Below are 60961 nucleotides of genomic sequence, written 5' to 3' on the forward strand. Positions count from 1 at the left end.
TAGTTCCAAGCCCCATTTCTCAATTGGGTTATTTGGTTTGGTGGTGTTTATTTTCTTGAGTTCTTTATATATTTTAGATATTAGACCTTTGTCAGATGTAGGGTTGGTGAAGATATTTTCCCAGTCTGTAGGCTGTCGCTTTGTTCTCTTGACAGTGTCTCCTGCCTTACAGAAGCTTCTCAGCCTCATGATGTCCCATTTATTAATGGTTGACATTAAGGCCTGGGCCCTTGGTGTTCTGTTCAGGAAGTTGTCTCCTGTGCCAATGTGTTCCAGGCTCTTCCCCAATTTTTTTCTAAGTGACTTAGTGTCTCTGGTTTTATGTTGAAGTCTTTAATCCACTTGGATTTGAGTTTGGTGCAAGGTGACAAATATGGGTCCAGTTGCATTTTTTACACATAGACCTCCAGTTAGACCAGCACCACTTGTTGAAGATGCTAACCTTTTTCCATTGAATGGATTTGGCTTCTTTGTCAAAAATCAAGTGACCATATGTGTGTGGATTCATATCTGGGTCTTCGATTCGATTCCACTGATCAACCAGCCTGTTGCTGTGCCAGTACCATGCTGTTTTAATTACTATTGCTTTATAGTACAGTTTGAGATCACGTATGGAGATTCCTCCGGAGCACCTTTTATTATACAAGATTGTTTTAGCTATTCTGGGTTTTTTGTTTTTCCATGTGAAGTTCAGAATTGAACTTTCAATGTCTTTAAAAAATTGTGTAGGTATTTTGATAGGGATTACATTGAATCTGTAGATTGCTTTTGGTAGGATGGCCACTTTTATTATGTTAATTCTCCCAATCCATGAGCAAGGAAGATCATTCCATCTTCTCAGGTCATCTTTAATCTCTTTCTTCAGAGTTTTGAAAATTTTTTCCAACAAGTCCTTCACTTGCTTAGTTAGAGTAACTCCTAGATATTTTATATTGCCTGTGGCTATTGTGAAGGGTGTGATTTTCCTAATTTCTTCCTCTGCAAGATTGTCATTTGTGTATAGGAAGGCTACAGACTTTTTTGAGTTAATTTAGTATCCAGCCAATTTGCTGAAGGTGTTTATCAGCTTTAGGAGTTCTTTCGTGGAACTTTGAGGGTCACATATGTACACTATCATATCATCTGCTAATAGAGATATTTTGACTTCCTCCTTTCCCATTTGGATACCCTTGATCTCCTTTTGTTGTCTTATTGCTCTGGCTAGAACTTCGAGTACCAAATTGAAGAGATATGGAAAGAGTGGGTAGCCTTGCCTTGTTCCCAATTTTAAAGGAATTTCCTTGAGTATCTCACCATTTACTTTTATTTTGGCTATTGGCTTGCTGTATAGAGCCTTTATTATGTTGAGGAAAGTGCCTTGTATCCCCGGTCTCTCTAAAACTTTAAACACGAATGGGTGTTGGATTTTATCAAATGCTTTCTCTGCATCCAAGGAGATGATCATGTGGTTTTTTACTTTCAGTTTGTTTATATGGTGGATTACATTGATGGATATCCATATATTAAACCATCCCTGCATGCCTGGAATGAAGCCTACTTGGTCATGATGAATGATACCTTTGATGTGTTCTTGTATTCATTTTGCAAGTATTTTATTTAGTATTTTTGCATCATTCAACTTTGGCAAGTGAAATTGATCAAGAAAATCGTCCATTTCCCTTAGATTTTCAAATTTTGTTGCGTATATGCCTTCAAAGTAGGATCTTATGTTTCTTTGAATTTCATCAGGTTATGTTGTTATGTCTCCCTTTTCATTTCTGATTTTGTTGATTTCAATACTGTCTCTCTGCCTTTTAGTTAGTTTGGCTAATGGTCTGTCTATCTTGTTGATTTTCTCAAAGAACCAGCTTTTGGTTTTGTTGATTCTTTGGACTGTTTTCTTAGTTTCTAATTTGTTAATTTCAGCCCTGAGTTTGATTATTTCCAGACATCTACTCCTCTTGGGTGTTTCTGCTTCTTTTTTTCTAGGGCTTCCAGTTGTGTCATTAAGATGCTTATGTGCAATATTTCCAATTTCTTTTTAAAGGCACTTAGTGCTATGAATTTTCCTCTTAGCACTGCTTTCAATGGATCCCAGAAATTTGGGTATGTTGTTCCTTCATTTTCATTGAATTTCAGAAACTCCTTGATTTCTTTCTTTATTTCTTCCCTGACCCAGGTGTCATTTAGCAGAGAGTTGTTTAGTTTCCACGTAACATGTAGGCTTTTTGTTATTTCTGTTGTTGTTGAATTGCAGCCTAAGAGCATGGTGATCTGATAGGATACAAGGTATTATTTCAATCCCCTTGTATCTATTGAGGCTTGCTTTGTGACCTACGATGTGATCAATTTTGGAGAAGGTTCCATGGGGTGCAGAGAAGAAGGTATATTCTTTCTTGTTTGGGTGAAAGGTTCTATAGATATCTGCTAGATCCATTTGACCAATGGCATTGGTTAATGACATTATTTCTCTGCTTAATTTCTGTTTCAATGATTTATCCTTCAGTGAGAGTGGGGTGTTGAAGTCTCCCACTATTATTGTGTGGGGATCGATGTGTGGTTTAAGCTTTTTTAGCAGATCTTTTACAAATGGGGACAGTCTATCTTGTCTATGTGTCCCCGTGACACAGAGTCAAAGCAGAGCACCCAGTCTGCCATGGGTCCACATTGCTCTAGGAATGTGGGTGAAAGACGCCTCTGTGGGCTTGAAAGAGACGAGCTGAGTGATGACCAAGGATAATTATCCATCCTTTATCACTAATGTCCCAAGTCAATCTCCGTAGCCAGTAGAAAAACCCAGGAGCATTTGTGTGAGGAGTTTCACATCCTCAGTGTTGGGGGAGAAGTTGTCAGTGTGTCCTGGAAAGGACTGTGGGCTCCCCATTTTTATGGAGGGTTTCAAAGCAGCCTTCCATCATTTTGTGTTGGCTGAGCTGTATGTTGGGAGAGCAAAGGTTGTTTCTAATCTTTCTGGGTCACCTCTGGCCTTTGTCTAAATCATATTGCTGCAAAAATCCTGCCTTTCCCTATGGAAGGTACAAGGAAGGGGAACATTAAGATTCTCCAGACAGGGGTGTTCTCAAACAAAATGAATTGAGTAGGAACGTGGGAAGGAGTTCTGCGTTAGGAGGGACAGGATGAATACCAGTTTCCTAGGCAAGGTCACGGCTTAGGGAAAAAATTTTCTGAGTGTTGAGTGTGTGTCCTGATATTGTCTCCTGGAGATCAATCAGAAAACTGCAACCTCATGTCTAGGCCAACAGCAGGGATGGTCCACAAGTCAAATGTGTCCTACCATGGTCTTCTGTCATCTGCCTAGTGTGCACTCCAGAGCTCCTGTTTCCATCTATTGTAGGGTGCATCTCGACAAGATTCCAGGTTTTTCCTGGGAATCCCTGGACTAAAGGTGAAATAAGACTTGATCCAGAGCAGGAGCCTTGTGCTCAGAAAATTTGAAAGAAAATTCCTATAACATTGACTATGTATTCAAAGGATATGTGTCTTAGAGAAAGTCTGTACCACCACTTACTGGCTCATCCCTAGTGTCTAAAGTGTTCCTTCTGTGTGCCCACCAGCTGCTTCCAGGGTCTGCTCTTGATGACATAGAACATTGATTCAAATGGCTGTGTCCTCTGCTCTTCCCTACAGACTGCTCTAGGTTTCTTTTTGTTGCTGTGATTAAAAAACACCCTGAGGATGAGCACCTCAAGAGAGAGTAAATGACATGTTTCCTTTCTTGATCAGGGTCATTTTGTAGCACTGAAAGCAATCACGACAGAAAAGAGGATTCTGCCTGGCTCATCATCCACTGGCTGGATCTCTGGCTCATGCTTAGCTAGCTTGCTTTCTTATATAACCAGGGACAAACTGCCTAGTGATAGTGCTGCCCACTTTGGCTTTGTCCCTCCTGCACCAATTAAGACTATTCTTCACAAACATGTCCACAGCCCAACCTCATAAGGAACTTATTCAGTGGGATCTCTTTTCCCTGAAGACAACTCTGGGATGTGTGAACTTGCCTAACTATGAGACTGTTTCAGAATTTCAGTCATTCTTGTCCACTGGAAAACACCAAAAGAAGGTCCCCATTCTCTAAGTAAATATCCTCTGTTTCCTGCAGTAATCACAAGCAATGGTGTCCACAGCCCTTCACAGCTGGACTCTCAGTGTTAGGACACAGCTCATGGCATCTCTCCTGGGTTTCACTTCTCCCACTTCCTTGACACTGAGCTCATGGACAACCTGATGTCCACCACTGACATTGTGAGCAGTAACTGAAACAGCATAACCAAAGCCCTGCTTTCATCCTGACTCAGGACAAGCTTCCCAGGCACATACATCACCTCCTTCTTCCGGCTCCCATTGAATCAGAGCAGAAGCCAATCACCACCTGAGACAAGTCAAGAGCTGTGAGTATTTATGGTAAGAATATAAGCAAGGTTCAAGGCTCTAATTGGTACTTCTGTGTCTTGAAGAACAAAAATCAGGAAATCAAATAGAGGGGACAGGAAAGCATGAATGAGTGACTGAAAGAAAAACCTACTTGAGCTAAAGTACATGGTCCCCAAAGGGTGGGTCTTCTTACATGGAAAACTACATGCACTCATATTGAAGACCAATCCAAGGTTAACCAGAAGAAATCAGAGACACAGGGAGAGAAGAAAGAAATGGAGCTGGAATCTCACAAGAGTATTTGGAATTTTTTTTTTTGCCTTTGAGCATGAGTTGGTAATTTACTTCTATATTCATAAGGAATCTCCCCGAAGCTCAGTGCGGGTATTTCAGAGATCCATGTACTGGGATCTTGACTGTGGTCCCATTGAGGATAAAGACAGAGTTATAGACAAGCAGATATAGGTTTCGCTATTATTAATATAGATGTTTGGGATAAAGAAGCCTAGAGAGTATGATTGGGACTTGCAATGGGTAAGCCAAGAGTACTGTGCAGGTGAGTGAGAGGCTGCATGTCAGGAGATAATGAAGTTTGCCTCTATGTGAAATGGACATATGAAGAGGATATAACCAGGGTCTCTGGACCATCGGGAGCAACAGAATAAAGCCACATATCACGTCAAAAATTTGAAGGGGAAATACTGGTCTCTAGAAGGCTATATTATCTGTACTTCAACCTCAGGTAAGTATAGTTATTCTTGGCTGCATACAAATCTGTACACCACAAGCATGCCTGGTATCCACAGAAGCCAGAAAGGGGGCATTGGATCCACCAAATCTCAAATTAAAAAATGTGGTGACCTGCTCTGTGTGTGCTGAGAATTGAACTTGGGTCTTCTATAAGAGCACACACTGCTCCTAATCACTGAACCATCTCAAAAGTCCTCCCAGGTAGATGTTTTTAGAGGCCGATTTGGCTGGTAAAGGGAAAGAGCAAGAATTTGCTGGAGGTTTTTCAAGATGGCGGCGAGTAGTGTGGACTGCGTTTGGAGGCTCCAGTGAACAATTCAGGGAATTGCACAGATTTCTGAGCCAGGAACACCGAGGTCCGAACATCACGGCAGCGGGAGTGCTCCACGGTTCGGAGGGACCAGGGTGCAGAGGACCTGCGTGCCCCTGCACACAGGAGGAGCGTGGATTTTCTCTGATCGGAGCAGCAGTGGCAGAGGCAGCAGCACCAGCAGCACCAGCAGCACCAGCAGTGGTGCCTGAGGTTTGCAGCTCATAGCCTTCCGGTGGAGGCGATTGGTGTGGTGGCTGGTGGGAGTTGCTGCGGGAGAGGGGACTCGGGGCAGGATTTGGGTCGCGTGGAGTCTTTGGACCCAGACTGGACTCGGTGGACAGTTCAGCCTCAGAGTCCCGGGTACTGGGCCAGCCCAGCAAGCAATTCTGCCCGAGGCACTAACTCAGCTTCAGCCACAGCTCCCCTGCTGTGGTGCAGGCTTAGTTGAGTGCGCAGCTCCATGCTAGGCAGCACCTCAGCTCAGCGGCAGCTCCCCTGCGGTGACACAGTCTAGGTGGAGCACATGGTTGAACCACAGCCGCTAACTCAGAGCAGCCGCAGTTCTCCTGCTGTGGCGCAGGCTTGGCCAAGCACTCAGTTCCACCCTAGGCACCACCTCAGCTCAGCGGCAGCTCCCCTGCAGTGACACAGTCTGGGCAGAGAACTTGGTTCCACCATTGGCGCTAACTCAGAGCAGCCGCAGGTCTCCCGCTGTGGCGCAGGCTGGACAGAGCGCTTGGTTCCACCAGCTCTAAGACTCTGGTTGGACACAGTGTGCAGTTTGAATCCAGAGTTCCTGGCTGAGACAGGTGGTCAGTTCGGGCCCTGAGTCAATAACTGACCACAGCACCCACTTTGGGCCAAAAGGCCCTAGCGGAGCTTGGTGCGTAGTCCCAGCCCAAAAATTCTGGCTGGACCCTGTGCGCATTTTGGGCCTAGAATCCCTAGCTGAGCTCGGCAGACGGTTCAGGCCCTGAGAATCTAGCTGAGTTCAGCCCGTGGTTCAGGCCCAGTGTTCCTGGCTGGACTTGGCAGGGAACACAGAAGGCTGTGGATAGCTTGGCCTGACCCAATGCTCATTTAGAGACCCAGAACAATTGCAAGACCCACAGCACAGGGGGGCTGAAGATCACTGGCTGTGAGAGACCAGAACAACAGGGCTAACCTCCTAACATCCACACCAGTGAAGCTTTGAGCTCCCAGCCTAGGGAAATCGTGAGAAAATAAGTGAATCTATCATCAGACACCCTCCATCCAACTCTGGAAGCTACCCAACAAAAACAAAGACGGCAAGATGTCTAAAGGACAACGAAAAAGCATATGCAAAAAGCCCCAAAACAACATGGCATCTCCAGTTTCCAGCTATCCCAAAGAAAACAACCCAGAGAACTCAAATACAATGGAAATACAAGAAAATGACCTTAAATCCTTAGTAATGAGGATGATAATGGAGGAATCAAATAAAATTCGTAATCAAATACAGGAACACGCAGACAAACAGGTGAGAGACATAAAAGAAGCACATAGAGTGGAACTGGAAAAATTGCAGGAAAATGCAAACAACCAGATGAAATAAATAAATAAAACGGTTCAAGCTCTGAAGACCTATAAAGAGGCAATGGAAGAAACTCAGGAATATACAGAAAATCAGATGAAAGAAATCAAAAAATCAGTTCAAGATCTGAAAATGAAAATGGATTCAATGATAAACACACAGACAGAAGAAAAACGAGAACGGGAGACTCAGAGAAGAAGGCGAGCAACACAGAGGTGAGTTTTTCTAACAGAATTCAAGAGATGGAAGAACGAATCTCAGGTCTAGAAGATACAATCACAGATCTTGAATCAACCATTAAAGAAAATGCCAAATCAGGAAAACTTCTGACACAAAACATCCAAGACATTAAAGACACCATGAAAAGAAGAAATTTGAGGATAATAGGCATTGAAGAAAGAGAAGACATCAGACTCCAGGGCCCAGAAACTATTCTCAACAAAATCATAGAAGAAAATTTCCCCAATCTAAAGAAAGAAATGCCTATAAACATACAAGAGGCCTACAGAACACCAAATAGAATTGACCAGAAAAGAAAAACTGCCCGCCACATAATAATCAACACACAAAACATGCAGAACAAAGAAAAAATATTAAAAGCTGCAAGGGAAAAGGGCCAAATAACATTTAATGGTAAACCTATCAGAATTACACCCGACTTCTCAGCAGAGACCATAAAAGCCAGAAGGGCCTGGACAGAGATCCTGCAAACCCTAAGAGACCACAGATGCCAGGCCAGACTACTTTACCCAGCAAAATTATCAATAACCATTGGTGGAGAAAACAAAATATTCCATGACAAAAACAAATTCAAACAGTACCTATCCACAAATCCAGCTCTACAGAAGGTACTAGAAGGAAAACTCCATCCAAAAGGGTCAAGCTACAACCAAAACTACCCAGGAAATAGATAACTATCCCATGGCAAAAACACAACTACACAAACGCTCGACTGGAAACAACATCAAAGTTAAGACTCTTAACAGTCACTGGTCATTAATATCTCTCAACATCAATGGCCTCAATTATCCAATAAAAAGACACAGACTAACTGAATGGGTACATAAACAAGATCCAACATTCTTCTGCATCCAAGAAACACATCTCACCCATAATGAAAGGCATTACCTCAGGGTAAAAGGTTGGAAAAAATATTCCAAGCAAAATGGTCACAAGAAGCAAGCAGGCGTAGCCATTTTAGTATCGAACAAAATAGACTTTCAACCAAAATTAATAAAAAGAGATGAGGAAGGACACTTCATAATCATCAAAAGTAAAGTCAACCAAGATGACATCACAATTCTGAACATCTATGCTCCCAATACAAGGGCACTCACATTTGTAAAAGATCTCCTAAAAAAGCTTAAACCACACATCGATCCCCACACAATAATAGTGGGAGACTTCAACACCCCACTCTCACTGAAGGATAAGTCATTGAAACAGAAACTAAGCCGAGAAATAACATCATTAACCAATGCCATGGGTCAAATGGATCTAACAGATATCTATAGAACCTTTCACCCAAACAAGAAAGAATACACCTTCTTCTCTGAACCCCATGGAACCTTCTCCAAAATTGATCCCATCGTAGGACACAAAGCAAGCCTCAATAGATACAAGGGGATTGAAATAATACCTTGTATCCTATCAGATCACCATGCTCTTAGGCTGCAATTCAACAACAACAGAAATAACAAAAAGCCTACACGTACGTGGAAACTAAACAACTCTCTGCTAAATGGCACCTGGGTCAGGGAAGAAATAAAGAAAGAAATCAAGGAGTTTCTGAAATTCAATGAAAATGAAGAAACAACATACCCAAATTTGTGGGATACATTGAAAGCAGTGCTAAGAGGAAAATTCATAGCACTAAGTGCCTTTAAAAAAGAAATTGGAAATATTGCACATAAGCATCATAACAACCAACTGGAAGCCCTAGAAAAAAAAGAAGCAGAAAACACCCAAGAGGAGTAGACGCCTGGAAATAATCAAACTCAGGGCTGAAATTAACAAATTAGAAACTAAGAAAACAGTCCAAAGATCAACAAAACCAAAAGCTGGTTCTTTGAGAAAATCAACAAGATAGACAGACCATTAGCCAAACTAACTAAAAGGCAGAGAGACAGTATTGAAATCAACAAAATCAGAAATGAAAAGGGAGACATAACAACAGACACTGAAGAAATTCAAAGAATCATAAGATCCTACTTTGAAGGCATATACGCCACAAAATTTGAAAATCTAAGGGAAATGGACGATTTTCTTGATCAATTTCACTTGCCAAAGTTGAATGAAGAACAGATATAACCAAGTTAAATAGTCCCATTTCCCCTACAGAAATAGAAGCAATCATCGATGGTCTCCCAACCAAAAAAAGCCAGGGCCAGATTGTTTCAGTGCAGAATTCTACCAGACCTTCAAGGGCGAGCTAATACCGATACTCTTCAAGCTACCCCAAATGATAGAAATGGATGGAAAATTACCAAATTCATTCTATGAGGCCATAGTCTCATTGATACCTAAACCTCACAAAGACTCAACAAAGAAAGAGAATTTCAGACCAATTTCTCTTATGAACATCGATGCAAAAATACTAATAAAATACTGCAAAACGATACAGGAACACATCAAAGATATCATTCATCATGACCAAGTAGGCTTCATTCCAGGCATGCAGGGATGGTTTAATATACGGAAATCCATCAATGTAATCCAGCATATAAACAAACTGAAAGTAAAAAACCACATGATCATCTCCTTGGATGCAGAGAAAGCATTTGATAAAATTCAACACCCATTCATGTTTAAAGTTTTAGAGAGATCGGGGATACAAGGCACTTTCCTCAACATAATAAAGGCTATATACAGCAAGCCAATAGCCAAAATCAAAGTAAATGGTGAGATACTCAAGGAAATTCCTCTAAAATCGGGAACAAGGCAAGGCTGCCCACTCTCTCCATATCTCTTCAATATAGTACTCGAAGTTCTAGCCAGAGCAATAAGACAACAAAAGAAGATCAAGGGTATCCAAATGGGAAAGGAGGAAGTCAAGTTATCCCTATTTGCAGATGATATGATAGTGTACATATGTGACCCTCAAAATTCCACCAGAGAACTCCTAAAGCTGATAAACACCTTCAGCAAATTGGCTGGATACTAAATTAACTCAAAAAAGTCTGTAGCCTTCCTATACACAAATGACAAGCTTGCAAAGGAAGAAATTAGGAAAACCACACCCTTCACATTAGCCACAAGCAATATAAAATAGCTAGGAGTTACCCTAACTAAGCAAGTGAACGACTTGTATGAAAAAATTTTCAAAACTCTGAAGAAAGAGATTGAAGATGACCTGAGAAGATGGCATGATCTTCCCTGCTCATGGATCGGTAGAAATAACATAGTAAAAGTGGCCATCCTACCAAAAGCAATCTACAGATTCGATGCAATCCCTATCAAAATACCTACACAAATTTTTAAAGACATTGAAAGTTCAATTCTGAACTTCATATGGAAAAGCAAAAAGCCAAGAATAGCTCAAACAATCTTGTACAATAAAAGGTGCTCCGGAGGAATCTCCATACGTGATCTCAAACTGTACTATAAAGCAATAGTAATTAAAACAGCATGGTACTGGCACAGCAACAGACTGGTTGATCAGTGGAATCGAATCGAAGACCCAGTTATGAATGCACACACATATGGTCACTTGATTTTTGAAAAGAAGCCAAATCCATTCAATGGAAAAAGGATAGCATCTTCAACAAATGGTGATGGTCTTACTGGAGGTCTATGTGTAAAAAAAAATGAAACTGGACCCATATTTGTCACCTTGAACAAAACTCAAATCCAAGTGTATTGAATACCTCAACATAGAACCAGAGACACTTAGCCACTTTGAAAAAAATTGGGGAAGAGCCTGGAACATATTGGCACAGGAGACAACTTCCTGAACAGAACACCAACGGCCCAGGCCTTAATGTCAACCATTAATAAATGGGACCTCATGAGGCTGAGAAGCTTCTGTAAGGCAGGAGACACTGTCAAGAGAACAAAGCGACAGCCTACAGACTGGGAAAAAATCTTCACCATCCCTACATCTGACAAAGGTCTGATATCCAAAATATATAAAGAACTCAAGAAATTAAACACCACCAAACCAAATAACCCAATTGAGAAATGGGGCTTGGAACTAAACAGAGAATTCTCAACAGAGGAGTATCAAATGGCTGAGAAACACTTAAAGAAATGCTCAACCTCCTTAGTCATCAGGGAAATGCAAATCAAAACAACTCTGAGATTCCATCTTACACCCATCAGAATGGCTAAGATCAAAAACTCAAGCGACACCACATGCTGGCGAGGATGTGGGGAGAGAGGAACACTCCTTCATTGCTGGTGGGAATGCAAACTAGTACAGCCACTTTGGAAATCTATCTGGTGCTATCTCAGAAAAATGGGAATAGCGCTTCCTCAAGACCCAGCTATTCCACTCCTTGGAATATACCCAGAAGATGCTCCAGCACACAACAAGAAACTTTGCTCAACCATGTTCATAGCAGCCTTATTCATAATAGCCAGAACATGGAAACAGCCTAAGTGTCCCTCAGTTGAAGAGTGGATAAAGAAACTGTGGTACATACACACTATGGAATACTACTCAACTATTAAAAACAAGGAATTCCTGAAATTTGTGGATAAATGGATTGAGCTAGAAATGATCATAATGAGTGAGTTAACCCAGAAGCAGAAAGAATCAAATGGTATATACTCACTTATATCTGCATACTAGCCCAAGGGGCATGTCCCACGAAAGCCTTCACTTACCAGGAAACTGGGACAGAGGGAAAGGCATCCTATTGGGACTCTAAAGGAGAGATGCATGGGAGAATAGCAAAATAAAAGGATACAGAGGGTCCTAGAAATCTACAAGTAGAACAATATGATATTCAGATTTGGGCCCAGGGGTCCCGCTCAAACTAATGCACCAGCCAAGGACAATACAGGCAGTAAACTTTAAACCCCTTCCCAGATCTAGTCAATGGTCAGAATATTCTCCACATTTGAGTGAAGAGTGTGATATGACTTTCTCACATACTCTGGTGCCTCACATTTGACCATGTCCCCTGGAGGGGGAGACCTGGTGGCACTCAGAGGAAGGACAGCAGGTAGCCAAGAAGAGACTTGATACCCTATGAGAATATATAGGGGGAGGTAAACCCCCTCAGAAACAGTCATAGGGGAGGGGAATAATGGGAAAATGGGGGGGAGGAATGGGAGGATACAAGAAATGGGATAAACATTGAGATGTAACAAGAATAAATTAATAAAAAAAAGAATTTGCTGGAACTATGGCAAGTAGAGTCATGTGAGTTTAGCAGATCTGTAATTAGAACTTAGGACATGAATTTTCTCCATATGAGACCATTGTTTCTAATACCCAGGATTAATGACAATGCATGCAGTAATACCTGTTCAAAATATACACACGCATAAAAAGAGAGGAAGACAGCAAATTTGTTTGAAATAACTGACTCGCTGAGCAGAGAGTCCCTTTGATAGATACAGGATCTACTGAAGGAGGAGGACGAAAGAAAGAACTGTCCCTTACTCTCCATGAGTAGTGACATCAGCACACCAGAGAACACATGATTTTCTGGCTACTGCATGACCACTGGATTCTTAGAATTCTGCAGAAATGCTCCATACTAAGGTGACTTAGCTCTGTAGTCAAATCTGTCTGTTTGTTCTCACTTCCTGGACCAGATGTCATGACAAGCTGCTGCTCGCCAAGATTAACATCAGCTTCTCTCCATTCCAGATGCTTGAGAAGGCCTTCAGGGTGGAGACACTGATTACCTGACTGCAGACAGACAGCTTGTTCTTTTTCATATCTGCTGACTGTGGACTCTGTGAGCCTCATGTAATCACTGTTGTGGCTATATCTCAGTTCCCAAGGATACTACACAGCTGTGGGTGTGAGGCAAGTTGATTTTTTTGCTGTCCTGCCCATACCAACCCAGGTGGTGGTGGGGGAGATCAGGGCACCAAGCCCTAGTCGGGTGGCAACAGAGGCAACTGAAAACACCAGGCAGCTCACTCTCTCAGATAAACACTACTCTAGGCAAAGATAAACAGCAGAAGCTTAAGGCACCCACCCAAGGCAAGCTCTAGTGTTGCCCGTGGAGATTCTGTGGTGACTCCCTGGCCGGAAGTCAAATACTGGAGTCTGTAAATGAATTCTTCATGAAGAAAAGAGGGCCTTATTTCCACAGTCCTACAAGTCACTGTAAACGGCCTGTCTGAGATATCTGTAGGTTAAATAGATGGTGCTCACAGAAATATTTCATGAGAAACAAGGACTTAAGCACCTTCAGCGGTACAGAGGGGTTTTGAGGATGAATGTGTCTCATTAGCTGAGAGGTAGGACACTGATAACCATATATTCACAGGGGGGAAAATAACTGGTGGAAATATTACACCTGGGGGTTGTTTCATGTGCTCCTGAGTAAATCATGGAAACAAGGAGAGAGCTTGACCCTACTCCTTCTGTTCTCAGGAGGAGATTTTAAATGTCAAATTTCAGATTGCCTGGGCCAATCATCTGAAGACATGAATCCAACAGACGAGTATAAGCAACAGAATCCAAAGCAAGGAGGAGCGAATCTCAGGGGCTGAAGATACAATAGAAGAAACTGATACATCTCTCAAAGAAAATAGTAAAACAGAAATTTTTTTTTATTGTTAAAGATATGGTTTTTTTTGTTTGTTTGTTTTTGGTCTAGGTTTTGTTTATTTATTTGTCCATGTTTATTTCTTGTACCTGTTACATTTTTTGACTGTTTTTTTATTAATTTATTCTTGTTACATCTCAATGTTTATCCCATCCCTTGTATCCTCCCATTCCTCCCCCCCCCCATTTTCCCATTATTCCCCTCCCCTATGACTGTTCCTGAGGGGGATTACGTCCCCCTATATATTCTCATAGGGTATCAAGTCTCTTCTTGGCTACTTGCTGTCCTTCCTCTGAGTGCTAACAGGTCTCCCCCTCCAGGGGACATGGTCAAATGTGAGGCACCAGAGTATGTGAGAAAGTCGTATCACACTCTCCACTCAAATGTGGAGAATATTCTGACCATTGGCTAGATCTGGGAAGGGGTTTAAAGTTTACCTCCTGTATTGTCCTTGGCTGGTGCCTTAGTTTAAGTGGGACCCCTGGGCCCAAATCTGCCTATCATATTGTTCTACTTGTAGATTTCTAGGACCCTCTGTATCCTTTTATTTTGCTATTCTCCCATGCGTCTCTCATTTAGAGTCCCAATAGGATGTCCTCCCCTCTGTCCCAGTTTCCTGGTAAGTGAAGGCTTTCATGGGACATGCCCCTTGGGCTAGTATGCAGGTATAAGTGAGTAAAAACAATTGGAGTCTTTCTGCTTCTGGGTTAACTCACTCATTATGATCATTTCTAGCTCAATCCATTTATCCACAAATTTCGGGAATTCCTTGTTTTTAATAGCTGAGTAAGATTCCATAGTGTGTATGTACCACAGTTTCTTTATCCATTCTTCTACTGATGGACACTTAGGCTGTTTCCATGATCTGGCTATTATGAATAAGGCTGCTATAAACTTGGTTGAGCAAATTTTCTTGTTGTGTGCTGAAGCATCTTCTGGGTATATTCCAAGGAGTGGTCTTGAGGAAGCCCTATTCCCATTTTTCTGAGATAGCACCAGATAGATTTTCAAAGTGACTGTACTAGTTTGCATTCCCACCAGCAATGAAGGAGTGTTCCTCTCTCCCCACATCCTTGCCAGCATGTGGTGTCGCTTGAATTTTTGATCTTAGCCATTCTGATGGGTGTAAGATGGAGTCTCAGAATTGTTTTGATGTGCATTTCCCTGATGACTAAGGAGGTTGAGCATTCCTTTAAGTGTTTCTCAGCCATTTGATATTCCTCTGTTGAGAATTCTCTGTTTAGTTCCGAGCCCCATTTCTCAATTGGGTTATTCGGTTTGGTGGTGTTTAATTTCTTGAGTTCTTTATATATTCTAGATATTAGACCTTTGTCAGATGAAGGGTTGGTGAAGATCTTTTCCCAGTCTGTAGGCTGTCGCTTTGTTCTCTTGACAGTGTCTCCTGCCTTACAGAAGTTTCTCAGCCTCATGAGGTCTCATTTATTAATTGTTGACATTAAGGCCTGGGCTGTTGGTTTTCTGTTCAGAAAGTTGTCTCCTGTGCCAATGTGTTCCAGGCTCTTCCCCACTTTTTCTTCTAAGTGACTTAATGTCTCTGGTTTTATGTTGAGGTCTTTGATCCACTTGGATTTGTGTTTTGTGCAAGGTGACAAATATGGGTCCATTTGCATTTTTTTACACATCGACCTCCAGTTAGACCAGAACCATTTGTTGAAGATGCTAACCTTTTTCCATTGAATGGATTTGGCTTCTTTGTCGAAATAGAAGTGACCATATGTGTGTAGATTCATATCTAGGTCTTTGATTCAATTCCACTGATCAACCAGCCTGTTGCTGTGCCAGTACCATGCTGTTTTAATTACTATTGCTTTATAGTACAGTTTGAGATCAGGTATGGAGATTTCTCCGGAGCACCTTTTATTGTACAAGATTGTTTTAGCTATTCTGGTTTTTTTGTTTGTTTGTTTGTTTGTTTGTTTTTCCATCTGAAGTTCAGAATTGAACTTTCAATGTCTTTAAAAAAATTGTGTAGGTATTTTGATAGGGATTGCATTGAATCTGTTGATTGCTTTTGGTAAGATGGCCATTTTGACTATGTTAATTCTCCTGATCCATGAGCAAGGAAGATCATTCCATCTTCTCAGGTCATCTTCAAACTCTTTCTTCAGAGTTTTGAATTTTTTTTCAAACAAGTCCTTCGCTTGCTTGGTTAGAGTAACTCCTAAATATTTTATATTGCTTGTGGCTAATGTGAAGGGTGTGGTTTTCCTAATTTCTTCCTCTGCAAGCTTGTCATTTGTGTATAGGAAGGCTACAGACCTTTTTGAGTTAATTTTGTATCCAGTCAATATGCTGAAGGTGTTTATCAGCTGTAGGAGTTCTCTGGTGGAATTTTGAGGGTCACTTATGTACACTATCATATCATCTGCAAATAGGGATAATTTGACTTCCTCCTTTCCCATTTGGATACCCTTGATCTCCTTTTGTTGTCTTATTGCTCTGGCTAGAACTTCGAGTACTATATTGAAAAGATATGGAGCGTGGACAGCCTTGCCTTGTTCCCAATTTTAGAGGAATTTCCTTGAGTATCTCACCATTTACTTTGATTTTGGCTATTGGCTTGCTGTATATAGTAGGTAGGCTTCATTCCAGGCATGCAGGGATGGTTTAATATATGGAAATCCATCAATATAAATATAAATAAAATCCATAGAAACAAACTGAAAATAAAAAAACCACATGATCATCTCCTTAGGTGCAGAGAAAACATTTGATAAAATACAACACCCATTCATGTTTAAAGTTTTAGAGAGATCGGGGATACAAGGCACTTTCTTCAACATAATAAAGGCTATATACAGGCTGTCTGTTTTATCTTTAGCGTTGTTTTGCTTTGTTTTTTGTAAATAATACAGGGATCTGCCTGTATGTACACTAACAATCCAGAAGAGGGCATTAGTTCTTTAAGCTGTGTGAAACAATGTCAAGTTGTAAGAACCAGGGCAGCTCATAAGATTCACTTGTTATATGGTCAGACCTAATCTAAGTTTTGTTGGTTGCCATATTTATATTTTTTTACTCTCAGTGGAAACATATGTATACTCATGACCCCATCTCAAAATTATTGTAGGTTTTTATTTTATACTTGACAAATCTGTGTAGAATATTGGTTGTCTTAGTTCTTCAGTCTTTTTTATCACCCAATGTCTCTCTGTAGCTGATGTTCTTTTATCATTAACATTAAGAAAATTTAGAGTCAACAAAGACATCCCTGGGTGTCTTTACCCTTCCCTTTTGTTTAATAAGTATTTTTTAAAGGTACTATTAGCTCTTTTTACAACTGTTTGTCCTGTGGGGTTGTGAGGTATAGCAGTAACATGTTTTATATTATAATATATAAAGAAGATTTTTTTATCTTAAAGGACACATATGTAGGAGCATTGTTAGTATTAATTTGTGTAAGTATTTCCATAAATGTTATTATTTACAGTAAGTGAGTAATCACATAGTCAGTCCTTTTAGAATTTAAGGCAGTTGTCTATTGAAAACTTGAATATGTATCGATGGTATGATGCACATACCTAATTTTTTCAAATACTGTAAATAGAAACACATCCATCTGTTAAATTTTATTTTATTTTTTTGTTATCTCTAGAGTTAATTTTAGCAGGTAATGGTATTTGACTATATAAGGAACATGTAGGACACTTACTAATTATTTCTTTGGCTTGTTGTCAAGTGATAAGAGAATCATTTTTTAAATCCCTTACCATTGGCATGACGTTTTTTTATGAAATATTGAGGCTTTGAATACATTACCTATTAATAATTTGTCAATGTCTTTTTTTGTGTGTTAATGGACCTGATAAACTTGTATGAGACAGAATATGAGTAATATACAAGGGATAATTTTTGTTTCTGATGACCTGTTGTAGTTCTATAAATAATGTAGTTAATTCTGAGTTATCAGGAGTAAATTTAGCAGTTTTTATATGTAAAATAACTCTTTTAGCATATTGAGAGTCAGTAATTATATTAAGAGATTTAGGAAAATGTAACAATACCATAAGGATTGTATGCAAATTTGATTTTTGAACTGATGTAAATGGGCTTTTAATCACCTTAGTCATTTTATTAGACTTATAGCCAGCCATACCTGATTTATTTGTATCATTGAAGAAGGTGGGTGCCCCTGAAATTGGTGACTTCTTTACAATACTTGGAAGGATCCAATTAGTTCTTTTTATAAACTGTATAGTTTTGTTTTGGGGTATCTATTGTTAATGTCTCTCAAATAGTTACTACAAGCTCTTTGTCAATCTTTGTTAATTACCCATAATGACACAATCTCAGAATCAGTAAGAGGCACTACAATTTTTGTCAGGTTAATTTTGACAGTTGATGCAAACTTATTTTTTCTTTGTAATCAATTTAGAAAATTTAAAATATATTTTAATAATTTATTCATATTACATCTCAGTGGTTATTCCATCCCTTGTATCCTCCCATTCATCCCTCCCTCCCATTTTCCCCTTGCTCCCTTCCCATATGACTGTGACTGAGGGGGACCTCTTCTCCCTGTATATGCTCATAGGGTATTAAGTCTCTTCTTGGTAGCCTGTTATCCTTCCTCTGACTGCCACCAGGCCTCCCCATTCAGGGGATGTGGTCAATTTTTTATGTATGTTTTTAATTTTTTGTTTTGTTTATTTGTCAGAAATATCTATTTTATGATTTTGTCTTCCCTTTGTATAAGAAGCTCAGTAGGAGAATGTTTTGAAGGCAAAATAACCAGAATGTAACCAAGTTTAGGGTCAATTCTATCCACATATATCTGTTGAAGTTTTTGTTTTACCAGAATTAAGTACTATATTGAAGAGAAATGGACAGAGTTGACAGCCTTGCCATGTTCCTGATTTCAGTGGAGTTGATTTAATTTCTCTCCATTTAGTTTGATGTTGGCAATAGGCTTTCTCTATATTGCCTGACTATGGTTAGGTATTGCCTTGTATACCCAGTCTCTCTAAAACTTTTAACATGAAAGACTGTTGGATTTTGTCAAATGCTTTTTCAGCATCTAAAGAGATGATCATGTGATTATTTCCTTCAATTTGTTTATATAATGGATTGTATTGATGGAGTTTCATATACTGAACCACTCCTGCATGTTTGATATGAAGCCTACTTGGTCATGGTGAATGGTACTTTTGATGTGTTCTTGGATTCGGTTTGCAAGTATTTTTGCCTCTATGTTCATAAGGGTAATTGCTCTGAAATTCTCTTTCTTTGTTGGGTCTTTGTGACTTTGGTATCAACGTGACTTTGGCCTCATAAAATGAGTTTACTAATGTTATTTCTGATTCTGTTTTGTGGAATAATTTGAAGAGAATTAGTATTAGGTATTCTCTGAAGGTCTGGTAGACTTCTGACCTGAATCCATCTGGAGCTGGGCTTTTCTTGCTTGGGAGACTTCTGATGACTGCCTCTATTTCCTTAAGAGATACAGGACTATTTATTTTGTTTACCTGATATTAATTCAATTTTTATAGTTGGTATCAGTCGAAAAAATTGTCCATTTCATTTATATTTTCAAATTTTGTGTCATATACGTAAAGTAAGCCCCAGTGATTCTTTGGATTTACTCAGTAGCAGTCATCACGTCTCCTTTTTCATTTCTGATTTTGTTCATTAGAGTACTCCTTTCCCTGCCTTTTAGTTAGTTTGGCTAAGAGTTTCTATATCTTCTTGATTTTCTCAAAGAACCAGCTCTTGGTTTGTCGATTCATTGAATTGGTCTCTTTGCTTTTAATTTATTGATTTGAGCCCTGAGTTTGATGATTTTCAGCCATCTACTCCTCTTTAGCTAGTCTGCTTCTTTTTGTTCTAGAGCTTTCAGGTGAGATGTTATGTTGTAAGTATGGGATATCTACAATTTCTTTATCAAGACACTTAGTGCTATTAATTTTCCTTTTGGCACCACTTTCATTGTGCCCCATAAGTTTGGATATGTTGTGCCTTCATTTTCATTGGATTCTAGGAAGTTTTTAATTTCTTTTTTAATTTCATCTCTTCCCCAGAGGTCATTGAGTAGGGAGTTACTCAGTTCCATTAATTTGTAGTTTTTCCTCTTCTTTCTGTTTTTGTTGAGTTACAGATTTAGTCCATTGTGGTCTGATAAGAATAAAGATAATATTTCAATCTTCTTGTATCTGTTGAGGTTTGTTTTGTATCCAAGTATATGGTCAATTTTAGAGACGGTTCTGTGAATTGATGGCAAGAAGGTGTACTCTTTTTGTTTGGGTGGAATGCAGATGTGAGCACCAGAGAGATGGCCCTGTCACTAATTTACTATTGTCAGAGAGACCTTGAACCAGGCCACCTGTCTACCATGTGCAGAGGCCTTGAGAAAGACCAATTTACTCATTTCTAAGTAAAGATTTGTGGACAAAAGGGTATACTGTGGGACACACTACAGCCTGCATGTTGAGATTTATTTGATAAATTAAAAAATTCTTTTAAGTGGAATTTTGTAAAGACAGAGAGTGGATACAAAGGGAAGGGCAGATGAATCCACATTCATCCCTACCTACAGGGCCAATTCTACTCTGCTGCCCAGGCAAGATTCAGTGACAGCTCTCCTAAGTGTTACATTCAGTGAGAGGCAGGGCCAGCTATCCTGCTCTCATGACCTGGGAGCCATGTCTCTTGCCTGGTACAGTTGGTGAGGAGTAAGGCAGAGGAGGGCATCTCTCCTTTACCCCATGGGGAATTGAAGTAAATGACTTAGAACTCACAGTCAATGGAATGCTTTTATTTTTTTAATGAAATTCTTTTAAAAGTCAAAAATCATCTATTTTCAATTAAAGGAAAAAGTTGGTTCTTCAAAGTGATAATGGCATTAGATTAACTTTGGTTTTAAAAGATTGATATTATTAACACTAGAAGTGAAATTTGAGGCCTACCTGTCCATTTTATAGAACAATAAAAATTCCGTGAGTACTCAATAGTGATGGGCTAAGTGTAGAGGAACTGACGTCAGTCAAACAAAATCCTAGAAGCCCAAAGCCTACATAGGTGGAAGCATAAAGGAACACAAAACTGATTCCATGAATAATTCATAAGACTGAATCAATAATTGCACTCAGCAAATGAGAACAGGTTTTATTGATGAAAACAGCCAAACTAGGGATAGAAGACTATGCTGATGCAGTAGGGGTGCACATCCAAACCCACAGCCAACTCGGAACTCAGTGGGATCACATGACAGCTTTTCCTCTAAGACCAGGTTTGACATAAGGGTGTTGCTGTGGCCACTTCTGTTCAGTATTATCTTAGAAGTCCAAGACAGAATAATTAGGCAACACAAAGAAATAAAAGGTTGCCAACTAATTGGCTGTACAAGATATCATCACATGACATGAATTTCTGTTTAGAAAAACCTAAAGATTCTACAGAAGATTCTGGAACTGATGATCAAACACACCCACCTAAGCTCTGATTCTGTAAACTAATATTACCCACAATTAGATGTCTTTTTTTTTTTTTTTGGTCAAAAGCATAGACAGACCAAGTAACAAGTAAGCATCAAGGGATGACCCATGGATCTACATGGAGCGGAAATAGAGTAGATTTTGTGGGTAGACTGTGTGGGTGGGTGGGGGAGTGGGAATAAAAGGGATCAGGTGAGGTGGAGGATGGATGGATGGAGTGAGGGATGGAGAGGAGGGAGGGAGGGAGGAGGAAGGTACTGGGAAAGGTAACTGGAATTGGGAACAATTTCAGGAGCAATGTGAAAACTTAGTGCAGTGAAAATTCCTTGGGATCTCCAAAAGTGACTCTAGAGAAGACTTCTAATAATGAGGGATATGGAGCTTAAACTGTTCATCTTCTATAACCGTGCAAGATTCCTAGCAGTGGGACTGGGACACCAACCCAGCCACAAACCTTTGACCTACATTCTGTCCTGTCTGCAAGATGTGGCAATGGTGGCACAGAACTTGTGTGAATGGCCAACTAATGACTGGTCCAACTTAAAGCCCATGCCATGAGAGAAAGCCAATGCCTAACGGTTCCTGGGTGGCTGGGAACCAGAGATGAGACAGCCCAAAAATTCTGCATAGACCCAAACATAATTGGAAAAATTAATGAAATGATTACTAACAGTATTCTGCTATAGTCATAGACTGGTGCCTAGCACAATTGTCACCAGAAAGGCATCCATAATCCAGCATCTGATGCAAAGACACAGACACACACTTGGTGGAGCCATGGGCACCCCACAGAAGATGGGGAGAAGGGATTGTAGGAACAAGAAAGGTGAATGAAACCATAAGAACAAGGCCCATAGAATCAACTTAGCAGGACTCATAGGGGCTCACAGACACTGAAGTGATGATCACTGACCCTGTGCAGGTCTTAGCTAGTTCCTCTGCATGTAAGATATAGTTATGTGGCTAGGTGTTCCTGTGGGACTCCTAAAAATGGGAGTGGGAGATGTCTTTGACTCTCTTGCCTGTTCTTGGGGCCATTTTCCTCTTACTGGATGTATCACCCAGTCCCAATATGAGGGTTTGTTCCTAGTCTTATTGTAACTTGTTATGGCATGTTCTATTGATATCCCTGTGAAGCCTGCTGTTTTTGAAGGGGAATGGAAGATGAGCAGATATGAGGCAGAGGGAAGGTTGGTGGCTGGGAGAAGTGGAGGAAGGGGAAACTATGGTCAAGATGAGAGAAGAATAAAAAAAGCTAAGGAATACATATTAACAAGAAAAAGAATCACATGTAACACCTCCTTACGAATGTGATTCTCAGAGTAGAAACTGTAGAATCAGTACTTACACAAAGGCTTTTATACCCGTGCATCAAACAAACTGAAGATCAAAACTATTTAGAAACCAGTTATGTCCACAGTTAAACATGTGCATTCATTTCTTATGTCACTCTTCTTCATTTTACATAATGAATGGTGTCTAGGCAGCATTGGTATTAAGTGAATTAGTTAAACATAGTTTTAACATATGAAAGAATGCATGTATTTCTATGCAAACACTGCACCATTTTCACAACAGACTCAGAGCATCCAAAAGTTTGGTGTTTCCTGAAATTAGTTCTCATGGATTCTGAGGCTTGGCTATATATTAGACCCACAACCTAAGCTCTTAATGCCTTTGCATTTCTGTTTATTGTATTGATGTCTTTGCTTTCCTTTACAGACAGACTCTCATTTTAAATCCCATGTCCTTGTACACCCGTGTATCCCAGGATTACAAGTATGACTCACCATGCTGGCTGTACCTGAGTACTAACTGTTTTTTCACCATGTAATTTTCCTCAATGTTTTACCCATCAATAAAGAAATGCTGGCCTTCTGCTGTAGGATGAGAAGAGGAGTCATTCCTCATCATGGCCACTTGACTGGGTGACTGACCTTTATACCTACTCGGTTGGTGACCAGACACCGATACTCTCCTTCATCCTCCCACCTGACATGATCTATTCTGAGTCCACACTTTGTTGGGGACAGTGTCATTCTCTCTGTGATCTTCAGACTGTGGTAATTGAAGAACCAACTTATGGAGGTGTCAATGTCGGGTGAAACACAGGTGAACATCACAGATCTGTCTCCTTTGTCTCTAATGTCAGTGACTTTTATAGTGGGCTGTGTCAGAGGCTCTGTGAAAAAAAGAGGAAGGGACAAATGATAGTAGTCCTTCAAAGAGCCGAACCAACCCCTCCTTAGTTAATACTTGATAAAGCCTTCAAGCATAAGTTAGAACTATGACTATGGACATACCCTGTGTTTTTACCTGCCACCCATGGTCTATGTGGCCCTGATTCAACCACTGTGTTTCCTATGTCTCAGTTTCCATATATTAGAACACATGATAAATGATCACTGCTGTGTCTGTGGGTTAAGATGGGGTATGGACAATGAATGGCCTCACCTTGGGATGGGCGGGCTGCTCAAATCAGCAGCTTCTGTTATTATTTACTCGCAGAAGACAGTTCCCTGGGATGAACCCAAGAGGAGAAGAAGCTACATGGAGCAACTGCCTCCTTCTCTTTCTGCTATGGGACTCTGTCCTTCCTGTAAGTCTCCTAAGTGCATCAGAACAGTTGTCTACTGTCCTGACAGCTGTCCACTGAGACTCAGGAGAAAGAGAAGCACAAGTGATCCACATAACTGCACCTATCTTGTCAGTGCACTGCTGGTTTCATACTCTATGGGACTAGGACAGTAGGTAATTGACAAAATATTCCCCAGTGTCACCCAGAGTCCAGCCAGAGACAGAGTTTTGTAGCCAGGGCTTTCTGGTGCTCTCTATGAGGACCCTGTTGCTTCTCTATGCAGTGCCTGCCTGACTACCACTGAGTCTCCCTTGGGGTCATCTGCATAGTGAGCACCACAAGAGTTTGGCTGAGGCTGACACCCTTATGCTGAGTTATCCCACACATATTCTCTTCTCTGGAGATGGAAACAGGTGAGGAATTCTGATAGTCTGCAGTTCATCTACCCAATGTGTGTTCTATACTAAGTGCCCAAACTCCAGTGTGGAGACAAAACACAGTTGGGGAGATAGCAGGCACATGCCAGTACCCACAGTCAGTGTATGAATTAAGATAAGTCATACCCAACATCCAGAGGCCATAGAGAGTCACTTACTGTTTACATGAAATTGCACATGTGATGTTTCCACTTTGTAATATATGTCTAAAGTTTCTAGTGTGTACATTCTTGCATCATTTTGAGTAACGTTCAGGAGCAGCAGGGATCCACTGCTGTACACTATCTCTCTTCCAGTGGATTCATTCCACCAGTTGGTGGTATTTCTGATACTGTTGTATTCCACAATTTTAAAAGCTGGGACCTTATACATTGATCTGTACCAGGAAAATGATATCATCTTTTTTGGCAGATTATGAGCAAGCAGGAGAACGCTTTCACCTTCAGCAGCATACCGGGGCACTGGTTCAGTCAAGATTTTGCTAGAGGTGAGAGGATTACAGCACTTATAAAGAGCAGCTAGAAAAGAAAAGAAAAAACCCATCAAATAAAGATCACTGGGCTTAGTGGAAAGATTGACCTCAGTACTGAACAGATGGATTCTTCACTCAGTCTAGGGTTGCAGCTGTGGGTGTGTCTATCCCAAATTATGTTGGTCAGCAACATGACCTCCATTTCCTCAGTGTTCTTTAAAGTGGCATTTTCTCTGCATGAAACTCCACCCTCATGTGTCTACATGGATGCCCCTTCACTACTCTCAGGTGGACACCACCCACACTCAAATACACTGGTGTATGAGATGATGCCTCTCCTGAACTCTACAAGCACCAGATTTTTACTTTCTGTTTCTGTTTGTTTGCTTTTGTTTTTTATTTTCCTTTCTGGCTCCAGTCAACACCTGATATCACTTTCTAGGGGCTCTTGTTGATCTTCCTGGTAGCCCAGAGGACTGGGCTTGGGTGAAAGCCACAGGCAATCTGCTTTTCAGGGAAGGACCAGCTCTTCGAAAAGCAAAAGGCATTAAGCTGGCTGGTTTCATTTCAAATTAACACAATGTAGAATCTTTTGAAATATAAGGCCTCAGTTGAACCTTCCACCCACAGATTGGCCTGTGAACATGCCTATTAAACATATGTATATTTACATGTCAGAGGTTCCAGATCAGTGCAAGGAGTTCTACTCCCAGGCTCAGCGACTTGGGTAATATAAAAGAGCCAGTTGGCAAGCCATGATGACCAAGCTAGTAAAAAGGCCTCTCTGGCCTCTTCACCAGTTCCTGGATTTTTTTTTATGACACTCTAAATTTGAACCAGTAAATACCACAATTTGACATGAACAGTCAAAGCCCATTGTTCCCTATCAACTTTTAATAGGTAATATAAAAAAGAGGACTGAAAAAAATGTTCCCTTGGGTCACTTCCATACAGCCTTGAAGAGATGACAAGGTTTGGGGTTCCCTGGTCTAGAGCCCCAAGAGAATGGTGGAGTCTGACATCTGAGGCTGAGTTATTTTCTTGTACAAGTGGAGTCAGAAAACTGAGTCTGACTATGGCCATTTGTCTCTACTGTGCTTGCACTACACTATGTGCTCAAACCTCCACATGGGGATGGTGGAGAGTAGAGGTAGCCATAGATCAGGCAGGGAAGTCCTGTGTGTCCATGCCCCAGTCCCCACTGAGAAATCACAGACAATCACTTACTGTCCACCTGGATTTCTACATGCGCTTCTTCATTCTTCATATCTGTACTCAGAATCCGTAGGGTGTACAATCCGGCATCCTCCTCAGTGACATTGTGGAACAGCAGGATTCCATTGCTCAAAAATTCTTCTCTACCGCTGTGTGCAGGCCCCAACACACTTGATTTTGTGGATAGCATGTATCGGCCAATCTCAAGGTGCCAGAACACAGCCTTCCCTTTGAACCATACAAAGCCTAAAAGATTCTCTGGGACATTGTGAACTTTTAGAATAACCTGTCCCCCTTCAGGAACTACGGGTGGCAGTGATTCAATAGTGGGCTGGGCAGAGGTGGCAAGGCGCCCACAGTTCCAAAGGAAGGCTAGAAAGGAAGAGGGAGAGAGATTCATCTAAATGGGGACCTTTGCATTTTGGTAAGATGTGGCCCTGTGCTCTGGGAGAGAGTGTACATTTCTCAGTCTAGCTGTGCTGGTGAGTGTCTCCCAATTTCATTTTGTGTCACTGCACTTGTATTTTCTTTCTTTTGTGCTCTATCTTCAATTGTCAACATGGTACTGGCTCGCTGCTCTCAGATCCCAGCTCACATATACAGTAGTTTGGTGGTAGGCTGATGTCTCTCCAACTTCTTCCCCTACACATCCTGTGCCTTTAACAACTGTCTTCTTATTCTGTTACTCTTGTGGTTTCTTGACACCTGACTTCACTTTCTAGCTTTCTTTACTGACCTGTCTTCCAGTGCACTTGAACTGGGGCATTGTGAGAACTAGGATTTGTCACATATTTTAAAATGCTATCTATAAAAAAATCTCAGATAACTCTGGAGAATGAATGAATGAAGTGAATGGATGATGTTTCAGGATCCTGAATACCCAAAGATTTATTTTAGAAACCCATAGGTGTTGTAATACAGTATTGAATCATTCCAACTGCTCTAATCTTTTTTTTACACTTATTTACAAATTATATTTTTGTGTGAATTTGAATAAAAGGACTAGGTTCGGTGTGGATTGGTGTGTTCAGTACCCAGTACCTAGATGGAAATCAGAGGACTTCTGCTACTTGGTCCTCATGTCATCAGACAATGAAGCGAACACCTATGTCAGCTGAGTCTTGTCATTGCTCAACACCAGCTTGATTCTTATTTGGGATGTCACAGCTGAGAACGTCAGTCTTCAGAGTATTGTGCTCAGCTGATTAACTTTGTGTAAGACTAGTCTCTCTCTCCCCTTACTGTTTCTTCTTCAGCAAGAGACTCAGTGCTGCTGGGACTCTATCCCACTGTGTCTTTCCCCCTCCAACTTCAAGACACTGCTTGGGTTCTTGTCCCCCAGAGGAGACTCCAGATAGTAAGTGAGTCCTCTTCTTTCATACACTGAAAAGTTGTGACCTCATTAGCTATGATCAGGGGCCCCATGACACATGGTACACCCTTAGCAGAGGAGTACAGAATATGCAGCCCTGGTCTCTGTGACCTAATCTGTCCTCCCTAGCCTAGACCTAGCCTAGCCATGGTTCCCATGGCAGCCCAATGGGTGGTTCTACACAGCACAAGGTTTTGAATATGAAGAATCACTGTACCCTGCCAATGGGAAGTCAAAATCCAACCTTTGTAAACTGCTTCTCAGGGTCATCTGGAATTGAATCTGTGGAAGATATCTGAAGCCAGAGATTCCTGTTTTTGAGAAGCCCATGGCTTCCTCAACCAGGCCAATCTTCCTCCTCAGGGTCTTTATCAAGAACCCATTTCTGGTGAGATTCCCAAGAGTCTAGACAGGGGCTGATATCTTTGGCTGAGTTACCTACCATGTGTCCTCTTGTCTGCATGGTGAAGTCAAATGAAAGATTCTGATGTTTTGCTATTCTTCTTCTTCTTCACCATGTGTCTGCACTAGACGCTCAAACCTCAACGTGGGGACACAATGCAGAGGGGAGGTAGCCATATGCCATACCTGATACTCCTGTGTGTGTATATAGTGAACGAACCCCACCCAGCACCCAAAGTTCACAAAGAATCACTTACTGTTCACATGGAGGTACGTGGATGTTATTGATACGGTTTCTGATTGTTTATTAAATGTTCGAAGGGTGTAGTATCCTATGTCCTTCTGGGTGACCTTGAGAATCCGCAGAGATCCACTGCTGTGCACTATCTCTCTACCGCTGTGTACAGGTCCTGTCACACATTCTTTAGCATGTATTGTATACAGTGCAATTTCGTGGCTCGTATTTGTTCTCCCTTTGAACCAGCTTAAGGCTCTAAGATTATCTGGCAGATTGTGAACAAGGAAAAGGACATTTTCTCCTTCAACCACTTGGGGTGGCACTAATTCAATGCTGACTTCATCAGTGGTGGACAGGTGCCAGCAGGTTAAAAGGCAGGCTAAAAGGGAAGAGAGAGAGAAAATGTTAATATTATGTGGGTGTGATCATCACTCAAGTGTGTGGGTAGGTGTGTACCTACCCTCCTTAATGAAAGTTAGCGACATGGCCATCATTCCCTCAGAGCCTTTCACTGTGTACTGGCTCACCCCTCAGTGTCCCTATATTTGGTGTGAGGATGCTTCACTGACCTCTTCCTTTAAAAAGTCTCAATTTTCCGACTGTTTTCTTTGTTCACTTTTTGCTACCAGTAAACCCATGACATAATCTTCCAGATACTGTGACTTATGGTCCACTATGACTAGGGCTATGTGAGGACAGGATTTAATCTGACTGTTTTTGATGGCTCAGCTCCTGGAAAAGACTCAAACAATAGTGGATAATGAAAAGTAAAGGGAAGTAAGTAAGTAAGTAAGTAACCAATATGTGTTTATGGTTTTATCTACATAGTTCCCAGGTTTGGAGATAATAACAATATTTACACACACACATTTGTACATATACTTCAGTATATTCCATATTTAGATTTACTTATGTATTGTATATGTGCATTCGTGAAGGTAGGTATCTCAGTGTGCGCTTGTGAAGGTGCATGCTGAAAACCTGTGTGGAGGCACAGGTCTCAGTGTGAGCATGTGCAGGTGCATGCCACAACTCCTACACCTGAGTGGAGGCAAAGAGCCAGAGGAGTCTGTTATCTCCATTTATGGTGTGGGAGCTGTGGATTGAACTTTGCTTGTCATGTCTCCACACAGAGAGCCATACTGCTGGCCCACCTTTGCTTGATTTCTATTTAGAGAGTCACCATGTCATGGTTGGTAACATCAGCCTTCAGAAACAGAGAAGCCAATGTAATTGACTGTGAACGTTAGGTTTTGAGGCTTTTCTCCTACCCTCCTATCTTCCTGTCTGCTGGAGGCTTCTGTTGCTACATCTGTCCCTTGATATAGCTTCTGCCCTGTGAAAGCAAACAAAAATCTGTCTCATATCAGGCTCCTGTGTTCATTAAGAGACTCCACTCTGCCTCTGAATTACCCCCCTCTACTCCCACAGTCAGAGAGTTTGTACCCTTACCTGTGAACAGTAGTCCCTGCCAGGGGGTACACCCCTTGCAGGGAAGCATAGAGGACACCTTCATCTCTCTTCTCACTGTGCTGCCCTCTTTTTTAGAAGAATAGCTTTACCTCCAACACAGCACCAGCCTCCGCTGTTCTTCCCCTCTCTGAGCTGATTGTCTTCTCAGGCAGGAGTAATTCACAGAATCAAAGGGGCTGTGAGTGCTTGGATAGGTCTCCAAGGTAACATTCTGTACATTCAACTCTCAGGGCTGTCCCGAGTCTCTCTCAACTTCTTATGTTCTTCCAAGCAACACATTGTGTGACAAGGTTGATAATCATCTTCATGCCTTCAGAGAACAACAGCTCTTCCCAGGGATGATATCATCTGCTATGTCCTGGCCTTGGGTCTGTCAGCACCAAAGAGGGAGCCTCCATCATGTCTATATGTCCCTGTGACACCGAGACACAGCTGAGCACCCAGGCTGCCCCATGTCCCTATTGCTCTGGGAATGTGGGATTTACTGGCAGGAAGGTGACAGAAATGATTGTGTGGGCTGGAAGAGAACCAGCTGAGTGATGACTAGGGATGAAAATCAATCATTTATCACTAATGCATCAGTCAAATTCTTCATCCAGGAGAGAGGCCCATGAGCAGTTGTGTGAGTTGTTTCATGTCTTCAGTGTTGGGAAGTGGTGACTCATGTGTCCTGGGAAGAACTGTAGTCTCCTCTGTTTTATGGTGGATTTCAAGGCAACATTACAGCATTACGTGTTGGCTAAGCTGTGTGTTGGGGTGAGTCTCTGTCCTCTTTGATAGTCCTGGGTAAACGTGTCCATTGTCTAGATGATTCACCAGTGGAAATCTTCTCTTTCCCTATGAGGGATGCCAGAAGAGAGGGCACTTTCAACTTGTCCAGGTGGCATTCTCAGACACAGGAAGCACCCCGCCAGTCAGAGCAGGGTCCTGAGAGGGCGCTCCAGGTTAGTAAGGACAGAATGGATACCAGTATCCTAGGCAAGGTCATGGCTCAGGGAAACGGTTTTCTGAGTATCGTGTATGTCTGCCCTGATATCTCTCCCTGGATATCACTGGGATAAATGCAATCTCATGTATAGTCCTACACCAGAGATGGTCAACAAGTCAAGTATGGCCTGACCTAATCCCTACAGAGTAGGTGGGATTCAGGGGCTGCTACACTGACCACCATGCTCTCTGGTGCTCCTGTTCACATCTAGTGTAGAGTTGGACTAGAGAGGGTTCCATTTTTTCTCCTGGGCAGTGCTGGACTAATGTTGGAAGTATTGTACATCCAGAGGATGGGCACCTTCTGAAGGAGCTTTGTGCTCAGAAAATTTTAGAGAAGAGTTCTAGGACATCTTGAGCCTCAAAGGAAAGGACGCTAATGCACAGGTTGCATGTGCACTTTTGTCTAGTTCCTTTTTTCTCTTTGCACATAGTGGCCTGAGGGGGGTCTTCTCTTTACTACAGAGAACACTGATTCAAATGGATGTGTCATCTGCTCTTCCTGATACACAGTTTTAGTTTTCTTCTCCTGTTGTGATAAATAATTACCTGAGCAAAAGCTGTTTAGGAGAAAGTAAGGAAGGGCCCATTTTTTTTTCCTTGTGAGTTTGGGTCATTTTGTAACACTGAAATATTTTGTAACATTTTGGGACACAGACTGGGAACTAACTTATGTATCTTTTCAGAAAATCAAAACATTTCTCCCCAAAGCATGTTGCTGACTGTTCAGGGTTCCAATGGAAAGGAGTGTGATTTTCCTTGCTATTACCCTATTGAGATCTGTGGCACAGCTATGTGTTGAGTGTGAGGACTAGAAGCAATATTTGGGATACAGGGTTTGGGGAGCCTGGCTGAGGCTCCCCATTGATAAAGCAAGAGTATTGAGCAGTTTGGATAGAGTCTGCATAGGAAGAAAGTCTGAAGTTTATTTCTTGTGGTTTGAATGAGAAATGTCTACAGTGTAATTCTAATATGTCTGCCTTTGTATGTTAGTTGGCCTCTTTTTCTTGTGGCTTTTAATATTAATATTTTTGTTCTGTACATTTAGTGTTTTGGTTATTATGTGTCAGTGAGACGTTCTTTTATAGTCTAATCTATTTGGTGTTCTGTAACCTTCTCATATGTTTATAGGCATCTCTTTCTTTAGGTTTGGAAAATTTTCTTCTATGATTTTGCGGAAGATACTTCCTGGACCTTTGAGCTGGGAATCTTTCTTCTATTCATGTCATTCTTACGTTTGTCCTTTCCATAGTTTTCAAGATTTCCTGGATGTTTCATTAGGAACTTTTTAACTCTGAACTTTTCTTTGGCCAGTCAATCTATTCCATGTAGTGTATCTTCAACCCCCTGAAATTGATTCTTCCATCTCTTGTAATCTGTTAGTAATGACTAATTCTGTAGTTCCTGTTTGCTTGCCTAGTTTTCTCACTTTCATAATTCCCTCAGTTTGTTTTTTTTTTATTGCTTCTATTTCATTTTTCAAGTCTTGACCTGTTTTCTTCACACGTTTGCTTGTTCTTTCTTGTTTTCCTTGGCATTCTTTTTTAATTAATTTATTTATATTACATCTCAATTTTTATCCCATCCCTTGCATCCTCCTATTCCTCCCACTTTCAACCTATTCACCTCCCTTATGACTGTGATTGAGGGGGACCTCCTCCCTCTATCATCTTTATAAACTTTGTTTTAAGGTCATTTTCTTGTGCTTCAGCTGCATTGGAATATTTAGCTCTTGGTGTTGTAGGATAGCTGGGCTCTGGCAGTGCCAAATTGCCTTGACTGTTGTTATGCATTCCTACATTTACATTTTTTAGACTATCATAATTTTAGACTTATATAACTTGGTGAGTAGGAAATGTAGGGGGTTGTATGGTGGGGGTGGGCTATTTTACTGACATACATTGTAGGTTTGGGTTTGTTTATGTAAAAAAAAGATCTTATCTGCTGGAGTGAGAGTGAGGTGGGCTTGGAGAAAGAAAAGAAGGGATTTAGTATTAGAGTGATTTGGTGTAAGCAGTATATAATGCCCTGTGTTGAATAGGGTTAGGTATTTTGTTATGTGAGTTATGTAGCAGGGTAGCCTTGTGGGAAGTAAGATGAGTCCTAAAGGATGAAGGGAAGATTGACAGGCTCTCATGTGGGTGTGATTATTTTCATTACAGATAAGAACTGTAATTGATGAGCTTTCAATAAGAGAAGTTTTGAGGGATAGAATCTTAGACAGTTGAAGAGTTCTTTTTAAATTAGAAGTTGAGACAGACAGACAGAAAGAGAAGGTAGGGGAGGGAGAGAGGAGGGAGGGAAAGAGAGAGTAAAGAGAGAGTGAGAAAGCAATATATATATATACATATATATATATACAGAGAGAGAGAGAGAGAGAGAGAGAGAGAGAGGCTGTACAGTGGTATCTCAGAGAAAATTTATTAGATTTAGAGATAAGCAGAGAGGCTGCAACAAGAGTGTGTAGACAGGCAGGTCAGTTGTGTATGGTGCTATCTAGAGTTTTGGAGAGGTAAGCAACAGTGACAAAGATCAGTTCTAGAAAGGGTTTTGTTTGTTTGATTTTATTCTATTCTATTTTTTTTTAATTTTTTTAAATTAATTTATTCTTGTTACATCTCAATGTTTATCCCATCCCTTGTATCCTCCCATTCCTCCCCCCGCCCCATTTTCCCATTATTCCCCTCCCCTATGACTGTTCCTGAGGGGGATTACCTCCCCCTGTATATTCTCATAGGGTATCAAGTCTCTTCTTGGCTACCAGCTGTCCTTCCTCTGAGTGCCACCAGGTCTCCCCCTCCAGGGGACATGGTCAAATGTAAAGCACCAGAGTACGTGAGAAAGTCATATCACACTCTCCACTCAACTGTGGAGAATATTCTGACCATTGGCTAGATCTGGGAAGGGGTTTAAAGTTTACCTCCTGTATTGTCCTTGGCTGGTGCCTTAGTTTGAGCAGGACCCCTGGGCCCAAATCTGCCTATCATATTGTTCTACTTGTAGATTTCTAGGACCCTCTGGATCCTTTTATTTTGCTATTCTCCCATGCATCTCTCATTTTGAGTCCCAATAGGATGCCCTCCCCTCTGTCCCAGTTTCCTGGTAAGTGAAGGCTTTCGTGGGACATGTCCCTTGGGCTAGTATGCAGATATAAGTGAGTATATACCATTTGATTCTTTCTGCTTCTGGGTTAACTCACTCATTATGATCATTTCTAGCTCAATCCATTTATCCACAAATTTCGGGAATTCCTTGTTTTTAATAGCTGAGTAGTATTCCATAGTGTATATGTACCACAGTTTCTTTATCCACTCTTCTACTGAGGGACACTTAGGCTGTTTCCATGTTCTGGCTATTATGAATAAGGTTGCTATGAGCATGGTTGAGCAAATTTTCTTGTTGTGTGCTGGAGCATCTATTTTTAAGACATGTGGAGATGGAGAGATCTTTGCAGAGGGGCACAGGGCTGGGACTTACAGGATAGCATTTTTAGTTTAAACAAGTTTTGTCAATGAGATGAAGAGCCTTATGGAGATATCTAGGAGCACTTTGGCATAGAGTGTGTACTAAGACTGAATATCCAGGTAAGTATGAGTGGAGAAAACTGGTGACTCCCTAAAAGGAAAGTAGTTAGGATTTTGTTTGTGGCAGAGGTAAGAAGCAGAGATGGCAAGGAAGCTTAAAGTGAGGCATTTATGGGTGAGATTCCAGGCCAACTCTTCAAGGTGCTGCAGCAGGTGAGGAGCTGGACCGTCTCCCCTACACCCAAATCTCAGAGTCAGCTTTCTGACACCCATATTCAAGGCCAATGCTTTTATGTTTTCCAGGTAAGGGGCAGGACCATCTTTTCCAAATACCACAGCTGAGGAGGGGTAAGACCAGCTCCCCTCCACCCACATGACTAGAGCCTGGTCTCCCACATTTCTCAGGGGAGAAGGGACAGGGCAATATTTCTTGTGCCCATCTCATCCCTGGCACCACAGTGCAGTGGTTCATGGCAGATTGGATCAGCTCAACCTGGTACTCAGACAACAACATGGGCTCAGACAGCACCCCAGACCAGGAAGATACACAGGTCCTTGGGTGGTAACACAGGCCATGACCATCAACACAGACCCCTGCTGCAGAAGGACCACAGACACAGACATGGCCCTTAGCAGCAGCACAGTTTCAGAGATCATCAGGGCCTCTGATGGCAGTGAAGGTTTATTGCATAAAACTGTTCCACACCACCTTGATGTCTCCAAATTCATATCTCTTTGTAGTGCACAAATAGTTCCTATTCTCTTTTTCTCCCATATCTCCACCATGTATTGGCATCACATGCTGTCACCTGCCCCTGCCCATGATGGTACAGTAGCAGGCCAGACCTTCAGCCTCTTGCTGTCTTCCACCCTTGCCCACCAGGTTTCAACCTTCTAAATTCCGTATTTGTCAGATCTCAGAAGAGTTTGAGGACCATCTCTTTACTATGTTTGATTTTAGGTTTACCTTTGAAAATATTTATAAAGCAGATGTGTGTGTTCCAAGGAGAGAGAGAGAGAGAGAGAGAGAGAGAGAGAGAGAGAGAGAGAGAGAGAGAGAGAGAGAGAGATAGATGAGCTTTTGTGATTCTATGTTTATGTAAGCCATAACAGGAGTTTTGTTAGCCAAAACATTATGAATGTAACAATATAATTCATTATTATTTTGTTGTTCTTCTTGCTGTATGTAGTTTATGTATGTGTAATAATATAAATGTATGTGTTAAAAATAAAAAAAATAGTCAAGTCTAGCTATCTAATTGTTTTCACTTCCTTGCCAATATGTCTACTCAAGCAACTGATGACCAAGATTAATATCAGTTCCTCCTTGCTCTACAGATACTCCAGGGTGGAGACACTGAATACATGGCTGTAGACATAAGCTTATTTCCTACCCGTGGCCTATGTGAGACAGATGTGGTCACTGTGTTTTCTGCGTCCTGGTTTCCTAGTTAAATCACACAAGAGATATCAATGTTGCCATGGTAATACTGTAGACTAAATATAAACAAGGACATGGCAACAGCCAGTACAGCTGTCCAGACAAGCAGGAAAGAATTAGATAAATGTAATCCTTGAAAACATAGAGTCATCAGGTGGACCTATGTCTTCTGTCCCTCCCTTGGGAGCCCTGACTGTCATGTGATGTCTCATAAGCTATAAGAACAGTTGACTAATGGCCAGGGCACCTGTGAATCTGTGCTCTCCCTCCTGAGACTCAGGATATAGAGATGGCCAGGTGGCCTAGCTTAACTGTGGCTCTCATGGCAGTGCACTACAGCTAATAAATCATTCTGGTTTGTTTTCTCTAACAGATCATGTTCTAACCATGCCCAGAGTGCTCCAGTTACCTGGAGTCAGGGTTTGGGTCAATGATCTGGAGATGAGTCTTCCTGGTGGTCCCCCACTATTAAAGTTGCAGAGTTCTCTCAGCCCGATCCTGCCTGTGACCCAAAATTCTTTCTCAGTCATATTTATGTTGACATCCACTCCATCAGGGCTTACTCTCATACTTTGGCTGTACCCTACCACACATCCTACTCTCATTCACGTAGAAGATTCTGATGTTGCCATTGGTCTACACTAGGTGTGTCCTACAATAAATGCTCTAATACCAATATGGGCACAAAATACCAATAGGGAGCAGAGACAGTCCACACTAGTGTGCGCAAAATGAAAAGAACCCCACCTATCACCGGAAGGTCAGAAAGAACTGCAGACTGTTTATGTGATTATACTCATGTGTTTTCTGTTTCAACCTCAGCCCTTCAGAATTTAGGGTCATGTGTTCATCTGTATTGTGATCCAAAACAGCAGAGATCCACTGGTTTACATTGTCTCTCTGTCATCGTGTACAGGAGCTAGCGTGTGTTGGTTGGTGACTATTATAAATTGTGTGAGTTCATGGCTGTCAGCCAGTTACCCCTTTGGATATACCAGGATTGAACATTCCTGGGCATATTAAGAACAAACAGGACATTTTTCCACTGGCTGCACTGTGCAACAGAAATCCAATAGTAAGGTTGAGCAGTATGGGGAAAGTACTATCGTGTGGAAAGTGAGGCTAGGAGCTGGAGATATCGCCTAGTGGTTAAGAGCACAGGCTGCTTTTTCAGGGGACATTACTTTAATTCCCAGATCACACATAACAGCTCATCATTTTCTGTAACTCAGGTTATAGATAATCTAATGCCTACTCTGAGAATATGTGTATAGAAATCTCACACATAAGACCAGGAGTGCACCTGACATTCAGGATCAAACTGGATCATAAAATGGGCTAATTTTCCTAGGCATTAAATGGTGACTGGCATGAGGCACAGGCCATAAAATGGTAAAGGATGGGTCTCAGAACAATATAGGACAGGGATCATATTGGATACAAATGAGTTTAAACAGAACCATCATTTTCTCCATCGACTGGAATGCCCTATCTCCCACAGGTGAGGACCATGCAGAGGTATTTCCTGAAGTATGAATGTTTTTTTTTTTCATTCTGTATTTTTTATATGTGTGGTTATTTTGGCTGCATGTACATTTGTGCACCACAAGCACTCCTGGTGTTCACAGAAGCCAGAAAGGGCCATTGAACACCTCGGTACTGGAGGAAAAGATGGCTATGTGCTGCCATGAGTGTGCTGGGAACTAAACTTGGGTTTTCTACAAGAAAACCAGTGCTCTTAACCACTGCACCATCTCTTCAGATCTCCCAGGCAGATGCTTTCAGAGGCTTGCTGGAACTCTGACTGGAAGAGATAAGTGTATTTTGATGATCTGGGCTAGAGATGTTGGATCCTAACTTTCTTTATATGTATGCATTGTTACAAATATCCAGAATCTAATGTCAATCCCTGCAAGGATTGTTTCTCTAAAAGACACAAGGAAGTAAGATGAGGAGCACAATGAGACAAGATGCTGAAGTTGCTTGAAGTCAGTGACTCCCCTGAGCAAAGAGATTCCTGTGTTCGATGCAGGATCTACTGAAGGAGGGTATATAAAACAAAGCCCTGTATATGCTCATAGGGTATCAAGTCTCTTCTTGGTAGCCATCAGGCCTCACCATCCAGGAGACGTGGTCAAATATGGGACACCAGAGTTCATGTGAAAGTCAGACCCCACTCTTCACTCAACTGTGAAGAATGTCCTGTTCATTGGGTAGATCTGGGTAGGGGTTCGAAGTTTACTGCATGTACTGTCCTTGGCTGGTGCCATAGTTTGAGCAGGACCCCTGAGCCCAGATCCACCAGTCATAGTGTTCTTCTTGTAGGTTTCTAGGACCCTCTGGATCCTTATATTTCCCCATTCTCCCATGCTTCTCTCACCTAGAGTCCCAATAGGATGTCCTCCCCTGTCCCATTTTCCTGATAAGTGAAGACATTCATGGGACATGCCCCTTCGGCTAGTGTCCAGATATAAATGACCCTCAGTCACAGTCATAGGGGAAGGGAATAAGAGGAAAATGGGAGGGAGGGAGGAATGGGAGAATACAAGGGATGGGATAACAATTGAGATGTAATATGAATAAAATATATTTAAAAAAATTTTTAAACTGGGATAAAACAGAAAAAAAGCCCTGTTTTCACATTTAAGATGGAGTGACAAGAGCACACAAGAAAACACATGATTTCCTGTCTATTACCTGGTATGGACAGTCCTGGAGGTCTGAAAAAATGCTCCAGAGGAAGGGTGCTTAGTTGTAGAGTCAAAACCAAATGTTCACTTCTCACTTCCTGGACGTGATGATTCCTGACTTATGACCAAGACTTACACCAGATCCTCCCTGCTCCACAGACATTTGAGAAGGCCTCCAGGGTGGAAACATTGATACCTGACTGCAGGCAGATGGCTTGTGCTTCGCGTCTGCTACCTATGGCCTATGTGAGCCTGATGTGGCCACTGTGTTGTCAGGAGGACCTTGTCTTTTGTCCCTCCCATTAGGAACTCTGACTGTGCCTAGACTGTATGGGAATCTACACACCTCAACATCCCTAGTGCTGTGATTACAGTAGTAAGCTACCATTTTTGGTTCATAAATAAAGGTGTTCTATATATTCTTATAGAACAGGATATTGATGGCTGTTAACTAAGCTATTGTTTATGTTTGTCATATGATTTTCAGCAGCCAAAAAGCACAGAACAAGGATCCTTAGGATCCCTAAAAATCAACAGTAAGGGAGAAATGGTGGGGAAACATGAAGCTAAAACTTCACCAGTACGCCTCAACCAGGGACGAGAGTCCACAAAAGAAATGTGAAAGAAAGCACAAATACAGTCCAAAAGATAAAAGCACACAAATGTGACCACCAGCATCAGGATGGTGTGGGCTGCTCTGGTCTCAGCATAGCCTCTGTGGTCCTGATTGGGGTTATTAATATACTGCAATCTTTGGTGATGTCTGTTAAGGAGAATCACCATGGAGACACTTGTCCAGATCATGATGCTGATGAACACGGCATCATGGGCAAACCGTAAGAAGCCCATGGCTACACTGAAACTGGAGGTGGAACAGATCCACTTTAATTTAGAATCAGTGTCATTGTTTGTGTTCTGTGGACCAGTGATTTTCATTGGAATGTAAGAATTATATAAGACACTTAACAGCCAACAACTGTAACAAGAATTACTCAGGATCTTTGAGTTTCTTCGTCTCAGCATTGCCTTACCCCAGTTATTTGGAACAAGAGTGACAAACTGATAGGTGCTCAGAGCACAGGTGGAGCACATGTTTGTGCTTCGAGCCATCAGGTTAAAGAAGTACCCAAATTTACAACTGAAGTCAGTTGGGAGCTTCCTTTTAATAAAAATAGACAAATGTTTTGGTTGTGCATAGAGGAGGAGTTGGAAGGCATTAGCCACAGCTAAGTTCATAAGAAGGGCCTGTATGGGCATCAGTTGAGACTTAGTAAAGACCTGAGAGAAATTTTTGACAAAAAGAAGGATGTTGGCTACAGTCCCAACCCCAACCTGGCAAACCAAAAGGATCTGAAGAGCAACTTCCTCCATGGTTTTCAGGATTTCATATTGAGACAACATGGAGATGGCTTCATTGGACAGTGGAGTATTGGTAAATTTGGGCAGTTTTGTCTTCAAGGGTGTTCTCAATTGTCTAAGATTTTCAATTGATTTCCTGAGAATGGCAGCATTGTTTTGCCACACTACAGGAACAACATCTGGAAAACACTGCATTGACATTAATCCAGAATATCAATTTTATACTTACTTTGCTTTCTCCTGCTTTATGATGGAATTATGTGTGTGATTCAACTCTGTCTCTGTTTCCTAATGACATGAAACACATTTTAGCACAATATGGGCTCCACATATTTTACACATGAACATTCATAGACAGGAGTGCATCTTTGTTTCATCAGAATTCAACATATTTCTTCATGGTATAGCAATGTGTATAAAAAAATACAAATTTGTTGTTGGAGAGATTATTCTGGATCTAATACCTTTTACTCACATTTGTAGTACTGAATTCACGTATTTGAAGTCATATATTGTAGCAAAACAGTCATATGAATAAATATATATAATACAGAGATGGAGGGATAGATCAGTGGGCAAGAGCACTGATTGTTCTTCCATAGGACCTGGGTTCAATTTCCAGCAATGACATGGCATCTCATCACTGTTTATATCTCCAGTTCTAGGGGATCTGGTATCTTCAGAGACATACATGCAAGAAAAACACTAATGTACATAAAATAAAATTAAATAAATATATCCTTAAAATATAACTAATTTTATACTTTATAGAAGAATGTGATTGAAGTATGTTTCCCCAAAATAATCCGTGTAGCTTTGCTATATTTTTATACTATCATTATAATGATAGAATGTAAAATATATCTGAAAGTGTCACTAGTGTTCTGTTCACATAGAAGAACCTTAATTTACACCAAAATCATCTATGTGGATAAAACATGAGGGACCCAGGCAGATCATTCAAATATTTGAATTTAATTTGTTTTTCTAAGGAATCAGATGTTGTGTGTGCAGTAGGCAACAGAATTAGGCAGAGTGGGGTGGGAGGGTCCAGAAATAACATACATGGAGTTAAGGAATAGTCTTGCTTTGGTCAGACTGAACCCAGCTTTCATTGGTGTTCCCCTAATCAGCCCTCCTGGAGTGAGAATGTTTACTACACACCATTGTATATTGGATGTCTGAAAATTGGTTTTGTTGTTGTTACTGATAAATTTTTTTTTTAAAAAGGAATCAGATGGTGGACACATTCTTGATGTATCTCCAGCTTTCATCACTCACAATCAAAAACATTAACACCATTACCATTAAAGTCTTTGCCCACCCAGATTATTTGAAACTCAGATTTTGAAAGCTCATGTTTAGTCTGATAGTTACATGAGTTTTTTTGTTTTCCATGTGAATAACCAGCTGTATACAACAGCTAAAAACCTGTCATCTCACATACAGATGTCACATTAAAGAATAGTTTTCAAAATGTACAAATTGACATAAGACAGTTTACCTCCTGACCAGTCCCCCAATACACTGTATAACGTTGGAGCCTCATCTTCAGCTTTCTGGCCTAATATCTCTGCCAGACTTGTTTGCAGGGCAGGAACTATTGAGGACTTGCTTACCCTGACTTTGCAGAGTGCGGCCGTCGACTCTGCCTGCATCTAAATTGCCCATTTTTAGGCAGATTCTGTTAGTGGCAGAACGAGGACATTTTGCCCAGTCTTTATTTTGCCACCTTTGAAGCCATGTCCATAAGGAGGCTCTTTGACACTCATCATCTTCTTTGAGGTCGGCTGGTTGTTGTCAGGAGTTAACTTGTCTTGTTGTCAAAGAAATTTAGGATTGTGAGAACAACTTTAAATACCATATTTTGTGTGTCTCTGAGGCTTTTGAAGACCTTATTCAACTATTTTACCTCATATATCGATATAGTCATATCTATATGTTAGACTTAGGATATATATTCTTGTGTTAAAATCTGCCAGTTATTTGACATGCCCATGTTTTGTATCAATATATTGAATTCTATAGCAAGGACTTAGGGCATTGGAGACAAAATAATATAGTTCTATAACCAAGTTTAGCTGGTTAGGGGACAAGATCGTTTTAGATCAAGATAAATAAGTTAAACTATTAGAGTTGAGATAATATAGATATTGAATCTCATTCGAAGATCTAGACAGGAAAAACACTTACTTCAAAGGAGATGAATGCAGATGGCCAAGTCACTATGAATGTAACATATATAGTACTCGGTATTCTCATGATTGTCACATGGTTCTCCCTGCTGTACATAGTTTGTTTTACACATGTGTAATAAAATAAAAGTATATATTTTAAAAAGGAAAAAAAAGGATAGTTTCAATGAGTACTGAGCCTTGAAATAGTTATTTCTTCAGACTAATGAAATCACGAACATAATTACATAAACAATGTAGAGAAGAACAAAACCATTCTAATGATGCATGTTGGCTTCAGAAGACCCTGTGAATTGTAGAAGTTAGCAGACAACTTCAAGCAGAAATCTACAATTGCAAGACTATCACCTTCCCAGTCACATCAAGGAGAGATTACTCACCGGAATGGAGGCAAAAATCTCATACAGTTACTGCAGAAACACAGCCCTGACTTCTCTGTTTGAAGATCTTCTCTGGGCATATACTCCTTAAGACATACAGACAGAATGCTTACCTGTTCCATACTTTCCAGGAATGTTGTGCTGATCACTGAGTGAAGCCAGATATCAGATTTCATAAAGGAACAGTGCCTGGACCTGACAGCCCTCAGAGAGTCCATTTATGTGTCATCTGTGGTGATGCTGACTATGTCTGTTTGGGGATATTGGAACAACTCTAATGAAAGAAAAGCTTTTATCCCCAGAGCAAATCACCATTTTTACTTTCTGGTAATTAATGGTGATGCCCATGAGCTTTGTGAGATCTTAATTAGTAGCTGAGCAGAAGTAGAAAAAGTTTACCGTGTTTCCTTTGGGGTAATCTAAGTTTTGAATTGGTGGTGTCTTCAGGTGTGGAGAGGTGTACTCCAGGGGAGATTAAGGGATTTGTTAGGTGTGTTTTCAGGGGTTGCATTTATTGTAAGCTTTACTTTTACAAAATTGTGCTGACATCAAGTCCTTCCACAAAGATTTGTGATCTGGAGTCTTTTAATTCCCATGTGTGGCAAAGACATTTTAGTATGACAAATCAAACAACTGAAGCCAGTGTTTCCCCATGAGTTCTTGTTTTTTCCCACGTCATTTGTTTTGAGGTAGATCATGACTCATTTTCTCATATGCCTTTGAAGTCTTACTAGAAGTGTTATAGATTTTACTAATTTCTATAGAATTTTAAATGTAAAGAATCAACTCTGTACATGCAGGCCAGGATATGATTTGGTCAATCATTAACTAATATAGAGAACCACCCATGTAATTGTTGTTTTATTCACTATAACCATGAAATAGAAAGAGCTTAAATGTGCATTAGGTGACGAATGGATAATGATAATGTGTTACATTTATAATCTGGGGTATTATTCATTTGTTAAGCAACATTAAATGATGAAGTTTGTAGGTAAATAGATGGGTGGAAACAATCATTCTGCTCAGAACACTCACAACTTAAGGCAAACATTGCTCATTCCCCCTAGTTTGTAGACATTGTCTTTCAATCTTGAATATCTGTGTGTTTCATTTGGAATACCTATATGAAGATCAGGAGTTAGGTAAAAGATAATGTGGTTAGTGGCCCTTTGCTATAACACAGTCATTTAAATGACTAAATGGGATAATGAAACGCAGAGTTAAGTTATGGCAAGGGAGAGCAATAAGACATCAAAAGGAAATCAAGGGGATCCAAATGGAAATGAAGAAGTCAAATTATTCCTATCTGCAGATGATATGATAGTGTATATAAGTGACCCCCAAAATTCCACCAGAGAACTCCTACAGCTGATAAACACCTTCAGCAAATTGGCAGGATAAAAAATTAACTCAAAAAAGTCAGTAGCTTTCCTATATACAAATGACATATAGGCAGGGGATGAAATTAAGAATACTACTCCTTTCACAATAGCCACAAGCAATATAAAAATATCTAGGAGTAACTCTAACCAAGCAAGTGAGGGACTTATTTGAAAAAAAAACTTTAAACCTCTGAAGAAAGAGATTGAAGATGACATCAGAAAATGGAGGGATTTACCTTGTTCATGGATCGGGAGAATTAACATAGTAAAAATGGCCATCTTACCAAAAGCAAATTACAGATTCAATGCAATCCCTATCAAAATACCTACAAAATACTTTGAAGATATTGAAAGATCAATTCTCAAATTCATATGAAGAAATAAAAAGCCCAGAATAGCAAAAAACAATCATACACAATAAAAGATCCTCCGGAGGAATCTCCATACCTGATCTCAAGCTGTACTACAGAGCAACAGTAATTAAAACAGCATGGTACTGGCACAGCAATAGGTTGGTGGATCAATGAAATAGAATTGAAGACCCAGTGATGAATCCACACACATTTGCTCACTTGATTTATGACAAAGAAGCCAAATCTATTCAATGGAAAAACGATGGCATCTTCAACAAATGGTGCTGGTCTAACTGGATGTCTACATGGAGAAAAATGCAATTAGACCCCTATTTGTCATCATGCACAAAACTCAAGTCCAAGTGGATTAAAGACTTCAACGTAAAACCAGAGACACTAATTCAATTAGAGGGAAAAGTGGGGAAGAGCATGGAACACATAGACACAGGAGATAACTTCCAGAACAGTACACAAACTGCCCAGGCCTTAAGGTCAACAATTAATAAATGGGACCTCATGAGCCTGAGAAGCATCTGTAAGGCAGGAGACACTGTCAGCAGAACAAAGCAACAGCCTACAGACTGGGAAAAGATCTTCAGCAACCCTTCATCGGACAAAGGTCTAATATACAAAATATATAAAGAACTCAAGAAATTAAACACCACAAAACCAAACAACCTAATTGTGAAATGGGGCTCAGAACCAACAGAGAATTCTCAACAGAGGAATATCAAATGGCTGAGAAACACTTAAAGAAGTGCTCATCCTTGTTAGTCATCAGAGAAATGCAAATGAAAACGACACTGAGATTCCATCTTACACCCATCAGAATGGCTAAGATCAAAAACTCAAATGACACCACATGTTGGCGAGGATGTGGAGAGAGAGGAACACTCCTTCATTGCTGGTGGGAAAGCAAACCAGTATAACCACTTTGAAAATCTATCTGGTGCTATCTCAGAAAAATGGGAATAGTCCTTCCTCAAGACTCAGCTATCCCACTCCTTGGAATATACCCAGAAAATGCCCTACCACACAACAGGGACATATGCTCAACCGTGTTCATAGCTGCTTAGTTCATAATAGACAGAACATGGAAACAGCCTAAGTGTCCCTCAGTAGAAGAATGGACTAAGAAACTGTAGTACATTTACACTACGGAATACTACTCAGCTATTAAAAACAAGGAATTCCAGAACTTTGTGGACAAATGGATTGAACTAGAAATTATCATAATGAGTGAGTTCACCCAGAAGCAAAAACAGACAAATGGTATATACTCACTTATATTGAGACAATAGTCCAAGGGATACATCCCATGAAAAACTTTACTTACCAGGAAAGTGGGTCATAGAAGAGGACATCCTATTGAGACTTTAGGTGAGAGTAGCATGGAAGAATGGGGAAATAGAAGGATCCACAGGGTCCTGGAAACCTACAAGAAGAACTTTATGACAGACAGATCTGGGTCCTGGGGTCCTCTTCAAACTAAGACATCAGCCAAAGAGAATATAGGCAGTAAACTTTGAACCCCTATCCAGACCTAGCCGATGAACAGGATATTCTCCACTGTTGAGTGGAGAGTGAGATCTGACTCTCACATGAACCCTGGTGCCCCTTTTCTGATCACACCCCCTGGATGGGGAGGCCTGGCGGCACTCAGAGGAAGGATAGCAAGTTACCAAGAAGAGACTCGATACTCTAAGAGCATATATAGGGGGAGGAGGTCTCCCTCAATCACAGACATAGGGGAGGGAGAAGGGGGGAAGTGGGAGGAAGGGAGGAATAGGAGGATTCAAGGGAAGGGCTAACAATCGAGATGTAATATGAATAAATTAATAAAAATAAAGAAAAAAGTTATGGCAAGGGATTGGAAATTCAGTGTAGAGGAGAGAGTATGGAGAGAGATAGTATTACTAAGGGCCTATTAAAAAGGCTTTATGGAAACTTTGTATTGAAGAATTTTAGAAACTACATTTATACATTTTTTCTATATCTATCTGTATCTATATCTCTGTCATTTTCAGTGTGTGTGTGTGTGTGTGTGTGTGTGTGTGTGTGTGTGTGTAAGAGATAGATAAAAGAAAAAGACAGTGGGCAGGCATGGTGGCACACACCTTTAATCCCAGCACTCAGGAAGCAGAGGCAGCAGGATTGCTGGGAGTTCTAGGCCAGCCTGGTCTACAAAGTGAATCCAGGACATCCAAGGATACCTAGGGAGACTCTCTCTTGAAAAACCAAGAGAAAGGGAGGGAGAGAGGGGAGAGAGAGAGAGAGAGAGAGAGAGAGAGAGAGAGAGAGAGAGAGAGAGAGAGAGAGAGAGAGAGAGAGAGAGAGAGAGAGAGATTCAGTAAATTAGTATTTGAAAAATGTGTGGTGGAAAGGGTCTAAAGAACATTTATTTAGGTGAATAGAGTGGGTGAGGCTAATAGTAGGTAAATTAGAGGATAGTACAAATAATCAGAGACTCTAATGTGGTGTATGTCAGGAAGTTTGCCTTCTAGTGTCTCTAGGGAATATAATGAGAATCCTTGGCTAACCAGCGCCCAGAATGTGTACGTGAGACCTGAGTATCTATAATTTCAATAGCAGTTCCAAAGCAGGATATGATGTTCACAGTGTGTCCTGGAAGGAGTAGTTTTGTTTGGGAAGTCCCAGTCCCTCCCCTCAGCAACATCATGAGAGGAAAATGGAAGAGAAGACAATTGGAACCAATCTGTATTGTACCTCCAGCAATACTTTATTCTTAAAATTACATTTATTATTTATGTTAGTGCATTCATGTGTGCTTATGCCATGGGAACTGAAATTTTGGGTGCTTTCTTCATGTTAACCAGATTCTAGAAAGAAATTTGAGGGTTGCTTCTTGTAGCAAATAAAAACATTTAATAATGGGTCCAGTGGAAGCCAAAGAATGTTTTTGAATTGAAAAGAAAACCAGATAAAAATTATTTAATCTGTAAATGTCAACAGCTTCTCAAAGAGGAATGAATGATCAAAGAAAAAGAGCCAGAACTTTGACTTAAATGAACATGGAATTTAGACATACAGAGTCAGACACCTCCATGGTAGGGAACAGGGCTTGGAGAAAGTCTAAACAAAGCTAAATGTTAAGAGAAGCCTGCTTAAAGAAAAGATATAAAGAAGAGTATTTCAGAACAGCATGTATGTCCTCTGAAAATACATATGGTAGTAGGTGGTAATGTGGAAAATAAAAGTAGTATATTTCATCAGTCAGATAATTAGTATCTTCATCTCATTAGCATGACTTATAGTGAGCCCACTTTCCCTGTGTTTGCTCTTCCTTCTTGAGATGTAATTCCTTGGCCAGGTGATTGACTCCTATAACATAAAAGTTGAGTCTCCATGGCTGACAGCCATAGGGGAGGGGAATAATGGGAAAATGGGGGGAGGGAAGAATGGGAGGATACAATGGATGGATAAACATTGAGATGTAACAAGAATAAATTAATAAAAAAAAATTTTAAAGTTGAGTCTCCAAGCAGGTCAGAGCCTCTACTTTTTGGATAAAAGAAGTTTTCTTTTCTTAGACCTTAATATTACTCTGATCTTCTCCCCTCTAAGGTGGAGACCTAGAATCATTTAAGAACCATACCAGGAACTGAGGATACCAACCATTTTAGGCATCTTTGATATCTAAAGAGGTGGTATTTCCCATTGTCCTACAGATACTCATGTCTTTTAGCATAGAGAGAAACTGGTTATTTTCCTTTGGAATCTTTTTATTGTAACATCCATTGATAATGCATATTTTTCTGTTTTCATCTAATCAAACACTGAATAGGTAACCCTGACCAAAATATGTTATTGGGGAAATGACTTATCTGGCTTCTTAGAGCTTATGTCTGACATTTGGTGTGAAAGTTGGGGAACTTCTCCAGAGGTTTAAATAAACCAAAGAAGTACATAATTCATCCATTTGCATAACAGGTTTAGGGAGGATGAGAGGTCCTTGTCTAAAGATGGTGATGTAAAGGCAGTAATTATTAGCATTACTTGTTTTAGGTTGCCAACATAGAGAAGCCAATGGAGATGGTATTTTTTTTTCCTTTTTTTTTTTTTTATTAATTTATTCTTGTTACATCTCAATGTTTATCCCATCCCTTGTATCCTCCCATTCCTCCCCCCCCCCCATTTTCCCGTATTTTTAAATAGCTTCATTCAAACATTTGAATGCCATAATGGGGTCACAAGAGCAACTATACCTTTGGCTGCTCAATATTTCTTCTTTAATTCTATGGCTGGATTCATTTTCATAGAATTATCCAATTTCCTCATGCTTCAGGAAAATGTATGCAGTGGTATGAATGAGAACAGCCACCATGGGATCACATGTTTTAGTTCTTATTTCCCAGTGAATAGAACTGTTTGGTATGTGTAGGAGGCCTGGCTTTGTGGGAAGTTTTAAAGACTTTCTTCATTCTCATTGTGTATCCCTCTGCTTTGTGGGTCAAGAAATGAATTCTCAGTTGTTTCTTCATCATGACATCATGGGCTACAACCCTATAAAACTATAAGCCAAGTTAAAACTTCTCCTGTTATAAACTGTTTTCTTCATGACATTTTATCACTGCATAGGAAAGTAGTTAAGATAAATAAAACTATTATGCAGCTAATTGAAGATTATGCTTTTTATATAGTGCTTTTTATAACATAAGATTTATGTTCAGCATATCTATGCTGTTTGTCAGTTCGCAGTTTGAAAGTTCACAGACCATAGCTCTCCAGAGAGAATACAATATGTTGTATGTTTGCATTCATATGGGTTTATCATATCATTATTAAATATTCTTTGAATTGTTTACTAGTAATTTTTGAGAAAGCATTTTACTCTGTAACCTCATGGTCCTGGAACTAAGCATGTATTCCATATTGGCTTCTAACTCAGAGATCCACTCCTCTATGTCTCCTGAGTGCATTGATTAAAAGCATGTGGTACCACACTTGGTTGTTACATAGATTTTTCAACTGCAATGTCAGTTTTTTTTGCGCCATATATTATTATAGCTGTGAAAATCTGGTATTAATTTAAAACTGAAATATATAAGAATTCTAAATTATGAAAAACATATCATAGAGAATCACAAACAAAAAAAAGCCCCAGACCAAACAGGAACAGAAAACATACGTCAAATAAAAAGCTGTGAGCTCAGTCCTGATTTTCAATGATGAACAGTATAAACTGAAGTGACAAATCCAAAAACAAGGGTGCTTACATGCTGTACTGGCAACATTTCTGTCAACCTGACACAAATTAGGCCTTTGGGAAGAAGGAACATAAGATTGGCCTGTGGTCAAGCCTATGATGCATTTTCTTGATTGAAGACTGTTATGATAGGACCAAGTTCACCATGGGTGGCACAATCCCTGGGCTGGTAATCCTGTGTGTTATAAGAAGAGACAGAGCAAGTCATGGGTAGCAAGCCAGTAACCAACAGTTCTTCATGGTTTCTCCATCAGGTTCCTGCCCTGTCTTCCATGGATAGTGAACTACAAGCTTTAAGATGAAATAAACCCAATCCTTTTCTATTGGATTTTGATCACTGTGTTATATAACAGAAATACAATGTGTAACAACACACACACACACACACAGAGACACACACACACCTTTCTTAATATCCATTGCTCTAGGAATATTCTTTAGGTTACATTAAAGAAAGCATACCTGGAAGAAAAAGCTGCAATATGTTGCATAATCCACTCCCCTAGCTAATATATTATCATGGTTTAGGATACAACTGAACCAATGATACAAAATAAAAGAGGATGAAAATCATTTTTTAAAAAAGTCAACATTCATTTTTCTCTTACACATTACATCCCAACCACATTTCCTTTTTTCCAATCCTATGCCCTCTCACACTTTGACTTTCAGTCAGATCAACTCCTCTGTTCCCCTTCAAAAAAAAACCAAACCAAACCAAAACAACAACAAAACACCACTTCCCATGGATATCAACTTTACATGGCCTAACAAGATACAATAATACTGAACACAAATGCTATTACCACGGCTGGATGTGGCAAACCAGTAAGAGAAAAAAAAGTCCCAAGTCCATCTGAAAAATCAGAGTCACTTCTCACTCCATCACTGGGAGCCACAACAAGAACACCAATCTATAAAACCATAAAATTGAGAAGATGGAATGATCTTCCTTGCTCATGGATCAGGAGAATTAACATAGTAAAAATGGCCATCCTACCAAAAGCAATCTACAGATTCAATGCAATCCCTATCAAAATACCTACACAATTTTTAAAGACATTGAAAGTTCAATTCTGAACTTCATATGGAAAAACAAAAAGCCCAGAATAGCTAAAACAATCTTGTACAATAAAAGGTGCTCCGGAGGAATATCCATACCTGATCTCAAACTGTACTATAAAGCAATAGTAATTAAAACAGCATGGTACTGGCACAGCAACAGGCTGGTTGATCAGTGGAATCGAATCGAAGACACAGATATGAATCCACACACATATGGTCACTTGATTTTTGACAAAGAAGCCAAATCCATTCAATGGAAAAAGGATAACATCTTCAACAAATGGTGCTGGTCTAACTGGAGGTCTATGTGAAAAAAATGCAACTGGACCCATATTTGTCACCTTGCACAAAACTCAAATCCAAGTGGATTAAAGACCTCAACATAAAACCAGAGACACTAAGTCACTTAGAGGAAAAAGTAGGGAAGAGCCTGGAACATATTGGCACTGGAGACAACTTCCTGAACAGAACACCAACAGCCCAGGCCTTAATGTCAACCACTAATAAATGGGACCTCATGAAGCTGAGAAGCTTCTGTAAGACAGGAGACACTGTCAAGAGAACAAAGCGACAGCCTACAGACTGGGAAAAGATCTTCACCAACCCTACATCTGACAAAGGTCTAATATCCAAAATATATAAAGAACTCAAGAAATTAAACACCACCAAACCAAATAACCCAATTGAGAAATGGGGATTGGAACTAAACAGAGAATTCTCAACAGAGGAATATCAAATGGCTGAGAAACACTTAAAGAAATGCTCAACCTCCTTAGTCATCAGGGAAATGCAAATCAAAACAACTCAGAGATTCCATCTTACACCCATCAGAATGGCTAAGATCAAAAATTCAAGTGACACCACATTCTGGCGAGGATGTGGGGAGAGAGGAACACTCCTTCATTGCTGGTGGGAATGCAAACTAGTACAGTCATTTTGGAACTCTATCTGGTGCTATCTCAGAAAACTGGGAATAGGGCTTCCTCAAGACCCAGCTATTCCACTCCTTGGAATATACCCAGAAGATGCTCTAGCACACAACAAGAAAATTTGCTCAACCATGTTCATAGCAGCCTTATTCATAATAGCCAGAACATGGAAACAGCCTAAGTGTCCCTCAGTAGAAGAATGGATAAAGAAATTGTGGTACATATACACTATGGAACTACTACTCAGCTGATTAAAAACAAGGAATTCCCGAAATTTGTGGATATGGATTGAGCCTAGAAATGATCATAATGAGTGAGTTAACCCAGAGCAGAAAGAATCAAATGGTATATATTCACTTATATCTGCATACTAGCCCAAGGGGCATGTCCCAAGAAAGCCTTCACTTACCAGGAAACTGGGACAGAAGGGAGGACATCCTATTGGGACTCTAAATGAGAGAAGCATGGGAGAATAGCAAAATAAAAGAATCCAGAGGGTTCTAGAAACCTACAAGTAGAACATTATGATAGGCAGATTTGGGCCCAGGGGTCCCGCTCAAACTAAGGCATCAGCCAAGGACAATACACGTGGTAAACTTTAAACCCCTTCCCAGATCTAGCCAATGGTCAGAACATTCTCCACAGTTGAGTGGAGAGAGTGATATGACTTTTTCACGTACTCTGGTGCCTCACATTTGACCATGTCCCCTGGAGGGGGAGACCTGGGGGCACTCAGAGGAAGGACAGCAGGTTACCAAGAAGAGACTTGATACCCTATGAGAATATACAGGGGGAGGTAATCCCCCTCAGGAACAGTCATAGGGGAGGGGAATAATGGGAAAATGGGGCAGGGGGAGGGAAGAATGGGAGGATACAAGGGATGGGATAAACAATGAAATGTAACAAGAATAAATTAATAAAAAACCATAAAATATATGCAGAAGTATTAGGTCAGATCTATACAAGCTTGTGATTGCTGGTTCAGTCTCTGTGAGGCCCTATGATCCCTGTTTAGTTGATCTGTGGCCCACGTACTCGTGGTATGTTCCACTCTTCTGGCTCCTAAAATCCTTCCTCCCCACTTCTTCACGGTATTTCTGGGTTCACCTAGTGTTTGGCTGTGTTCTTTACATCCCCTCTCACTGGTTGTTGGATGATACCTCTCTGATGACAACTGGGCTATGCACTGAACTATGTGTATAGCAGGGCATTCTCTATGTTTGATATTTGTCTAGGACAAGTATTTACCTCTTTCTTACAATAAAATGTCGGTCTACCAGTTGGCAGTTATGTACCAAAACCTATGAGTTTTTATTTACATCCACACTGAGACTAAATGTATTATACAGTACAAATGGACTTACAATATTTGATACCTTTAACTTGCTCAAACATGGAGCAAAGAATCATTCTGAGCTATGCACACCACACATTTCATAAACAAATTAGTACAAAATTGGACCTTTTTGTTACCTTTAAGTGTTTGGGTGTTTTAAGAGCAAAAGGACAAGGAAGTGAATGATATGCTACCATCAATGAAAGAAGAAAATCTGAAAGGGCATCAATGACCTGGTGCCTGCCTCCCAGTGTATGTGCCTTCCACAGATTTACCTTTCACCTATACTTATGCCTGTTTTTATCATTCTTCATACTAACCCTGCAGCTTACCAGCCTCTTTCTAACCTCAATACTACCCATTGGAGAGTCTTTGCTAGGGAGACCGACAACTGACAGAACAAAATATAGGAATTCATGACTGACAACATCAAGGATGCCAGAAGTGGATGGAGAACCCTCTATATTCCAATTCAGTCTTCACTGTCCCAGGACTTGATTCACTTTTCTTACTGAGGCACAGTAATATATATATATATATATATATATATATATATATATATATATATATATATATATATATATATGTTGCAGACATTGGGGATGCTGGATTGAATCGAACAACCATAGAGGCAGGATCCTTGCCAACCTTAAAAGTCATTTTCAGCTTTCCATCAGCAATCCCTAGTCGTTCGTAAGCACTACCCTAATGGCCATTCTAAATACTCATGGCTGACTTATATGTCTCTTTCCAGCTTGTCCCTCCCTCCAAATCTGTCTTAACCCATGTTAATATTATGCATCAGGAGACTCCAATTCAGAAGGAAATCTGAGCCACCCTTTCCTGGCTATAATAAATCCAATATACAGCACACCTCCTTCCCCTGTCATCCACCCCAGCTCCTCTCAGTGCTTCCCTCACTGTCTGATATTGACAGCTATTCTAATTAACACCTCAATTCATGAACTCCATGGGTCCATTTCACAAAAATGTTATAATACAGTCCTCTCTTTGATCTAACCCTCCCCTTTGGTCCTGCAGGGCCCTCTTCAAGACGACATCACTGTCCTCAAGCCTATATATGTTAAACCCACCAACTCCCCTCTCTTCTCTGATGCAATATGACTACTGGCTCCTGAATCAAATCCAGTTTTCTATACCTCTCCCCCTCATAACGATTGCACCCCAGATTTATCTTTATGTCCTAAACACAAAACACTGCCTGTGTAGCTAGGAGGAGACTGAAAGAAAAAAAGAGATCTTTATCTCTCTTCTCATGGGGTTGTGTCTCACCATTTTGCCATGGGAACCACTGGAACAGCCCTTGTCCAAAAACACCCTCTGGCCAGTGACTTCCAGGACAAGTTTGATCAGGTAATAGTTTCCATAACAGACAACTTTGAGTCCCTTCAAGAACAGATCACCTCCCTGTCAGGATTGTTCTCCAAAACAGGAGAGTTCTGGACTGACTGTTGGACAGGGAGTGACTCATTGTGTTGGAGAAGGAATGTTGCTTCTATGTCAATGAGTGGGCTGATCGAACAAAATATAAAAATGCCCAAAGAACTCTGGTGAGATCAATGGGCACACTATATATCCAACACCCCACACCATGGTAATCAATCTGTCTGGTAGCTTGGCTTTTTCCCTTCCTTGGATACAGAGGACGATTGGAGCCCTACTTCTCCTGAGCCCCTGACTCTTCTAATTTTTAAAACAGCAGAAAACTAGCATTACAAACTCACTGATAATTGGGTTCTTGTTCAAGAGCAAACTGCTCTTACCATAGAAACTGGTGACTGATGACAACTGCTTTTTATAAGAGAAAAAGGTGGAAATGTGGAAAAAGTGGTACACACGGGACCAGCCTGAAGCAAGGGTGAAGTTGAGACTTGTCCAAATCTAGAAAATCTCTTCTTGAGACTAGCAGTGTAAGGATTGCTCCCTCAAGGTTTTAGGCATGCATTTGGCTGTGCTAGTAGTCATGGGGCACCCATTTCTTCCTAACTAGAAGTAGTCACATAGGCTGGTGGCCAGGTTTCAGGACAAGTCCAGCTAGCACCTAGAGTTCTTCTACATGCAAATGGGACATTTCCAGAACCCCATTCCCAGACAATAATGTCTGTTCACCCCAACACCCCATCCACATCCCCAAGGTTTATATAGCCCTTATGCCCTCCACATAATGACACATATTGAGGAACTCCAAAGAATCATTAATTAAAAATACTATATGTCTAAAGGTGAAAGACTAAAAGATATGGAAATTTTCTTGACAATTCCACATACTAAAGTTGAACCAGGATCATGTAAACCAATTAATTAGTCATATATCTGCTATGGAAATAGAAACAGTCATCAAAAGTCACCACACAACAACAAAAAAGGCCAAGCCAGATTGATTCAGCACAGAATTCTACCAGACATTCAAAGAAGAGCTCATAACAATCATCTTCAAACTATTTCATAAAATAGAAACAGAAGGAACATTACCAAACTTATTCTATGGAGCTAAAGTAACCTTGATACCTAAACCACATGAAGCCTCAACAAAGTGAATTTCAGAACAATTTTCCTTATGATCATTGATGCAAAAGTATTCAATAAAATACGTACAAGCCAAACCCAAGAATGCATCAAAATATCATTCACAATGACCATGTAGGCTTTATCCCAGACATGCATGACATGTAGGCTTTATCCCAGACATACATGACAATTCATCAATGTAATCTATCATATAAGCAACTGAAAGAAAAAAATTTACATGGTCATCTCCTTAAATGCTGAAAAAGCATTTGATAGATTCCAACACCTATTCATTTAAAATGTCCTGGAGATATTGGGGATACAAAAATACATAAATGTAGATATGGCAATATACAGCAAGCCTATAGATGACATCAAACTAAAGGGAGAGAAATTAAATCAATTCTACTGAAATCAGGGACACAGCAAGGCTTCCACTCAGTAGCTATTCAATATAGTACTTAAGTCCTAGCTAGAGCAATAGAAAACTAATGGAGACTACAGGGATACAAATTGGAAAGGAAGAAATCAAAGTATCACTATTTGAAGATGATATGATAATATACATAAGTGACTTGAACATTCTACCAAGGAACTCCTAGAGCTGATAAACACCTTCAGCAAAGTGGCTGGATACAAAATCAAATAAAAAATCAGTAGCCCTCTTGTACACAAAAGACAAATAGGCTGAGAAAGAAATTATGGAAACAACACTTTCCATAATATCCACAAAACCCATAAAATATCTTGGTGGAACTCTAGGAAGTGAAAAACTTGTATGAAAAAATTCAAGTATCAGAAGAAAGAAATCTAAGAAGATATCAGAAGATGGGAAGATCTCCCATGTTCATGGATGGGTAGATTCAACATAGTAAAATTGGCCATCATATGAAAGCCAATCTATAGATTCAGTGCAATTCTCATGAAGATGTCAACACAATTCTTTACAGACCTTGAAAGGACAACTTTCAACTTCATACTGAAAAACAAAAGAAACCCAACAATCCTGCTGAGACAATCATGTACAATAAAAGATCTTCTGAATGTATCTCCATATAGCAGCCTTATTCATAATAGCCAGAAAATGGAAACAGCCTAAGTGTCCCTCAGTAGAAGAATGGATAAAGAAACTGTGGTACATTTATGCTATGGAATACTATTCAGCTATTAAAAACAAGGAATTCTCGAAATTTGTGGACAAATGGATTGAACTAGAAATGATCATAATGAGTGAATTAACCCAGAAGCAGAAAGAGTCAAATGGTATATACTCACTTATATCTGCATACTAGCCCAAGGGGCATGACCCATGAAAGTCTTCACTTACCAGGAAACTGGGACAGAGGGGAGGACATCATATGGGGACTCTAGAAGACAGAAGCATGAGAGAATGGCAAAGTAGAAGGATCCAGAGGGTCCTAAAAACCTACAAGAAGAACATTATGATAGGCCAACTTGGGCCCAGGGGTTCCTCTCAAACTATGGCACCAGCCAAGGACAATACAGGCTGTAAACTTAAAATCCCTACCCAGATCTAGCCAATGGACAGGACGTTCTCCACAGTTGAGTGGAGAGTGGGGTATGACATTCACACATACTCTGGTGCCTTATATTTGACCACGTCCCATGGATAGGGAGACCTGGTGGCACTCAGAGGAAGGATAGCAGGCTACCAAGAAGAGACTTGATACCCTATGAGCATATAAAGGGGGAGGAAGTCCCTTTCAGTCACAGTCATAGCAGAGGGAGTAAGGGGGAAATGGGTGGGAGGGAGGAATGGGAGGATACAGGGGAAGGAATAACCATTGAGATGTAATATGAATAAATTAGTAAAAATAAAATTAAAAAAATAAAATAATTTTTACTTTACATATTCACTCTATATCTCATTCAGAGCCCACTCCATACTCTTCTTCCTGCACTCAGTCTGTTTTCTTCCATCTATCCACCCTCCCCCTTTCCTCATTAAAGGGGAGTCCCAAAACCAGTACAAGTTGCATCAAGACTGAGCTCACCCTCATACAGTGAGGCCAAACAAGACAGACCCATTAGGGGGGAAATGTCAAAATCAGGCAACAGAGTCCATGTCATAGACAGAACCCACTCAACTTCCTAGGGACCTGACATGAATATCAAACTATCCATCAGTTACATATGTGTAGGGCTAATAGGCCCAGTCCATGCAGGCTCTTTGGTTGGTGCTTCATCTCTATATGCCCCTACAGGTCTAGGTAAGCTGACTCTGTTGGTCTTCTTGTGGCTCCATGTCTTCTTTTTATATCTGATCCCCCTACAGGATTCCCTGAGCTCTGCCTGATGCTTAGCTGTGAGTCTCAGCATCTGATAATATGCCACATGGTTAGTCACAAGATTGAGCTTTTTGGTGTTTGAGCCCCCCTCAGCCTCACTTTTGCCATTCCTATGTTTCCCCAGGTTTACTGATCATGCATCCCATACCATCTTGTCTTTCTACATTCCTTTACAGCTTATTAAGACTTTCATAATGCAGTAAGCATTGCCAGCTTTCTTTCCTACTCTAGTAAATCTTTTCAAGTTTTAAATACTATACTGCCCGTGTAGATTTTTTTTAAATATAAGGCTTTGTATATTCTCCAGAAAACCCCTATAGAAATCAGAAGTCAGTCAACAATCTTTTCTGTCTGGTACCTTACAGAGAATGGTTGAAAGTAGACATGTCTTTGGCATTAAGTGAGTGTAAGTAGGAAAACATGATTAAACAGATGATTACTTTATCCAACAGAAATGTCAAATAAAAGCCCCCTTAAAACTCTCATTTTAGATTCACCACATTAGAGAGAGCCCACCCATAACACTATTAGGGAAATTCCTCTATATTTTTAGACAGGAGCCTAGCATAACCATCATCAGAGAGGCATCACCCACCACATGGGGGAGTCCTGAAGAAGAGGGAAGGGAAGGATTGTATGGGGGCAGAAGAGTCACCAAAAGAAAAATCTATAGAATCAATTAATCTAGGCCTTTAGGGGCTCACAGAGACTGAATTACTGAACAGAGGAGTATGAATGGGACTGACTTTGGACCTCAGCACACATGGAACAGTTGTATGTCTGATTCTGATGTGGGACACCTAACATCAGGAGTAGGAGCTGTCTCTGACTCTGTTGTCTACCATTGGGACCCTTTCAACCTATTGGTCTTCCTCCTATATCCTCAATAGGAAAAGATTAATCTTACTTTACTGCAACATGAGATGATGGGTGGTCTCTCGTTTAGGGAGAAAACCAGAAGAGAAGTGGTTGGTGTGTGTTTGCAGAAAGGTGGGGTAAAGGTCTGGGAAAAGAGCAGGGATAGAAGCTGAACAGAATGCAAAGTAAACAAGAAAATAAAGAATTAAATTAATCAAAAAACATCTCATCTTCATGTTAATGGCTGATGATTTTAGACAGATGGAGTCCTCTCTTCTCTGGATGGATGCTCATGTTATCAACTGTTTCTATCTTGGAAATCTTTATGTCTTTACCCCTAAACTGTTCACAAGAATCAGGTTTAAATTCTCTGTAAAATGTGGACTGTACATGGTGACTTTTCCTATATGACCAGTGATTATGCAAAGATCTCATGGAGTAGTGTGGGCAACAGACTTCATGTTGAGTCTAATAATAGCAGGCTCAAGACAAAGCACCCGAGAATTACTAGAATTATCTACTTTATATATGCTGAGCTGGAGATGAAACTCAGATTCTGCTTGGAGTCATGGAGGGAGATTTAGGGGTCTTCAGTTAACTTATCAACATTTTAACAGGAGTGGACTCTGGTTTCCCTGGGAGTGCCTGTTGGAGCAGGAGTATGGAACAAATAATCAGTGGTGATGTTGGTTAGGAAGGGAAGATCTGTGTGAGTCACTGAAGATTGGGGCAGTGGGGGAAAGAAGACTTGTGTTACAGACCTGTGGTTGAGACTTGGGAAATTGATTTGGAGGAGGAGAAGGACAGGTGAAGGCCTGGAATTAGCCTACCTACTTCTCTGGCCAGTGTCTAGAATACTATTGTTTAATGGTCATATCAAATATTAAAAACCATAAAGATTATAAATTAAAATTTCTAATACTACAAAGGCTATGTTGTGCCAAAATAAGACAATACAATTATAGCATATGAAAAAAAGGAGAATAAGCAGGGAAAAAACAGATGCAGCTAGCTAGAAGCTTAGTTTTGATTTTCAATAATCAAAATTAAATCTCAGGTTAAAAGGCCCAAAAAATGAAGTTTCTATGCCTTCTCCAATATTCTTATCGTGAAGCAATAATTTCTTTGGCAAAATCAACAAACCTGGCTGTTTGAGAAGCAAGATATCATTGCATAATATTTTTCTGACTAAACATGCCAGCATTTTGGAGGCGTCCTTGTGGAAAAGAGACACAGAAAGGAGGATACCATACTGTTTATTGGGCAAGTATCTTATGGTGCTCTAGGAAAACCACATATCTCTGCTTCCAACTGAAGAATAGGTCAGGTAATTGACAGTTAATCATGAGTTATTAGTCTCATGGACTTCAGATAAATGTTCTGAAAATGCATTAAATAAGTAGAATGAATTCTTTTGGACAACCACACTAGTAGAAGTAAAAATCATCAAGAATATGGACTTTTGGAGTATATTTCACCCTCTCATACATCAAGAATAAAGCAATTTCTTGCTGAAATAATTTGAATATTTATAGTGACTTGCTTTCTTTCTTTCTGTCCTGCTTCAGTTCTCAGAGGTTAGGGAATTGTGCAATAGTGTCTTTGCATCAGAAGCTCAGTCGGATATCCAGCTAGAGGATGAATTTCTGTAGATTGCTTAGCAATCTATGCACATCAAGCACTGTAGTGTTGAGATTACCATATTGACCCATGATGCTTGGTTCATACAGAGAGATGTCCAAAATGTTCTTACAGAATAGGATATTAATGGCTGTTGGCAAAGCTACCCTCTGCTTTTGTCATTTGGAGTGTGATTTCAAGCAGCTGAAGAGCACAGAACAAGGATCCTTAGGATCTCTACAAATCAACAGTAAGGGAGAAATAGTGGGGAAACTTGAAGCTAAAACTTTAATTATATGTCTCAACCAGAAACGAGAGTCCACATAAGAAATGTGAAAGGAATTACAAATACAGTCCAGAAGATAAAAACTCACAAATGTGACCACCAGCATGAGGATGGTATGGGTGGCTCTGGTTTCAGCATAGCCTCTGTGGTCCTGGTTGGTGGTGTGAATGTGCTGCAGTCTTTGGTGATGTCTATTCAGGAGAGTCACCATGGAGACACTTGTCCAGATCATGATACTGATGAACATGGCATCATGGGCAAACCGCAAGACTCCCATGGCTACATTGAAACCAGAGATGAAACACACCCACTTTCTTTTAGGATCATTGTCAATATGATGTGTGTTCTGTGGACCAGTGATTTTCATTGGAATGTAAACATTATATAATACACTGAAGAGCCAACAACTGTAACAAGAAGAACTCAGGAACTTGGTGGTTTTTCGTCTCAGCATTGAACTCCCCCAGTTACTGGTAACAAGAGTGAAAAACTGGTAGGTGCTCAGGGAACAGGTGGAACACATATTTGTGCTTCGTGCTATCAGGTGAAAGAAATAGCCAAGTTTACATGTGAGGTCAGTTGGGAGCTTCCTTGTAACAAAAACAGGAAAATGTTTTGGATCCACATACAGGAGGAGATGGAATGAATTAGAAACAGCTAAGTTTATAAGAAGGAGCTGTATGGGCCTCATTTGAGACTTAGTCAAGATTTGAGAGAAATTATGGCCAAAGAGAAGCATGTTGGCTACAGTCCCAACCCCAATCTGAAAAAGCAAGAGGATCTGAAGAGCCACTTCCTCCGTGGTTGGCAGCGTTTTATTCTGAGACAACATGGAGATGGATTCATTGGACAATGGAGTAATGATCAGTTTGGACAGTTTTGTCTTCAAGAATGTTCTCAACTGGCTATGATTTTTCAATTGATTTAGACTCTTTTCCTGAGAATGGCAACACTAGTTTACAGGAGCAATATCTGGCAAACACTGCATTGACATTAATCCAGAATATCAATTTCACACTTACTTTACTTTCTCCTGCTTCTTGATGGAACTATGTGTGTGATGAAGCTCTGTTTCTGTTGCACAACAACATGACACACATTTTAACACTGTATGGGATCTACATATT

The 60961-nt window shown here is 40.4% G+C and overlaps 3 protein-coding genes across 3 annotated transcripts; all 3 read right to left on the reverse strand.

Annotated features, from left to right (window-relative positions):
- Window positions 1–23084: 23084 nt before the first annotated feature.
- LOC127203657 (pregnancy-specific glycoprotein 22-like) lies at window positions 23085–29404 on the reverse strand. The gene is made up of 5 exons (XM_051162481.1): window positions 29341–29404; window positions 27908–28267; window positions 25889–26248; window positions 24348–24707; window positions 23085–23356 (listed from the first exon to the last, which is right to left on the reverse strand). Exons 1-5 carry the CDS (start codon window positions 29402–29404, stop codon window positions 23085–23087), a joined length of 1416 nt encoding a protein of 471 aa, XP_051018438.1.
- A 9082-nt stretch (window positions 29405–38486) lies between these two features.
- LOC127203658 (vomeronasal type-1 receptor 1-like) lies at window positions 38487–39425 on the reverse strand. Its single transcript, XM_051162482.1, has one exon. It carries the CDS (start codon window positions 39402–39404, stop codon window positions 38487–38489), a length of 918 nt encoding a protein of 305 aa, XP_051018439.1. The 5' UTR covers window positions 39405–39425.
- Window positions 39426–48845: 9420 nt separating this feature from the next.
- Window positions 48846–60696, reverse strand: LOC127203201 (vomeronasal type-1 receptor 4-like). The gene is made up of 3 exons (XM_051161997.1): window positions 59754–60696; window positions 52565–52623; window positions 48846–48878 (listed from the first exon to the last, which is right to left on the reverse strand). The coding sequence occupies exons 1-3, from the start codon at window positions 60664–60666 to the stop codon at window positions 48846–48848; spliced, it is 1005 nt and encodes a 334-aa protein (XP_051017954.1). The 5' UTR covers window positions 60667–60696.
- Between the last annotated feature and the right edge of the window lie 265 nt (window positions 60697–60961).

The sequence above is a fragment of the Acomys russatus genome, chromosome 19, assembly GCF_903995435.1.
Source record: "Acomys russatus chromosome 19, mAcoRus1.1, whole genome shotgun sequence".
In the NCBI taxonomy this organism is placed as follows: domain Eukaryota; kingdom Metazoa; phylum Chordata; class Mammalia; order Rodentia; family Muridae; genus Acomys; species Acomys russatus.

Excerpts from the sequence above, each read along its gene's own strand:
- LOC127203201 (XM_051161997.1), bottom strand. The coding sequence starts at position 60,666 with ATGTTGTCTCAGAATAAAACGCTGCCAACCACGGAGGAAGTGGCTCTT. Across the intron at positions 52,624-59,753 it reads TCCTTGTTCTGTGCTCTTCA|TTGTCGGTCTCCCTAGCAAA; the intron begins GCTGCTTGAAAT and ends TTGTTCTGTCAG. Across the intron at positions 48,879-52,564 it reads TTGAGGTTAGAAAGAGGCTG|TTTATACTGTTCATCATTGA; the intron begins GTAAGCTGCAGG and ends TTGTCACTTCAG.
- LOC127203658 (XM_051162482.1), bottom strand. The coding sequence starts at position 39,404 with ATGTTGTCTCAATATGAAATCCTGAAAACCATGGAGGAAGTTGCTCTT.
- LOC127203657 (XM_051162481.1), bottom strand. The coding sequence starts at position 29,404 with ATGAAGGTGTCCTCTATGCTTCCCTGCAAGGGGTGTACCCCCTGGCAG. Across the intron at positions 28,268-29,340 it reads GCAGGGACTACTGTTCACAG|CCTGCCTTTTAACCTGCTGG; the intron begins GTAAGGGTACAA and ends CTTCCCTTTTAG. Across the intron at positions 26,249-27,907 it reads CACGTACCTCCATGTGAACA|CCTTCCTTTGGAACTGTGGG; the intron begins GTAAGTGATTCT and ends CTTCCTTTCTAG.